Below are 60,948 nucleotides of genomic sequence, written 5' to 3' on the forward strand. Positions count from 1 at the left end.
CACATTGACGCGCCGTATCATCCTTTGCTCACAATGTATTTGAGAGCTAAAAAAGTGCTTTTTTTGAACAACGGTTGTGTGAGCCAAGCAATAAAGCACATCACACTAAATGTGTTCCATAAGTGCCAAAACGCTTTTCTCTGAGCGAGTGGAGTGCTTTTTTGGACGTGGCACACATGTGCCATATATGGAGAAAATTTATACCACAAAGCCTATAGGTTGCTTGAAATACATTATCACATGAGAGAAACACATGTTCTCATTTTAGCTGTAACTCCACAGCAGTGCTTCTCAGCCACACGAAACTGTTGCAGATAGAACGGGATGAGAAGAAGCTGCGTCAGGCACACTTGGAATGAGCCTCCTGGCACCTTCCGCTGGTTCACATTGACGCGCCGTATCATCCTTTGCTCACAATGTATTTGAGAGTGAATTAAGGGCTTTTTTGAACAACGGTTGTGTGAGCCAAGCAATAAAGCACATCACACTAAATGTGTTCCATAAGTGCCAAAACGCTTGTCTCTGAGCGAGTGGAGTGCTTTTTTGGACGTGGCACACATGTGCCATATATGGAGAAAATTTATACCACAAAGCCTATAGGTTGCTTGAAATACATTATCACAGCGAGAGAAACACATTTTCTCATTTTAGCTGTAACTCTACAGCAGTGCTTCTCAGCCACACGAAACTGTTGCACATAGAACGGCATGAGAAGCTGCGTCAGGCACACTTGGAATGAGCCTCCTGGCACCTTCCGCTGGTTCACATTGACGCGCCGTATCATCCTTTGCTCACAATGTATTTGAGAGCGAAAAAAGTGCTTTTTTTGAACAACGGTTGTGTGAGCCAAGCAATAAAGCACATCACACTAAATGTGTTCCATAAGTGCCAAAACGCTTTTCTCTGAGCGAGTGGAGTGCTTTTTTGGACGTGGCACACATGTGCCATATATGGAGAAAATTTATACCACAAAGCCTATAGGTTGCTTGAAATACATTATCACATGAGAGAAACACATGTTCTCATTTTAGCTGTAACTCCACAGCAGTGCTTCTCAGCCACACGAAACTGTTGCAGATAGAACGGGATGAGAAGCTGCGTCAGGCACACTTGGAATGAGCCTCCTGGCACCTTCCGCTGGTTCACATTGACGCGCCGTATCATCCTTTGCTCACAATGTATTTGAGAGCGAAAAAAGTGCTTTTTTTGAACAACGGTTGTGTGAGCCAAGCAATAAAGCACATCACACTAAATGTGTTCCATAAGTGCCAAAACGCTTTTCTCTGAGCGAGTGGAGTGCTTTTTTGGACGTGGCACACATGTGCCATATATGGAGAAAATTTTTACCACAAAGCCTATAGGTTGCTTGAAATACATTATCACAGCGAGAGAAACACATTTTGTCATTTTAGCTGTAACTCCACAGCAGTGCTTCTCAGCCACACGAAACTGTTGCAGATAGAACGGCTTGAGAAGCTGCGTCAGGCACACTTGGAATGAGCCTCCTGGCACCTTCCGCTGGTTTACAATGACAAGCCGTATCATCCTTTGCTCACAATGTATTTGAGAGCGAATACAGTGCTTTTTTGAACAACGGTTGTGTGAGCCAAGCAATAAAGCACATCACACTAAATGTGTTCCATAAATGCCAAATCGCTTTTCTCTGAGCGAGTGGAGTGCTTTTTTGGACGTGGCACACATGGGCCATATATGGAGAAAATTTTTACCTCAAAGCCTATAGGTTGCTTGAAATACAATATCACAGCGAGAGAAACACATTTTCTCATTTTAGCTGTAACTCCACAGCAGTGCTTCTCAGCCACACGAAACTGTTGCAGATAGAACGGGATGAGAAGCTGCGTCAGGCACACTTGGAATGAGCCTCCTGGCACCTTCCGCTGGTTCACATTGACGCGCCGTATCATCCTTTGCTCACAATGTATTTGAGAGCGAATAAAGTGCTTTTTTGAACAACGGTTGTGTGAGCCAAGCAATAAAGCACATCACACTAAATGTGTTCCAAAGTGCCAAATCGCTTTTCTCTGAGCGAGTGGAGTGCTTTTTTGAACAACGGTTGTGTGAGCCAAGCAATAAAGCACATCACACAAAATGTGTTCCATAAGTGCCAAAACGCTTTTCTCTGAGGGAGTGGAGTGCTTTTTTGGACGTGGCACACATGTGCCATATATGGAGAAAATTTATACCACAAAGCCTATAGGTTGCTTGAAATACATTATCACATGAGAGAAACACATTTTCTCATTTTAGCTGTAACTCCACAACAGTGCTTCTCAGCCACACGAAACTGTTGCAGATAGAACGGCATGAGAAGCTGCGTCAGGCACACTTGGAATGAGCCTCCTGGCACCTTCCGCTGGTTCACATTGACGCGCCGTATCATCCTTTGCTCACAATGAATTTGAGAGTGAATAAAGTGCTTTTTTGAACAACGGTTGTGTGAGCCAAGCAATAAAGCATATCACACAAAATGTGTTCCATAAGTGCCAAAACGCTTGTCTCTGAGCGAGTGGAGTGCTTTTTTGGACGTGGCACACATGTGCCATATATGGAGAAAATTTTTACCACAAAGCCTATAGGTTGCTTGAAATACATTATCACAGCGAGAGAAACACATTTTCTCATTTTAGCTGTAACTCCACAGCAGTGCTTCTCAGCCACACGAAACTGTTGCAGATAGAACGGGATGAGAAGCTGCGTCAGGCACACTTAGAATGACCCTCCTGGCACCTTCCGCTGGTTTACAATGACAAGCCGTATCATCCTTTGCTCACAATGTATTTGAGAGCGAATAAAGTGCTTTTTTGAACAACGGTTGTGTGAGCCAAGCAATAAAGCACATCACACAAATGTGTTCCATAAATGCCAAATCGCTTTTCTCTGAGCGAGTGGAGTGCTTTTTTGGACGTGGCACACATGTGCCATATATGGAGAAAATCTTTACCTCAAAGCCTATAGGTTGCTTGAAATACAATACCACAGCGAGAGAAACACATTTTCTCATTTTAGCTGTAACTCCACAGCAGTGCTTCTCAGCCACACGAAACTGTTGCAGATAGAACGGGATGAGAAGCTGCGTCAGGCACACTTGGAATGAGCCTCCTGGCACCTTCCGCTGGTTTACAATGACGCGCCGTATCATCCTTTGCTCACAATGTATTTGAGAGTGAATTAAGGTGTTTTTTGAACAACGGTTGTGTGAGCCAAGCAATAAAGCACATCACACTAAATGTGTTCCATAAGTGCCAAAACGCTTTTCTCTGAGCGAGTGGAGTGCTTTTTTGGACGTGGCACACATGTGCCATATATGGAGAAAATTTTTACCACAAAGCCTATAGGTTGCTTGAAATACATTATCACAGCGAGAGAAACACATTTTGTCATTTTAGCTGTAACTCCACAGCAGTGCTTCTCAGCCACACGAAACTGTTGCAGATAGAACGGGATGAGCAGCTGCGTCAGGCACACTTGTAATGAGCCTCCTGGCACCTTCCGCTGGTTCACATTGACGCGCCGTATCATCCTTTGCTCACAATGTATTTGAGAGTGAATGAAGTGCTTTTTTGAACAACGGTTGTGTGAGCCAAGCAATAAAGCACATCACACAAAATGTGTTCCATAAGTGCCAAAACGCTTTTCTCTGAGGGAGTGGAGTGCTTTTTTGGACGTGGCACACATGTGCCATATATGGAGAAAATTTTTACCTCAAAGCCTATAGGTTGCTTGAAATACATTATCACAGCGAGAGAAACACATTTTCTCATTTTAGCTGTAACTCCACAGCAGTGCTTCTCAGCCACACGGAACTGTTGCAGATAGAACGGCATGAGAAGCTGCGTCAGGCACACTTAGAATGAGCCTCCTGGCACCTTCCGCTGGTTTACAATGACGCGCCGTATCATCCTTTGCTCACAATGTATTTGAGAGCGAATACAGTGCTTTTTTGAACAACGGTTGTGTGAGCCAAGCAATAAAGCACATCACACTAAATGTGTTCCATAAGTGCCAAAACGCTTGTCTCTGAGCGAGTGGAGTGCTTTTTTGGACGTGGCACACATGTGCCATATATGGAGAAAATTTTTACCTCAAAGCCTATAGGTTGCTTGAAATACAATATCACAGCGAGAGAAACACATTTTCTCATTTTAGCTGTAACTCCACAGCAGTGCTTCTCAGCCACACGAAACTGTTGTAGATAGAACGGGATGAGAAGCTGCTTGGCACATTTGGAATGAGCCTCCTGGCACCTTTCGCTGGTTCACATTGACGCGCCGTATCATCCTTTGCTCACAATGTATTTGAGAGCGAAAAAAGTGCTTTTTTTGAACAACGGTTGTGTGAGCCAAGCAATAAAGCACATCACACTAAATGTGTTCCATAAGTGCCAAAACGCTTTTCTCTGAGCGAGTGGAGTGCTTTTTTGGACGTGGCACACATGTGCCATATATGGAGAAAATTTATACCACAAAGCCTATAGGTTGCTTGAAATACATTATCACATGAGAGAAACACATGTTCTCATTTTAGCTGTAACTCCACAGCAGTGCTTCTCAGCCACACGAAACTGTTGCAGATAGAACGGGATGAGAAGAAGCTGCGTCAGGCACACTTGGAATGAGCCTCCTGGCACCTTCCGCTGGTTCACATTGACGCGCCGTATCATCCTTTGCTCACAATGTATTTGAGAGTGAATTAAGGGCTTTTTTGAACAACGGTTGTGTGAGCCAAGCAATAAAGCACATCACACTAAATGTGTTCCATAAGTGCCAAAACGCTTGTCTCTGAGCGAGTGGAGTGCTTTTTTGGACGTGGCACACATGTGCCATATATGGAGAAAATTTATACCACAAAGCCTATAGGTTACTTGAAATACATTATCACAGCGAGAGAAACACATTTTCTCATTTTAGCTGTAACTCTACAGCAGTGCTTCTCAGCCACACGAAACTGTTGCACATAGAACGGCATGAGAAGCTGCGTCAGGCACACTTGGAATGAGCCTCCTGGCACCTTCCGCTGGTTCACATTGACGCGCCGTATCATCCTTTGCTCACAATGTATTTGAGAGCGAAAAAAGTGCTTTTTTTGAACAACGGTTGTGTGAGCCAAGCAATAAAGCACATCACACTAAATGTGTTCCATAAGTGCCAAAACGCTTTTCTCTGAGCGAGTGGAGTGCTTTTTTGGACGTGGCACACATGTGCCATATATGGAGAAAATTTTTACCACAAAGCCTATAGGTTGCTTGAAATACATTATCACAGCGAGAGAAGCACATTTTGTCATTTTAGCTGTAACTCCACAGCAGTGCTTCTCAGCCACACGAAACTGTTGCAGATAGAACGGCTTGAGAAGCTGCGTCAGGCACACTTGGAATGAGCCTCCTGGCACCTTCCGCTGGTTTACAATGACGCGCCGTATCATCCTTTGCTCACAATGTATTTGAGAGTGAATTAAGGGCTTTTTTGAACAACGGTTGTGTGAGCCAAGCAATAAAGCACATCACACTAAATATGTTCCATAAGTGCCAAAACGCTTGTCTCTGAGCGAGTGGAGTGCTTTTTTGGACGTGGCACACATGTGCCATATATGGAGAAAATTTATACCACAAAGCCTATAGGTTGCTTGAAATACATTATCACAGCGAGAGAAACACATTTTCTCATTTTAGCTGTAACTCTACAGCAGTGCTTCTCAGCCACACGAAACTGTTGCACATAGAACGGCATGAGAAGCTGCGTCAGGCACACTTGGAATGAGCCTCCTGGCACCTTCCGCTGGTTCACATTGACGCGCCGTATCATCCTTTGCTCACAATGTATTTGAGAGCGAATAAAGTGCTTTTTTGAACAACGGTTGTGTGAGCCAAGCAATAAAGCACATCACACTAAATGTGTTCCATAAATGCCAAATCGCTTTTCTCTGAGCGAGTGGAGTGTTTTTTTGGACGTGGCACACATGGGCCATATATGGAGAAAATTTTTACCTCAAAGCCTATAGGTTGCTTGAAATACAATATCACAGCGAGAGAAACACATTTTCTCATTTTAGCTGTAACTCCACAGCAGTGCTTCTCAGCCACACGAAACTGTTGTAGATAGAACGGGATGAGAAGCTGCGTCAGGCACATTTGGAATGAGCCTCCTGGCACCTTTCGCTGGTTCACATTGACGCGCCGTATCATCCTTTGCTCACAATGTATTTGAGAGCGAAAAAAGTGCTTTTCTTGAACAACGGTTGTGTGAGCCAAGCAATAAAGCACATCACAATAAATGTGTTCCATAAGTGCCAAAACGCTTTTCTCTGAGCGAGTGGAGTGCTTTTTTGGACGTGGCACACATGTGCCATATATGGAGAAAATTTTTACCTCAAAGCCTATAGGTTGCTTGAAATACATTATCAAAGCGAGAGAAACACATTTTCTCATTTTAGCTGTAACTCCACAGCAGTGCTTCTCAGCCACACGAAACTGTTGCAGATAGAACGGGATGAGAAGCTGCGTCAGGCACACTTGGAATGAGCCTCCTGGCACCTTCCGCTGGTTCACATTGACGCGCCGTATCATCCTTTGCTCACAATGTATTTGAGAGCGAATAAAGTGCTTTTTTGAACAACGGTTGTGTGAGCCAAGCAATAAAGCACATCACACAAAATGTGTTCCATAAGTGCCAAAACGCTTTTCTCTGAGCGAGTGGAGTGCTTTTTTGGACGTGGCACACATGTGCCATATATGGAGAAAATTTTTACCACAAAGCCTATAGGTTGCTTGAAATACATTATCACAGCGAGAGAAACACATTTTCTCATTTTAGCTGTAACTCCACAGCAGTGCTTCTCAGCCTCATGAAACTATTGCAGACAAAACGGGATGCCGACCTGCGTCAGGCACACTTAGATTGAGCCTCCTGACACCTTCTGCTGGATCACAATGACCCGCCGTATCATACTGTACTCACAATGTGTTTGAGAGTGAAGAAAGTGCATTTTTGAACAATGGTTGTGTGTGCCAAGCAATAAAGCACATCACACTAAATGTGTTCCATAAGTGCCAAAACGCTCTTCTCTGAGCGAGTGGAGTGATTTTTTGGACGTGGCACAAATGTGCCATATATGGAGAAGACTTTTACCACAAGGCCTATAGGTGTCTTGAAATACATTATCACAGCGAGTGAAACACTTGTTTTCTAGTTTTCGCTCTATCTCCACAGCAGTGCTTCTCAGCCCCATGAAACTATTGCAGACAAAACGGGATGCCGACCTGCGCCAGGCACACTTGGAATAAGCCTGCTGGCACCTTCCGCTGGCTCACGATGACCCGCCGTATTATCCTTTGTTCACAATGTGTTTGAGAGTGAATAAAGTGCATTTTCGAACAATGGTTGTGTGTGCCAAGCAAAAATCACATCTCTAAATGTGTTCCATTAGTGCCAAAACGCTGTTCTCTGAGCGAGTGGAGTGATTTTTTGGACGTGGCACACGTGTGCCATATATGGAGAAGATTTTTACCACAAAGCCTATAGGTTGCTTGAAATACATTATCACAGCGAGTGAAACACTTTTTCTCATTTTCGCTCTAACTCCACAGCAGTGCTTCTCGGCCACATGAAACTGTTGCAGATAGAACGAGATGCAGAGCTGCGTCAGGCACACTTGGATTGAGCCTCCTGACACCTTCCGCTGGATCACATTGACCCGCCGTATCATACTTTGCTCACAATGTGTTTGAGAGTGAATAAAGTGCATTTTCGAACAATGATTATGTGTGCCAAGCAATAAAGCACATCACACTAAATGTGTTCCATAAGTGCCAAAACGCTGTTCTCTGAGCGAGTGGAGTGATTTTTTGGACGTGGCACAAATGTGCCATATATGGAGAAGATTTTTACCACAAAGCCTATAAGTGTCTTGAAATACATTATCACAGCGAGTGAAACACTTTTTTTTCTAGTTTTCGCTCTAACTCCACAGCAGTGCTTCTCAGCCTCATGAAACTATTGCAGACAAAACGGGATGCCGACCTGCGTCAGGCACACTTAGATTGAGCCTCCTGACACCTTCTGCTGGATCACAATGACCCGCCGTATCATACTTTGCTCACAATGTGTTTGAGAGTGAATAAAGTGCATTTTCGAATAATGGTTGTGTGTGCCAAGCAATAAAGCACATCACACTAAATGTGTTCCGTAAGTGCCAAAACGCTCTTCTCTGAGCGACTGGAGTGCTTCTTTGGACGTGGCACAAATGTGCCATATATGGAGATGATTTTTTACAACAAAGCCTATAGGTGTCTTGAAATACATTATCACAGCGAGTGAAACACTTTTTTTTCTAGTTTTCGCTCTATCTCCACAGCAGTGCTTCTCAGCCCCATGAAACTATTGCAGACAAAACGGGATGCCGACCTGCGCCAGGCACACTTGGAATAAGCCTCCTGGCACCTTCCGCTGGCTCACGATGACCCGCCGTATCATCCTTTGTTCACAATGTGTTTGAGAGTGAATAAAGTGCATTTTCGAACAATGATTGTGTGTGCCAAGCAATAAAGCACATCACACTAAATGTGTTCCATTCGTGCCAAAACGCTGTTCTCTGAGCGAGTGGAGTGATTTTTTGGACGTGGCACAAATGTGCCATATATGGAGAAGATTTTTACCACAAAGCCTATAAGTGTCTTGAAATACATTATCACAGCGAGTGAAACACTTTTTTTTCTAGTTTTCGCTCTAACTCCACAGCAGTGCTTCTCAGCCTCATGAAACTATTGCAGACAAAACGGGATGCCGACCTGCGTCAGGCACACGTAGATTGAGCCTCCTGACACCTTCTGCTGGATCACAATGACCCGCCGTATCATACTGTACTCACAATGTGTTTGAGAGTGAAGAAAGTGCATTTTCGAACAATGGTTGTGTGTGCAAAGCAATAAAGCACATCACACTAAATGTGTTCCATAAGTGCCAAAACGCTGTTCTCTGAGTGATTGGAGTGATTTTTTGGACGTGGCACACATGTGCCATATATGGAGAAGATTTTTACCACAAAGCCTATAGGTTGCTTGAAATACATTATCACAGCGAGTGAAACACTTTTTCTCATTTTCGCTCTAACTCCACAGCAGTGCTTCTCGGCCACATGAAACTGTTGCAGATAGAACGAGATGCAGAGCTGCGTCAGGCACACTTGGATTGAGCCTCCTGACACCTTCTGCTGGATCACATTGACCCGCCGTATCATACTTTGCTCACAATGTGTTTGAGAGTGAATAAAGTGCATTTTTGAACAATGATTATGTGTGCCAAGCAATAAAGCACATCACACTAAATGTGTTCCATAAGTGCCAAAACGCTCTTCTCTGAGCGAGTGGAGTGATTTTTTGGACGTGGCACAAATGTGCCATATATGGAGAAGACTTTTACCACAAGGCCTATAGGTGTCTTGAAATACATTATCACAGCGATTGAAACACTTTTTTCTAGTTTTCGCTCTAACTCCACAGCAGTGCTTCTCAGCCCCATGAAACTATTGCAGACAAAACAGAATGCCGACCTGCGTCAGGCACACTTAGATTGAGCCTCCTGACACCTTCTGCTGGATCACAATGACCCGCCGTATCATACTTTGCTCACAATGTATTTGAGAGTGAATAAAGTGCATTTTCGAATAATGGTTGTGTGTGCCAAGCAATAAAGCACATCACACTAAATGTGTTCCGTAAGTGCCAAAACGCTCTTCTCTGAGCGACTGGAGTGCTTCTTTGGACGTGGCACAAATGTGCCATATATGGAGATGATTTTTACAACAAAGCCTATAGGTGTCTTGAAATACATTATCACAGCGAGTGAAACACTTTTTTTTCTAGTTTTCGCTCTAACTCCACAGCAGTGCTTCTCAGCCCCATGAAACTATTGCAGACAAAACGGGATGCCGACCTGCGCCAGGCACACTTGGAATAAGCCTCCTGGCACCTTCCGCTGGCTCACGATGACCCGCCGTATCATCCTTTGTTCACAATGTGTTTGAGAGTGAATAAAGTGCATTTTCGAACAATGATTATGTGTGCCAAGCAATAAAGCACATCACACTAAATGTGTTCCATAAGTGCCAAAACGCTGTTCTCTGAGCGAGTGGAGTGATTTTTTGGACGTGGCACAAATGTGCCATATATGGAGAAGATTTTTACCACAAAGCCTATAAGTGTCTTGAAATACATTATCACAGCGAGTGAAACACTTTTTTTTCTAGTTTTCGCTCTAACTCCACAGCAGTGCTTCTCAGCCTCATGAAACTATTGCAGACAAAACGGGATGCCGACCTGCGTCAGGCACACTTAGATTGAGCCTCCTGACACCTTCTGCTGGATCACAATGACCCGCCGTATCATACTGTACTCACAATGTGTTTCAGAGTGAAGAAAGTGCATTTTCGAACAATGGTTGTGTGTGCCAAGCAATAAAGCACATCACACTAAATGTGTTCCATAAGTGCCAAAACGCTGTTCTCTGAGTGAGTGGAGTGATTTTTTGGACGTGGCACACATGTGCCATATATGGAGAAGATTTTTACCACAAAGCCTATAGGTTGCTTGAAATACATTATCACAGCGAGTGAAACACTTTTTCTCATTTTCGCTCTAACTCCACAGCAGTGCTTCTCGGCCACATGAAACTGTTGCAGATAGAACGAGATGCAGAGCTGCGTCAGGCACACTTGGATTGAGCCTCCTGACACCTTCTGCTGGATCACATTGACCCGCCGTATCATACTTTGCTCACAATGTGTTTGAGAGTGAATAAAGTGCATTTTCGAATAATGGTTGTGTGTGCCAAGCAATAAAGCACATCACACTAAATGTGTTCCATAAGTGCCAAAACGCTCTTCTCTGAGCGAGTGGAGTGATTTTTTGGACGTGGCACAAATGTGCCATATATGGAGAAGACTTTTACCACAAGGCCTATAGGTGTCTTGAAATACATTATCACAGCGAGTGAAACACTTGTTTTCTAGTTTTCGCTCTATCTCCACAGCAGTGCTTCTCAGCCCCATGAAACTATTGCAGACAAAACGGGATGCCGACCTGCGCCAGGCACACTTGGAATAAGCCTGCTGGCACCTTCCGCTGGCTCACGATGACCCGCCGTATCATCCTTTGTTCACAATGTGTTTGAGAGTGAATAAAGTGCATTTTCGAACAATAGTCGTGTGTGCCAAGCAATAAAGCACATCACACTGAATGTGTTCCATTAGTGCCAAAACGCTGTTCTCTGAGCGAGTGGAGTGATTTTTTGGACGTGGCACACATGTGCCATATATGGAGAAGATTTTTACCACAAAGCCTATAGGTTGCTTGAAATACATTATCACAGCGAGTGAAACACCTTTTCTCATTTTCGCTCTAACTCCACAGCAGTGGTTCTCAGCCACATGAAACTGTTGCGGATAGAACGAGATGCAAAGCTGCGTCAGGCACACTTGGAATGAGCCTCCTGACACCTTCTGCTGGATCACAATGACCCGCCGTATCATACTTTGCTCACAATGTGTTTGGAGTGAATAAAGTGCATTTTCGAACCATGATTATGTGTGCCAAGCAATAAAGCACATCACACTAATGTGTTCCATAAGTGCCAAAACGCTGTTCTCTGAGCAAGTGGAGTGCTTTTTTGTACGTGGCACAAATGTGCCATATATGGAGAATATTTTTACAACAAAGCCTATAGGTGTCTTGAAATACATTATCACAGCGAGTGAAACACTTTTTTTCTAGTTTTCGCTCTAACTCCACAGCAGTGCTTCTCAGCCCCATGAAACTATTGCAGACAAAACGGGATGACGACCTGCGCCAGGCACACTTGGAATAAGCCTGCTGGCACCTTCCGCTGGCTCACGATGACCCGCCGTATCATCCTTTGTTCACAATGTGTTTGAGAGTGAATAAAGTGCATTTTCGAACAATGGTCGTGTGTGCCAAGCAATAAAGCACATCACACTGAATGTGTTCCATTAGTGCCAAAACGCTGTTCTCTGAGCGAGTGGAGTGATTTTTTGGACGTGGCACACATGTGCCATATATGGAGAAGATTTTTACCACAAAGCCTATAGGTTGCTTGAAATACATTATCACAGCGAGTGAAAAACTTTTTCTCATTTTCGCTCTAACTCCACAGCAGTGGTTCTCAGCCACATGAAACTGTTGCAGATAGAACGAGATGCAAAGCTGCGTCAGGCACACTTGGAATGAGCCTCCTGACACCTTCTGCTGGATCACAATGACCCGCCGTATCATACTTTGCTCACAATGTGTTTGAGAGTGAATAAAGTGCATTTTCGAACAATGATTATGTGTGCCAAGCAATAAAGCACATCACACTAAATGTGTTCCATAAGTGCCAAAACGCTGTTCTCTGAGCGAGTGGAGTGATTTTTTGGACGTGGCACAAATGTGCCATATATGGAGATGATTTTTACCACAAAGCCTATAAGTGTCTTGAAATACATTATCACAGCGAGTGAAACACTTTTTTTCTAGTTTTCGCTCTAACTCCACAGCAGTGCTTCTCAGCCCCATGAAACTATTGCAGACAAAACGGGATGCCGACCTGCGTCAGGCACACGTGGAATAAGCCTCCTGGCACCTTCCGCTGGCTCACGATGACCCGCCGTATTATCCTTTGTTCACAATGTGTTTGAGAGTGAATAAAGTGCATTTTCGAACAATGGTTGTGTGTGCCAAGCAAAAATCACATCTCTAAATGTGTTCCATTAGTGCCAAAACGCTGTTCTCTGAGCGAGTGGAGTGATTTTTTGGACGTGGCACACATGTGCCATACATGGAGAAGATTTTTACCACAAAGCCTATAGGTTGCTTGAAATACATTATCACAGCGAGTGAAACACTTTTTCTCATTTTCGCTCTAACTCCACAGCAGTGCTTCTCAGCCCCATGAAACTATTGCAGACAAAACGGGATGCCGACCTGCGTCAGGCACACTTAGATTGAGCCTCCTGACACCTTCTGCTGGATCACAATGACCCGCCGTATCATACTTTGCTCACAATGTGTTTGAGAGTGAATAAAGTGCATTTTCGAATAATGGTTGTGTGTGCCAAGCAATAAAGCACATCACACTAAATGTGTTCCATAAGTGCCAAAACGCTCTTCTCTGAGCGACTGGAGTGCTTCTTTGGATGTGGCACAAATTGCCATATATGGAGATGATTTTTACAACAAAGCCTATAGGTGTCTTGAAATACATTATCACAGCGAGTGAAACACTTTTTTTCTAGTTTTCGCTCTATCTCCACAGCAGTGGTTCTCAGCCACATGAAACTGTTGCAGATAGAACGAGATGCAAAGCTGCGTCAGGCACACTTGGAATGAGCCTCCTGACACCTTCTGCTGGATCACAATGACCCGCCGTATCATACTTTGCTCACAATGTGTTTGGAGTGAATAAAGTGCATTTTCGAACCATGATTATGTGTGCCAAGCAATAAAGCACATCACACTAAATTTTGCAGATAGAACGAGATGCAGAGCTGCGTCAGGCACACTTAGATGGAGCCTCCTGACACTTTCTGCTGGATCACAATGACCCGCCGTATCATACTTTGCTCACAATGTGTTTTAGAGTGAATAAAGTGCATTTTCGAATAATGGTTGTGTGTGCCAAGCAATAAAGCACATCACACTAAATGTGTTCCATAAGTGCCAAAACGCTCTTCTCTGAGCGACTGGAGTGCTTCTTTGGACGTGGCACAAATGTGCCATATATGGAGATGATTTTTACAACAAAGCCTATAGGTGTCTTGAAATACATTATCACAGCGAGTGAAACACTTTTTTTTCTAGTTTTCGCTCTATCTCCACAGCAGTGCTTCTCAGCCCCATGAAACTATTGCAGACAAAACGGGATGCCGACCTGCGCCAGGCACACTTGGAATAAGCCTCCTGGCACCTTCCGCTGGCTCACGATGACCCGCCGTATCATCCTTTGTTCACAATGTGTTTGAGAGTGAATAAAGTGCATTTTCGAACAATGGTCGTGTGTGCCAAGCAATAAAGCACATCACCCTGAATGTGTTCCATTAGTGCCAAAACGCTGTTCTCTGAGCGAGTGGAGTGATTTTTTGGACGTGGCACACATGTGCCATATATGGAGAAGATTTTTACCACAAAGCCTATAGGTTGCTTGAAATACATTATCACAGCGAGTGAAACACTTTTTCTCATTTTCGCTCTAACTCCACAGCAGTGGTTCTCAGCCACATGAAACTGTTGCAGATATAACGAGATGCAAAGCTGCGTCAGGCACACTTGGAATGAGCCTCCTGACACCTTCTGCTGGATCACAATGACCCGCCGTATCATACTTTGCTCACAATGTGTTTGGAGTGAATAAAGTGCATTTTCGAACCATGATAATGTGTGCCAAGCAATAAAGCACATCACACTAATGTGTTCCATAAGTGCCAAAACGCTGTTCTCTGAGCAAGTGGAGTGCTTTTTTGTACGTGGCACAAATGTGCCATATATGGAGAATATTTTTACAACAAAGCCTATAGGTGTCTTGAAATACATTATCACAGCGAGTGAAACACTTTTTTTTCTAGTTTTCGCTCTAACTCCACAGCAGTGCTTCTCAGCCCCATGAAACTATTGCAGACAAAACGGGATGCCGACCTGCGTCAGGCACACTTGGAATAAGCCTCCTGGCACCTTCCGCTGGCTCACGATGACCCGCCGTATTATCCTTTGTTCACAATGTGTTTGAGAGTGAATGAAGTGCATTTTCGAACAATGGTTGTGTGTGCCAAGCAATAAATCACATCTCTAAATGTGTTCCATTAGTGCCAAAACGCTGTTCTCTGAGCGAGTGGAGTGATTTTTTGGACGTGGCACAAATGTGCCATATATGGAGAAGATTTTTACAACAAAGCCTATAGGTGTCTTCAAATACATTATCACAGCAATTGAATTACTTTTTTTCTAGTTTTCGCTCTAACTCCACAGCAGTACTTCTCAGCCCCATGAAACTATTGTAGACAAAACGGGATGCCGACCTGCGCCAGGCACACTTGGAATAAGCCTCCTGGCACCTTCCGCTGGCTCACGATGATCCGCCGTATCATCCTTTGTTCACAATGTGTTTCAGAGTGAATAAAGTGCATTTTCGAACAATGGTTGTGTGTGCCAAGCAATAAAGCACATCACACTAAATGTGTTCCATAAGTGCCAAAAAGCTGTTCTCTGAGCAAGTGGAGTGCTTTTTTGTACGTGGCACAAATGTGCCATATATGGAGAATATTTTTACAACAAAGCCTATAGGTGTCTTGAAATACATTATCACAGCAATTGAATTCCTTTTTTTCTAGTTTTCGCTCTAACTCCACAGCAGTACTTCTCAGCCCCATGAAACTAGTGTAGACAAAACGGGATGCCGACCTGCGCCAGGCACACTTGGAATGAGCTTCCTGGAGTGAAAAAAACACTTTTTTTCTAGTTTTCGCTCTAACTCCATAGCAGTGCTTCTCAGCCCCATGAAACTATTGCAGACAAAACGGGATGCCAAGCTGCACTTGTAATAAGCCTCCTGGTACCTTCCGCTGGCTCACGATGACCCGCCGTATCATCCTTTGCTGACAATGTGTTTGAGAGTGAATAAAGTGCATTTTCGAACAATGGTTGTGTGTGCCAAGCAATAAAGCACATCACACTAAATGTGTTCCATCAGTGCCAAAACCCTAACCCTAACCCTAACCCTAACCCTAACCCAAACCCAAACCCTAACCCTTCTCAGCTACATGAAACTGTTAGAACGGGATGCGAAGCTGCGTCAGGCACACTTGGAATGAGCCTCGTGGCACCTTCCGCTGGCTCACAATGACCCGCCGTATCATCCTTTGCTCACAATGTGTTTGGGAGTGAATAAAGTGCATTTTTGAACAATGGTTGTGTGTGCCAAGCAATAAAGCACATCACACTAAATGTGTTCCATAAGTGCCAAAACCCTAACCGTAACCCTTAACATAACCCTAGCCTAACCCTAACCCTAACCCTAACCCTAACCCTAGCCCTAACCCTAACCCTAACCCTAGTTCGAGTTCTCGCCCTAGCCCTAGCCCTAGCCCTTACCTAGCCCTAGCCCTAGCCCTAGCCCTAGCCCTAGCCCTAGCCCTAACCCTATCCTTAACCCTAACCCGAACCCTAGCCCTAGGGTTAGGGTTAGGGTAAGGTTTAGGGTTACGTTTAGGGTTTTGGCACTTATGGAACACATTTAGTGTGATGTGCTTTATTGCTTGGCACACACAACCATTGTTCGAAAATGCAAAATGCTAGGGCTAGCGCTAGGGTTAGAATTAGGGCTAGGGCTAGGGCTAGGGCTAGGGCTAGGGCTAGGGATAGGGTTAGGGTTAAGCGTTAGGTTTAGGGTTAATGTCAGGGTTGGGTTAGGGTTAGGGTTAGGATTAGGGTAAGGGTAAGGGTAAGGGTAAGGGTAAATGTTAGGGTAAGGGTAAATGTTAGGGTTGGGTTAGGGTTAGGATTAGGATTAGGATTAGGATTAGGATTAGGGTTAAGGGTTAGGGTTAGGGCTAGGGCTAGGATTAGGGTTATGGTTAGGGTTATGGTTAGGGTTATGTTTAGGGTTAAGGGTTAAGGGTTAAGGGTTAAGGGTTAAGGGTTAACAACCATTGTTCGAAAACGCATTTTATTCACTCTAAAACACATTGTGAGCAAAGGATGATATATGATGATACATAAGTTATTCTATTTTTACTATATTCTACTATTCTACTATATTCTTATGACCTCTTCTTACTATATTCTTGTGACCTGTTCTTCTTCTGACCTACAAGCATTTCATATCACTCACATAGCAATGTAAGATTAATGCTGTGACGCCTGCACTTGTGGTGTACATCATGAAAAAAAAACATAACAGAACATTCCTCAGCAGATAGTTTCACCACACTCTTAGGAGTCGTAACTGCACAGGTCAGGAGTAGATGCGACCTCAAGGAATGTGTGTGTGTGTCCCCAGAGGATCACATGCCAAGGATGAGATACCCACACCATATGATAACATGTTGTACGAAAGAACCAGTTTCAACTTGTTTAGTTAAACCCCCTCTCCTTAGAAAACTTGTGTAACTAGGGCATCCCTGACTAAATAAAAGCATGGAGAAAGGAGACTGTTTCAGAGTTGGTCGGAGGGTTGTAACTGGGCAGTCTCCATCACGCTCCTTGCAAGTAAAAAGAAACTCATCTCTCTGTGTCTTCCTTTGTACAGGCAGTGTTTTTTACAAGTGTTGGGGTTTAAACCTGACATTTAATTGGTCCTTCGAGCCGGAATTCCAAGACACCTGACGATCCCAGCAGGCAAGCGAGATCCAGGCAAGACTGTGGCCACAGCATTAAGACCCTTTCCGGGACTGGTCCCTCTCTTGCGGGCTGGGATCCGAAGGTTGAAGGAAATCCAGAGACGCAGAGATTGTGAGTACAAATTTTGTTTAAAAGAATGAAAGTGAGAAGAAGTAAAATAGAAAGAATACGTAAAATAGAAGAAGAAGAAGAGAATAAGTAAAATAGAAGAAGAAGAGAAAAGTAAAATAGAAGAAAAGTAAAATAGAGAAAAAGTATTAAAAGAAGAAGTACAAACCCTGCAGGTCAGACAGTTAAATTCCGTAGGTGGAGTAGATTCCCCTAGTTGAAACAGACTAGTTAAACTCTACATAGGATGAGCGGAGTCCTCTGGGCTGAAAAGATAAAAAAGTAAAATAGAAGTGTACCAAACCCTGACAATTCTAGGCTCTATCAGGTCAGACAGTTAAATTCCGTAGGTGGAGTAGACGCACCTATTTGAAACAGACTAGTTAAACTCTACATAGGATGAGCGGAGTCCTCTGGGCTGGAAATAAAAAAGCGCGAAGTGTGAATGTGAATGTATGAATGAAAATACAATTACTACTAGGTAACTGTGTTTTATACCAAACAAACAAGAAACAAATGGTGAGCCTTTGTGGATGCTTGTAGGCAAGAAAATTCCACCTGAAAAGGTTGAAGAGAATTTTACCACAAAATGTTGTTGATCACCATCTTGTTGAAAATAACCCCAGTGTTAGAACACGACAGGTGTTAAGAACCACTGGGTCTAAATTTAGTTCAAAATGGGGAAGGGACAAAGTAAAGAAAAACAAAAAGTCCTTGAAGAACTCTCGTGCAAGGACTGGAAGGTAGTTCAAAAAGAGGATAGTCTAGCAGTAGAACCCCTATATTATTGGATAAAACAGCACAAATTCAACGGAAAATTATCTACGGCATGTATTAGGGAGTTACAACAAAACATAAAAAAGAAATGTAAGCAGAACGAGAAGAAAATGAAAAAGGAAGGTTATGAGCAGACACAAGTCTGGATGAAAATAGCAGGACAGCGAGAGGAAGTTGAAAGAAGGGCAAGGCAGGAAAGAGAAGAGAAGGAAAGACAGCAGAAAGAAAAAGAAACACAACAGATAGAGCAGAAAGTGAAGGTTGTAAAAAGGAAGAGTCATAAGATAGTAAGGGAAATTTTACTTCATGAGTATCAGAAAGATGAAGCAAAAGTAATGAAGGAGAAAGACTCAGACACATTTTATACACGAAAGGAAGGTAACGAAAGAAGGGTCATGCCAACTCGGAGAAGATTTGGAGGAAGCGGTAGAGGAACAGGTAGACAGAATATACAAAACTATCCCAACAATGCTAGATGTTGGAATTGCGGTGAAGAAGGTCACTTCTCCCGTGATTGTGTCAAAGGAACCAAAAGCTATATTCAGCACGACTAGGCTTGTCTTAACAAATACAACCAGAACCAAATGATGAACCAGTAGTATAATTACAAGTACACCAAATAAAACTAAATTCATATGAAGGAATAAAACCAGCAATAGAAGATTTGTTAAAAAATTTAAGTCTTAGTAGAATGCGATAACCCACCACGTAATATCTCTATTTTCCCAGTGACAAAAAGTGCCACTCTCTGTGGGATGGAGAATGATAAAGGACAAGTTGTAAATCAAGCTGTGGTGGTGAGAGCACCTTGTGTGCCTGACCCACACACATTGTTAAATTCTTTACCAACAGATGTCACATGGTTCACCGTAGTAGACATCAGGCATTCTTCTCCATTCAAATAGAGAAAGAAAGTTCAGGTTCGCATTTATGTTTGCAGAAAGAATAAAAAACAAATAAATATATATATAATTTATTCACAAGCAATGATGGCCAGTATGTCCACGTTTCAACGCCCAAATGGAAGCCAGAAATTATTATATGTAGATGACATCCTACTAGCGTCACAAGATAGGAAGTCATGTGAAGAAGAAAGAAGGCCATAAAGTGAGTAAAGACAAACTACAATTTTGTAAGCAATCAGTGAAGTATTTAGGCCATCAGTTGACAGGACAAGGGCGAACCATTCTAACAGACAGAAAACAAGCAATCTTAATCTCCCTGAGGAAGGCCAACCACATGATTGTTATGAGCTAACAACACAAGTTGCAAAGTGTAGACCAGACTTATTAGATCAGACACTAACAAAAAGGGGTGATTTTGTAGATGGTTCCTCAAAGAAAAAATTATTTGGGAAAAACAATAATAGGCTATGCAGTCATAGCGCTTACAGAAGCATGCAAATTAATGAAAGGTCAAAAGGTGACAATTTATACTGATAGCCAATATGTATATTCAACAGTACGTATCTTTGCACAATATTGGCAAAACAGAGGTATGATAACATCAACGGGAAAACCAGTAACTCATGCAGGATTATTAACAACTTTACTAGAAGCAGTGCAAATTGCCAAAACAAATTGCTGTATGTAAATGCACGGCACATACTAATAATTCGGATCCAATATCTTTAGGAAATATGTTCGCTGATAAAATGGTTAAACAAGCGTCACTAAAGGAACTGAACCATCTTAACACGGAAAAATTACAAGTACACTTTGAGATCCTGGCAGACATGTAACAACAGAATCCAAAGCAAGAAATTGACCACTGGCTAAGGAATAAAGCAACCCTGGACAAAAATGTTAATATGTCGACAGATAATAAAACAATCTTGAAGAAAAAAATGTTTTTGCAAGTGGGACGCTATTTTGAGCCATGGTTTTACACATGTCTCAACAGGAGGGATATGTGATATGTGCCACACTATTAACACCCACTTTACTACATATGGATTTTTGTATTTTTGTAGGATTTAATTCTTATTCAAAAAATTTTTGTAGAGCGTGTTTAGCGTGTACAAAACACAATGCCCAGGGCAGCTTGCAACCTCGGCGTGGCCAATTTCAAAAACCACAATACTTATTTCAAGAAATACACGTGGATTTCATTGAACTCAACAACAGTGAATGGAAAAAAATTCTGTTTAGTGATAATAGACTCATTTTCAAAATGGATAGAACTGTTTCCTACAAAACATCCAGATGCACTAACAGTAGCTAAAGCTCTATGTAAGGACATAATTCCACGCTATGGTATTTCAGAAAAAAAAAAATTACAGTGATAAACGATGACTAAATTATCCATCTCCATCTTAGTTTTTACCCTAACTGTACCTATTTGTGTCATGATAATAGCATTGTGGTATCTGCTGTAGATTTGTAGCTCCTCAACAACCTTCAGAGGAAGTCCGGCTACAAAGGGGGTTGTAATTCTAGTTTGCAGTCGTCTCAAACCGGTGAAGACTGTCCACAACTCTGTTGCGTTATTAGGAGGGGTTGCAGGTCTGCAGGTAAGATGATCACTCAGACGCATAAAAATAATTAAAAAATAAAATAAAATAAATAATAATAATAATAATTAATTAGCAGCAGTGACTGATCGGAATAATAATAGTAATGTCACTGCTACTATGGGAAAAGAATCTTAACATGCAGAAAAGAAGGGTGGGGGACCCTAACCAATCACAAGCACAGGTCAAACCTTGGATAATTAAGTGGGCATACAACAACTCCATATGTATGACCATAGCCCCAAATTCGACTACCGAACTCCAAATACCCATATCATCGTTGAAAGGATTTTCAAATAGACGTCAGGTGTCAAGGGAGACATATGCTAGTTATTGGTGGTACACGTGTTAGATTTAAGTTGGGACACATTGATTACCACACAGGAAGGTGATTACTGGGCACTGGGCATAATAAAATTATGTTAAAGAAACATGGGGCAATATTAAGTATGACATTTGCTTTTAGCTCAGCTAAGCTCAACCCATATGACCAACCATTGGGCACTATTTTAAATACCTCGTGTTGGGGTTTCCTTTTATGGGCCTACTCTTCTGGGGCAGATCCCTACTTTCCTATAATTATATGCGAAAATCAAACCATGATCCCCGTTGAACTGCCAATCACAAATAACTACACACGTCACGCTGGAGTTAAAATATCCGTAATTCGAAATACAGATGATTGGTTTCATGCCACTACGGGCATTTCACAACAAAGCAATAACTGGCTGCTGCTAGTGGAACAGGCAGCAAATATGTTAAATCAAGGAGATTGTGTAGTATGTATGGGAGCCAGACCAGAATCAAAGAAATCAGTGTCAGGGTGGGATAGAAATGATCCCACCTACAGTATTGGAGTTCCAAGAGGAGTCCCTAATGAATACAAATTAGTCAACCAGATAGCACTGCTGCTATCTGCACTGCTGCTAATACAAAACCTGTTCTTCTTCTTCTGACCTACAAGCATTTCATATCACTCACATAGCAATGTAAGATTAATGCTGTGACGCCTGCACTTGTGGTGTACTGTACATCATGATTAAGGGAAAAAAGAACATAACAGAACATTCCTCAGCAGATAGTTTCACCACACTCTTAGGAGTCGTAACTGCACAGGTCAGGAGTAGATGCGACCTCAAGGAATGTGTGTGTGTGTCCCCAGAGGATCACATGCCAAGGATGAGATACCCACACCATATGATAACATGTTGTACGAAAGAACCAGTTTCAACTTGTTTAGTTAAACCCTCTCCCCTTAGAAAACTTGTGTAACTAGGGCATCCCTGACTAAATAAAAGCATGGAGAAAGGAGACTGTTTCAGAGTTGGTCGGAGGGTTGTAACTGGGCAGTCTCCATCACTCCATCAAACAGAAACTTATCTCTCTGTGTCTTCCTTTGTACAGGCAGTGTTTTTTACAAGTGTTGGGGTTTAAACCTGACACCGTTCTATCTGCAACAGTTTCATGGGGCTGAGAAGCACTGCTGTGGAGTTAGAGCGAAAATGAGAAAAAGTGTTTCACTTGCTGTGATAATGTATTTCAAGCAGCAAGCAGCTTTGTGGTATAAATCTTCTTCATATATGTGTGCCACGTCCAAAAAAGCACTTTACTCGCTCAGAGAAGAAGGGTTAGGGTTTAGGGTTAGGGTTAAGGGTTAAGGGTTAGGGTTAGGGTTAGGGTTGGGTTAGGGTAAGGGTTAGAATTAGGGCTTAGGGCTTAGGGTTAGGGCTAGGGCTACGGCTACGGCTACGGCTACGGCTAGGGTTAGGGTTAGGGTTAGGGTGAGGTTTTGGGTTAAGAGTTAAGGGTTAGGGCTAGGGCTAGGGCTAGGGCTAGGGCTAGGGGTGGGGCTAGGATTAGGGTTAGGGTAAGGGTAAGGGTAAGGGTAAGGGTTAATGTTCGGGTTAGGGCTAGGGCTAGGGCTAGGGCTAGGGTTAGGGTTAGGGTTAGGGTTAGGGCTACGGCTAGGGTTAGGGTTAGGGTGAGGTTTTGGGTTAAGGGGTAGGGCTAGGGCTCGGGCTAGGGGTGGGGCTAGGATTAGGGTTAGGGTAAGTGTTAATGTTAGGGTTGGGTTAGGGTTAAGGGTTAGGGTTAGGGTTAGGGTTAGGGTTAGGGTTAGGATTAGGGCTAGGGCTAGGGCTAGGGCGAGGGTTAGGGCTAGGGCTAGAGTTCGGGTTAGGGTTAGGGCTAGGGCTAGGGCTAGGGTTAGGGTTAGGGTTAGGGTGAGGTTTTGGGTTAAGGGTTAGGGCTAGGGCTTATGGCTAGGGGTGGGGCTAGGATTAGGGTTAGGGTAAGGGTTAATGTTAGGGTTGGGTTAGGGTTAGGGTGAGGGTTAAGGGTTAGGGTTAGGGTTAGGGTTAGGGTTAGGGCTAGGGCTAGGGCTAGGGCTAGGGCTAGGGCTGGGGCGAGGGCGAGGGCGAGAGCGAGGGTTAGGGTTAGGTTTAGGGTTAGGGCTAGGGCTAGAGTTCGGGTTAGGGTTAGGGTTATGGTTATGGTTATGGTTAGGGTTAAGGGTTAAGGGTTAAGGGTTAAGGGTTAAGGGTTAAGGGTTTTAGGGTTAGGGTTAGGGTTAGGGTCAGGATTAGGGCTAGGGCTAGGGCGAGGGTTAGGGTTAGGGCTAGGGCTAGGGCTAGGGCTAGGGCTAGGGCTAGAGTTCGGGTTAGGGCTAGGGTTTAGGGTTAGGGTTAGGGTTAGGGTGAGGTTTTGGGTTAAGGGTTAGGGCTAGGGCTATGGCTAGGGGTGGGGCTAGGATTAGGGTTAGGGTTAATGTTAGGGTTGGGTTAGGGTTAAGGGTTAGGATTAGGATTAGGATTAGGGCTAGGGCGAGGGTTAGGGCTAGAGTTCGGGTTAGGGTTAGGGCTAGGGTTATGGTTATTGTTAGGGTTAAGGGTTAAGGGTTAAGGGTTAGGGTTAGGGTTAGGGTTAGGGTTAAGGGTTAGGGTTAGGGTTTTGGCACTTATGGAACACATTTAGTGTGATGTGCTTTATTGCTTGGCACACACAACCATTGTTCGAAAATGCACTTTATTCACTCTAAAACACATTGTGAAGGCGGGTCATTGTGAGCCAGCGGAAGGTGCCAGGTGGCTCATTCGAAGTGTGCCTGGCGCAGCGTCGCATCCCGTTCTATCTGCAACAGTTTCATGGGGCTGAGAAGCACTGCTGTGGAGTTAGAGCGAAAATGAGAAAAAGTGTTTCACTCGCTGTGATAATGTATTTCAAGCAACAAGCAGCTTTGTGGTATAAATCTTCTTCATATATGTGTGCCACGTCCAAAAAAGCACTTTACTCGCTCAGAGAAGAAGGGTTGGGGTTTAGGGTTAGGGTTAAGGGTTAGGGTTAGGTTAGTGTTATAGGGTAAGGGTTGGGGTTGGGGTTAGGGCTAGGGATAGGGATAGGGCTAGGGCTAGGGCTAGGGCTAGGGCTAGGGCTAGGGCTAGGGCTAGGGTTAGGGTGAGGGTGAGGGTGAGGCTTAGGGTTAAGGGTTAGGGTTAGGGCTAGGGCTAGGGCTAGGGTTAGGGTTATGGTTAGGGTTGGCTTCAGGGTTAAGGGTTAAGGGTTAGAGTTAGAGTTAGGGTTTTGGGCCTTCTGGAACACATTAAAAGAAGGGTTAGGGTTAAGGGACCCAACCCTTAACCCTAACCCTAGAAGGGTAGGGTTAGGGTTAGGGTTAAGGGACCCAACCCTTAACCCTAACCCTAACCCTTCTTCTCCCTAACCCTTAACCCTAACCCTTCTTCTCTGAGCGAGTGGAGTGCTTTTTTGGACGTGGCACACAATGTGCCTTAGGGTTAAGGGTTAGGGTTTTGGCACTTATGGAACCATTTAGTGCGATGTGCTTTATTGCTTGGCACACACAACCATTGTTCAAAAATGCACTTTATTCACTCTCAAACACATTGTGAGCAAAGGATGATACGGCGGGTGTGAGCCAGAGGAAGGTGCCAGGAGGCTCATTCCAAATGTGCCTGGCGCAGCTTGGCATCCCGTTCTATCTGCAACAGTTTCTTGGGGCTGAGAAGCACTGCTGTGGAGTTAGAGCGAAAATGAGAAAAAGTGTTTCTCTCGCTGTGATAATGTATTTCAAGCAACCTATAGGCTTTGTGGTAAAAATTTTCTTCATACATGGCAAATGTGTGCCACGTCCATAAAAGCACTCCATTCGCTCAGAGAAAGCCTCCGACGAGCGTTTTGGCACTATGGTACACATTTAGTGTGATGTGCTTGTGATGTTGCTTACAACACACAACCATTGTTCGAAAATGCACTTTATTCACTCTTAAACACATTGTGAGCAAAGGATGATACGGCGGGTCATTGTGAGCCAGCGGAAGGAGCCAGGAGGCTCATTCCAATTGTGCTTGACGCAGTTTCGCATCCTCTACTCTGTGCAACCGTTTCACTGCTGTGGAGTTGGAGCAAAAGCAAGCAAGCAAGCTATAGGCTCTGTGGTAAAAAAAAATTTCATACATGGCAAATGTGTGCCACGTCCATAAAAGCACTCCACTCGCTCAGAGAAGGCCTCCGACGAGCGTTTTGGCACTTATGGAACACATTTAGTGTGATGTGCTTTATTGCTTGCAACACACAACCATTGTTCGAAAATGCACTTTAATCACTCTCAAACACATTGTGAGCAAAGGATGATACGACGGCTCATTTTGAGCCAGGGGAAGGTGCCAGGTAGCTCATCCCAAGTGTGCCTGACGCAGCTTTGCATCCTCTACTCTGTGCAACCGTTTCACGTGGCTGAGAAGCACTGGAGTTGGAGCGAAAATGAGACAAAGTGTTTCACTCGCTGTGATAATGTATTTCAAGCAAGCTATAGGCTTTGTGGTAAAAAAATTTCTTCATATATGGCAAATGTGTGCCACGTCCAAAAAACACTTGCTTGAAAATGCTAACATGCTAACGGCTACCATGCTAGCACCTAGCAAGAGGCCCTCAAATTTATTAAGTGCCATGGTTGTCCTATAACCTCACTGCATCATACCATGTGTGTATTTGACTTTAGACATGAGTAAATTAGCTAAAATGTAAACATGCTAACAGTCATCATGCTAGCACCTAGCAAGAGAGCCTCAAGTTTAGAAAGTGCCAAGGTTGTCCTATAACATCCCTACATCATGCCACGTGTGTATTTGCCTGTAGACATGAGTAAATTAGCTTAAATGTTAACATGCTAACGGCTACCATGCTAGCACCTAGCAAGAGAGCCTCAAGTTTAGAAAGTGCCAAGGTTGTTCTATAACCTCCCTGCATCATACCATGTGTGTATTTGCCTGTAGACATGAGTAAATTAGCTTAAATGCTAACATGCTAACGGCCACCATGCTAGCACCTAGCAAGAGGCCCTCAAGTTCAGAAAGTGCCATGGTTGTCCTATAACATCCCTGCATCATACCATGTGTGTATTTGGCTTTAGACATGAGTAAATTAGCTAAAATGCAAACATGCTAGCAATTAGCATGCTAGCACCTAGCAACATAGCATCAAGTCATGAAAGTTGCCAGGCACTGCTGTGGTGTCTGTACATGTCATGTGTTGTTTTCCAATTGAAAGCAGCACTTGCCTTATCATGGAGTACTAAAGAGCAGAGAGTGTTTGACATGCGGGTCGATACTGAACTATCGATTCCTGACATGATGATAACACAGCTTATTGCTGTATCATGGATTCTATAAAAATGTTGATATTTTGATACGCTGGTCTCTGAGGTGCCTGGAGTCACTGTGCTTAATTAGAAAAATCAAACTTTTAAAATCTACACAATACATGAGCTGTATGGTATCAGCTGGGAAGGAATCATTGTAATCGCACATGTCGACACACGGTGGTTTTTGAAGGGAGGGGCTGTGAGGAGTAGGTGATGGCGGATGACAGTGAATCAACACAAAGGACTGAAAAGGCTGAATTGCTCATGTCAAACAGAAGCTACTTACGGTCAAACGATTCGAGATATCGACACCACGAGATGACTGTGAGCGGCCCGAAGGTGGGGCTTCACATAGATCTGCTTGTTTTGCATATCGGTTGAGAAACGACTGCAAGAGGAAGCAAGCTAGTTTATTGAATGTGATTACATGATATATACAGCTTTATCCCAACATTTCCCTCCTGTTCCAATTTACTCATTGTAAAACATCATTTATTGATCACTTCACGAGGATTTTCGATCATAAAGTCATAAACATATGAGAAAAAGTTACACCTAGAGGAGAAATGTCACTCATAGTTGCCTGGATCTGGAAAAAGATCAGGAATGTTAAAAGATGTTTCATCGTCATGGTCAACACTATCTTTAATGTTAACACCATCTTCGTCATCGTCATGTTGTGGAATAAGAGTGTAAGGCTCTTGAACATGTAACTGAATGGGTGAAATAGCAGAGGATATTATCTGGGTGCAAATCCTGCGAATAATGGGGATACAAATACATCCACACACTGCCAGAATGCCGACAAAAACTGTCACTGCCAATGCAATTGTCATTAAAAGAGGCTTCCACTTACTGAAGAAATCAGCGAACCCAGACCACATAGAGGTATCAACACCTGAATGCTCTTTCATCTTTTTATTTAGGGACTGAAGTCCATCCAAGGCCCTGGTGAGGCTGCCATCTGCTGCTGTATTGTTCGGAATGAACGTGCAACACTTCTCACCAAAAAGGGCGCAGACATGTCCTTTCTCCGCCAGCAACATGTCAAGAGCAATGCGGTTCTGGAAAGCCATCAAGGACGTAGCTGACAATTGCTCATGAATTGCTTGAAAACCATCTTGAGTATAATTTCCTAGCTTCTGCACATTGTAGTGGATGTAGTTGATCCTATCTACATTTTTATTTATTGTTATCCAAGGTACAATAGATTCCCACCCAGCTGCTATTTGGTTAACTATCTTGTAATCATCAGGAACACCACGTGGAACCCCTATTGCATCAATGTAAGTAGGATCATTTTCACTCCACCCCAAGTCTCTTTTAGCTCTAGTCCATAAATGAGGAAGTATGGTGTCAAATGTATGTAGTAGCTCAACCGCTGTGATCTGGAATATGTGTACAGGCAGAATTAAGGTAACAGCAGCACAATAACCTGTAGTATTGAAAGGTATATATTGTCATATATGGCGTTATCACCACACCACCACCATATGTCACTCCGTGATAAGGGTGTAAAATGTTCATCAACAGTTTCAGTTTCAGCACATTGAGAAGCGTTCAATGAACCCAATATTGTGCTGGTTCCAGTCCTGTGGATACATGTGAAATTACCCATTGCAACTTTATTGGAAAACAGTGGTTTCTTCTTCTCTGGACCTGTAAGGGGAAAACCTTATCGAAAATAGCAGTTTCCCGTGGGGTTGGTCTTCGTCATGACCTGTAAAAGGCAACTTTTATTCAAAACAGAAGGAACTATCTGCAGCAGCGGTCTTGGTCCCATGCAAACCACACAGTCCTGGTCGGTGGTGTTTGCTGCTTGCTCTGCCATGAGTAACCAGTTGTTGTTTTGGCCAGAAATACCAGTAAATACTTGGAACCAATCATCAGTGGTTTGAAGTACAGCTACTTTAACACCTGCTCTAATTGTTGCCCTGGTTAATTCTGGTCTCTGTAGTTTTGCTGAGTAAGTCTGGCATAACTGAATTGGGTAACACGTATCATAGCCTGTCCTCCATTGGCATAACAAGAATTCCCAACAGGTGCATCCCAACCACACACATGAAGTATCTTTGGTTGGAATTGGGCTTAGGAGCTGTCCTAATGTCAAATCTACAGTCAAAACTAAAGTTTTACCTTGGTTTTTCTCAACAAGTGACATTAGTGGCCTCTGATGTTTAGCGTAACTAGTTTTAGTATATGACGACCAGTCGTAACCTTGAAGATCTGCCACTAGTGTTTCCCAACCCCCTTCTCTATCATTAATCATGTACCAAGGACTCCCATCTGGCTTAGCATATACTCCCATGTGACGTAATTGCTTAACTGTTAGAGTGATGACTGTAGTTTTATTTTGTGGAATACATACTCTGAGCAGACTAAAATGTTGGTGTTGGCCACAAGCAGGATCTGTGATGTTTTGTTTTATGTTTAGGTCAGAAAAACGTTGCCTGTCCGGTTGTTGCAGCTGGTCATGAAGGAGTAAGCCTGTGCCTGTAATGATCATTCCAATAGCCACTGTAACCAATAATGCTATGCCTATTTTAACGTAGGCCATGTTGACAGGTATTCCCCGGCTCCCTCTAAAGTCCTACAAGGCTGTGGACAATCTTCACCGGGTTTGAGACGACTACACACTAAAAGTGCAGCCCCCTTTGTAGTCGGACTTTACCTTGCAGGACGGTAGGAACCCAAAGAAACCCTCCCAACAAGCCCTTTTTATTTATTATTATTTTTTTTATTACAATAAGTACCACAATGCTATGGTAATGACGCACATAAGAACTCCTACATTGAAAATCACGATAGAAGCAGTTAATTTAGTCATATTTCAGAATCTTTTTACAATGCGTCAAATGAATCCAAATAATTTGGTATCCAACTTCGACAATAATTCGTCAACCCTAGGAATGACATCATTTTTTTTTTTTTTATTGGTTTCGGTGCTTGTAATACTGCTTTTTTTCTATCTTCCAGTACAGTTCTTCCTGCTGCATTTAATTGGTGCCCTAAATATTTGACAGTTTCTTTACATCTTTGCAAGATGATGCAGCAAGGCAATAGTATCCATTATGCATGATTTTTTGTTAGGTGAGACAAGAAGGCTATCGTCAACATATAATAGTATTTGGCTTCCTCCTAGAGGAGAAAACTTTGCCATGCTTGTGCTCATAACCTGAGAATAAATTGTGGAACTTTCACAATATCCTTGCGGTAGTCTTGTATATGTATATCGCTTCCCTCTAAAAGAGAAAGCGAACCAAAATTGACTGTCTTTATCTACTGGAACTAAAAAGAATGCATCACTAATGTCTACTACCATAAAGTATGTAGCGTCTGACCTTAAAGAATTCAAAAGAGTATGTGGGTCAGGTACAAATGGCACCCTCTGAATTACTGCATTATTTACTTCTTTTAGATCCTGTACCAACCTCCAACCAACAGAAGGGGGAGTCTTTTTAACCGGAAAAATGGGTGTATTACACGGTGAATCTGGGCATTCAATTATTATTTTAGCTGTTATCAATTCAACAATCACAGGTTTTATTCCTTCATATGCATCTGGTTTCAACGGGTATTGACGCACACAAGGTCTGTGTTCAGTTTTTGCTCTAATCTGTACTGGTAATGTTCCCTTAATTAATCCTACGTCCGATGGTCCTTTTGACCATAGTGTTTCGGGAATACCGTTTAAGTACTCCTCCTCTTCACCGGTTAATAAATATTGTCACTCTATTTTATCTTGTAAATGTCTCCTCGGCCATGCCCTTGACTTCGGTCTATATACATATATTCCTCTTCCTGTGCTCACCTGTGCTGAGTTTTTTATTTTTTCTATTTTTTTAATTTATTTTTTGTTTGTTTTTGTGATATCACATCCGCAGGTACTGTTGGGTATCCTGTTGGATTTTTTTTCCTATTTTTCTGCCACCCTGTACTCTTTTTGTCTATTCTTTTTTCCTGTCTCTCTCTGCCCTGCTATTTTCATCCATACGTAAGTATGCTGAATGCCTTCTCTATTCATTTGTTTTTCCTTACAGTTAGTTTTGTTTCTGATTTTTTGCTGTAAGTCTTTTATTCCTGCCGTAGACAGTTTGCCATTAAAATCGTATTGTTTTATCCAATATTGTTTTAATGCGTCTGGATCCTGTTTTTCTACCATTATCCAATCTTTGCATTCTAGACTGTCTATTACTTTTTTACGTTGTTTACTTTGCCCTTTTCCCATTTTGGCAATTTGGTCCCAACTATGACGAGTGCTCCTAGGGAGTCCTAATAGTTGGGGATGTTCTTAGTGAGGTGGTGATCAATGCCTTATTGTGGTAATTGTCAAGCTTCTACCCCGGTGAGGGCGGACAATTCTTGCCTTTGCATCCACAACAAGTCACCACTTACAATCTCACTGTTTGGTATGGAGTTCGAAACCTAGTGGTAATCTTACTCCCATTCACACACACATGTTCACACACCTTTAACGCGTTTTCTTATCTTTGCCAGAGGACGCCACCGCCCTTGCAGAATTTAACTGTATCCTTTTCAACAGGCGAGTCTGCCCTCGCGCGGACTTTAACTGGTCTTTACTTTTACCTGATAAGAGTCTAGAATTGTCAGGGTTTTTATACCTTATCGCCTAACTCGTCACCCCTTGAATACCGGTATTTTATTTCACTCGTCACACATTCCTTTTTTAAGTGAAATATTCTACTCACGTCTCCGTGTTCCTGGATCTCCGTCAACCGTCGGATCCCAGCCCGAGAGGGAGGAACCAGTCCCGGAAAGGGTATATTTCGCTGTGGCCACAGACTTGCCTGGATCTCTCTCCCCCGCTGGAATCGTCAGGTATGTTGGAATCTGGCTCGAAGGACCAAGTTAATGTTAGAGTTAAACCCAAAACATTATCACCAACTGTGAAAGAAGACACAAAGATATTGCAATATAGGCTTGCAAGGAGAGTGATCAGAGACTGTTCAGTAACATTCATCCAACCTACTCTGAACACAGTCTCTGCTCTCCTTCTTTTTATTAATTAGAGTTTAGGTGTGCCCTATTACATAGGTCTCAATCGTCTAAGGGAGGGGGAACAGTTCACACGGTTGAGACTGGTTTCAACATCAATCATATTTTGAGAAAGCAGAGACAGATAGTTCAAGGAGACATTCTGTTATTGAATGTCTCAAGGAGACATCAAGCATATTTTGAGAAAGCAGAATGTCTCAAGGAGACATCCTGTTATTGAGTGTCTAAAGGAATGTGATGAGTTATGCAAGCGTGTGATCTATGTGCATGTAATAGTAACTTGGATAATATGAAGCAAGCTAGTTTATTGAATGTGATTACATGATATATACAGCTTTATTCCAACACTCACTCACGTCTTTTGACTGTTCTCAAACCCACACACACTCCCTCGGCCACCCCCTCCTCCCCCTGCTAATACATGCCTCTGGAGGGCAGTATGTGTAACAAGCTGCCGGTTTGGAGTTGTCTGTGAGGCTCATCAAATGTGCGTTAATCATACTTTACCGTGGCTGACATCTTGACAGCTGTCAGTGGTCGTTACGGAAAGTGTTGGAAGATATCAAGCTTGCTTTCCACAAGGACAACCACAATATCCTTCCTGTTTCAAAGGGCCTCTTTTTGTTTGGAAATATATGATAAAGGCGGCGGCACGGCGGTCTAGTGGTTAGCGCGCAGACCTTACAGCTAGGAGAACAGGGTTCAATTCCACCCTCGGCCATCTCTGTGTGGAGTTTGCATGTTCTCCTCGTGCATGCGTGGGTTTTCTCCGGGTACTCCGGTTTCCTCCCACATTCCAAAAACATGCTAGGTTAATTGGCGACTCCAAATTGTCCATAGGTATGAATGTGAGTGTGAATGGTTGTTTGTCTATATGTGCCCTGTGATTGGCTGGCGACCAGTCCAGGGTGTACCCCGCTTCTCGCCCGAAGACAGCTGGGATAGGCTCCAGCACCCCCCGCGACCCTCGTGAGGAAAAGCGGTAGAAAATGAATGAATGAATGATAAAGGCTAAATATGTAAGACGAGATGTTTTGGTGTTTACGGATTACAGCATATTTGGGGTCAAAACTAAGACCATTGCATCATAACAAACACCATTGCACTTTTATTGAACATATAAAAAACATGCATCAGAAACTGCACACATATGAATGAACAAATGAACAAATGTGCTAATAGTCGCATTTAGCTGTGAGAAACGTGTATAGTAGCTTGATCGCAGTCTGCACATTATAGGATTTAGACTGTTTTTTTTTTCGATACTGCTACAGTGCACAGCAGTGGCGCACTAACACTGCAACACGATATGACAGACAATGGATTGGATGCTACAGAGTGAAATGTACAATTCACGCAACAGAACCAAAGGTCTGTGTCTGTGACTTACGTCCATGTTTCTGCACACTGCAACATTTGACACCAATGTTGAGGTTTGAACGCGAACCATAAAAAAACAACTTACATTACTGACATATTTTCCGTTTTAATGAGTTTTGAATGGAAAGTGCCTGGTGCTAGTTACTAGAGTGCTGCACATGGCAGATAAAGGCAGATAAAGTGTAAAGTGTAAATTTGTCTTCCATGGTGTGTTTAATTTTGCACATTCATTATGTCATCCACAGTATTGCACTTTTAAGGCCAAGCCAGTTAAACAGCAAAGCAAAACCTACTGTACAAAAATATGTTTCATATGACAATACATCAAATAATTTAAAAGCTGCATGATAAAAACTGTACATTGTCAGTGCGTTACATCATGCTGATGAGCTAGTGCATGGCCAGTGATTCATGAAGAATCAGTAACTGGGCTCGTCCATATCTTCATCGCTCCAATCAGGAGGTGCATCGGTTCCAAAGTATCTATCCCCAAAGTTTCCTACAACAATGATGCAGGTATAGTCATGTGAGAACAAGCTGTGTTTATGATGTTAATTTTCTAGCCCATGAGTCTCACCAATGCCAGGTATGATGTGGAATAGATCGTTGACCTTCTTGTCAACTGCTGTGGTGATGATCTTGACCTGTGGGAAGGCGTAGGCCACTGAATGGACCCCCATTTCAGCCATTAGCAGAGAGACCAAGAGGATCTTGTCCTCTTGTACATCATGGTCCTGCAATGGGAACATTCATTAGATTAACTGTGTACCAGTTTGGCTGCATGGCGGGCCAGTGGTTAGCATGCGTGATTGGCTGGCCACCAGTCCAGGGTGGACCCCGCCTCTCGCCCGAAGACAGCTGGGATAGGCTCCAGCACCCCCACGACAATCGTGAGGATAAGCGGTAGAAAATGAATGAATGAATGAATGAATGAATGAATGAGTATCCGTTTCTGCCCACTACTGGGAGCAAGAAACATGACTCACCAGCAGGACTCGAACGGCCATCATGGCTGCAGCGCCAGTGGACACAGTGCAGTCCATCAGAATCACATGATCTTCGCTTATATCTTTGGGGAGACGCAAGTAGTGAAGCTGTGTCCAAACAAAATAAGCATAGGTGTTAACATGTACAGGAATATTTTGATTTTGTTTCATCTTTGGTCTCCTATTGCTTTAAACCTGGACCTCTGGCTCTCCTGTGTCCTGGTTGGTCTGGATAAGGATTTTTCCGATGCGGACATCCTTACACACGGCCCTCAGAGCTGGCTCCATGGTCTCTCCGGCTCGTAAGATGGACACACCAGTGATCTGTAGAGAATCAAACCAAAAATAGAAAGTTGCTAAGTGCATGTTATAAATCATGGGTGTCAAATTCAATAGCATGGGGGGCCAAAACTCAGTCTACTTTAGGTTGTGGGCCGAACTGGTTCTCATGTCCCTTTATTCAGGAGCACTTTAAACATCAGAACACATCAAACACCGTCATTTAATTTGACAGTTGTGTTGTTTGTTTTTTTTTACCAAACAAGACATCTGACTTGCAAATCATGTTGCCAGTTTGTATGTTAAAAGTTGAAATACTTAGAAAGCAACTGGCGGGCCGGATTCAAACGCTTGGTGGGCTGCATGTGGCATGTGCATGTGCATGTAGTTTGCCCACCCCTGCCTCATGCTTTTCAAAAGTGTTGCTTTGTCCTGACAGGATGTAAGGGATACAGTTTTGCTGTTTTTAAGTCATGTGCAGTTATTATTATGCTACATATATACAATATTTAGTAGTTTATACTGGAGGAATCGTTTACTTACTCAGCTCGCTCTAAGCCAGGGGTGGGCAAATATTTTGACTCGTGGGCCGCATTGAGTTAACAAAATTGTCCAGGGGGCTAGAACATATTTTTAACACACACACACACACACAAGTGTTATACTATCAGCTGTATGTTCTCATGTCCCTTTATTCAGGGGCACTTTAAACATCAAACCACATCAAACTATGTCATTTAATTTGACAGTTTTGTTGTTTTGTTTTGTTTTTTTACTAAATAAGACATCCAACTTGCAAGTCATGTTGCCAGTTTGTATGTTAAAAGTTGAAATACTTTGAAAGCAACTGGCGGGCCGGATTCAAACGCTTGGTGGGTTGCATGTAGCCCCCGAGCCATAGTTTGCCCACCCCTGCACTAAGCCCTTTGTTTGATTCCACCTGTGAGGCGGCCAACTCAATGCAATTTTCCAAACAGTTCAAATTGCATCACGAGTTCAGGTTGAACACATACAGCGGCAAGAAAAAATATGTGAATTCCTTGGGCTTTCTTGGATTTCTGCATAATTTTTAAATGAATTTAAGTCAAAACAATACAATCGTACATTCTCCTGAAGTAATACTGCACAAATTTTTTTTTTGATTTTTGTTTAATGAACACAAGATGTTAACAATCACATTACAGGGTGGAAAAAGTATGTGAACCTTAACATTTAGTAACTGGTTGACCCTCCTTTTGCAGAAATAACCTCAACCAAACGTTTTCTATAGTTGCAGATCAGACCGGCACAATGGCCAGGAGGAATTTTCACAGAATTCCTCTTCACAGAATTGTTTCAAATGAATATTTTTTGTTTGTCTGGTGTGTATGGCTCTCTTGAGGTCATGCCACAGCATCTCAATGGGGTTGAGGTCCGGACTCTGACTTGGCTACTCCAGAAGGTGTCATTTCTTCTGTTTGATCCATTATATTGTTGATTTACTCGTATGTTTGGGGTCGTTGTCTTGTTTCATCACCCATCCTCGTTTGAGCTTCAGCTGGTGGACCGATGGTCTTAAGTTCTCCTGCAAAATGTCTTGTTACATTTTGGAATTCATTTTTCCATTGATAATCCACAGTAATCCGTCCAGGCCCCGAGGCTGCCAGCCCCAAACCATGATGCTCCCTCCACCATATTTCACAGTTGGGATGATGTTCTGATGCTGGTGTACCTCCATACATAGCATTGTGTGTAGGAACGCTCAAATTTTAAAATAACAAATTTTCTTTCTATGTTGTCCCAGAACTGCTGTGGAACATAAGGTGGTCTTTTGCAAACTTTAGACATGCAGCAATGTTCTTTTTTGTGGCAACTGTCTTGAACTCCCTCCATTTGTAGATGATCTGTCTAACTGTTGAGACATGGACAGCAAGGCTTTTGGAGATACTTTTGTATCCCCACCAGCCTTATGTAGCTCAACAATTATTGCTCTCGTCTTCAGAGAGCTCTCTGGTGCGGGGCATGATTCCCATCAGACAATGCTTCTTCTGAGAAGCCATTTCCAAACTAGTGTGAGTTTTTAAAGGGCAAGGCAGCTTGTACGACTCCTGCAAACTCGTCACACGAATTGAACTCCATGTTGGATGACACCAATGGGCTCTTGGAGAAGTCATTGACCAAGGGGTTCACACACTTTTCCCACCCTGTACTGTTGAGTTTTTTTTTTTTACATGATGTGTTCAGTGAAAATATGAAAATATAAATGTTTATTTATAATATAACATTTTTATTAGTTACAACAGAAGTTGTTCATCTATTGTGGTGACTTACATGAAGATGAGGCCACATGTTATGCCAAATATATATATAATCCAAGAAATCCCAAAGGGTTCCCACATACTTTTACTTGCCACTGTTAGTGCTGTGAAGTCTTGAAAATGCTGTCTTGACCCAATATAGGACAACTCGTATTTTGAATACCCGTTTTGTTCAGATATTTTGGATATTTTTTAAATACAATAATTGCACAACATTAGAGACACTGACAGTGTAACTGCAACTGCATGTAACTGGTGTGTGTGAGTGCCAAGAAGAAAAGGTCTGATTTGCATTGAATTTGTCGGTGCTGAATATATAATGATTATTCAGATATTTTTTTTTTGCAACAAATGAATGTCTTATCTTTGGGTCAATACAGTAACTGAAAAAAGGCTGCCAAAAACACATTACCCTCTTCCCGTGGAAAGTCCTGCCTTCATAATCTTCTCCTTGGGGGGTCTGGACTATATGGAGCTGAGAGAATATGCACAACAAACATACTTGCTAATATTAATCAAAGCATTAAATGTTTGCACTGGTATGTTTTGATGAAGGGTACAGTTGCACTGGAAATTACATTGTAAGTTATATTTACATATATATTTTAAACACAAACTGATAAACCAAGAAAAATATTTTATGTGTTGAGCTATTTATATTGTTTTTCTTTTGTTGGTACATTGCAAACTACTGTACATTTATAAATTTGGCACATAACAGTGACAGTGACATTATGATGTCTGCTGATGTTGGGAGATGTACAGTAGTAGTCCTGCTGAGCCTGTTCGGCCTTTGACACGGTGGACCACAACGTTCTAATAAACAGACTGCAAGACCTGGTTGGGATGTCAGGTCCAGTCCTTTGCTAGTTTAATTCATACTTGACTGGCAGAAGCGTCAGGGTGTCTGCCAACCATATACAGTGCATCCGGAAAGTATTCACAGCGCTTCACTTTTTCCACATTTTGTCATGTTACAGCCTCATTCCAAATTGTATTAATTTAATCTCTTACCTCAAAATTCTACACAAAATACTCCATTATGACAATGTGAAAAAGGTTTTTTTTTTTTACTTTTTTTGAATTTATTAAAAATAGAAAACTAAGAAATCACATTTACATAAGTATTCACAGCCTTTGCCATGAAGCTCAAAATTGAGCTCAGGTGCATCTTTTTTCCACTGATCATCCTTGAGATCTTTCTACAGCTTAATTGGAGTCCACCTGCAGTAAATTCAGTTGATTGGACATGATTCGGAAAGGCACACACCTGTCTATATAAGGTCCCACAGTTGACTGTGCATGTCAGAGCACAAACACCAAGCATGAAGTCAAAAGAACTGTCTGTAGACCTGCGAGACAGGATTGTCTTGAGGCACAAATCTGGGGAAGGATACAGAAAAATTTCTGCTGCTTTGAAGGTCCCAATGAGCACAGTGGCCTCCATTATTCGTAAATGCAAGACGTTTGGAACCACCAGGACTCTTCCTAGAGCTGGCCGGCCTTCTTAACTGAGCGATCGGGGAAGAAGGGCCTTAGTCAGGGAGGTGACCAAGGCCCCGATGGTCACTCTGTCAGAGCTCCAGCAAGAGGAGAGCCTTCCAGAAGGACAACCATCTCTGCAGCAATCCACCAATCAGGCCTGTATGGTAGAGTGGCCAGACGAAAGCCACTCCTTAGTAAAAGGAACATGGCAGCCCGTCTGGAATTTGCCAAAAAGCACCTGAATGACTCTCAGACCATGAGAAACAAAATTCTCTGGTCTGATGAGACAAAGATTGAACTCTTTGGTGTGAATGCCAGGCGCCATGTTTGGAGGAAACAAGGCACTGCTCATCACCAGGCCAATACCATCCCTACAGTGAAGCATGGTGGTGGCAGCATCATGCTGTGGGGATGTTTTTCAGCAGCAGGAACTGGCAGACTAGTAAGGATAGAAGGAAAAATGAATGCAGCAATATATAGAGATATCCTGGATGAAAACCTGCTCCAGAGCGCTCTTGTCCTGCTGAAAAATAAACCTTCGCCCCAGCCTGAGGTCAACGACCCGAAGCACACAGCCAAGATCTCAAAAGATTGGCTTCAGAACCACTCCGTGAATGTCCTGGAGTGGCCCAGCCAGAGTCCAGACTTGAATCCGATCGAACATCTCTGGAGAGATCTGAAAATGGCTGTGCACAGACGTCTCCCATCCAACCTGATGAAGCTTGAGACTTATTGCAAAGAAGAATGGGCAAAACTGCCTAAAGATAGGTGTGCTAAACTTGTGGGATCATATTCAAAAAGACTTGAGGCTGTAATTGCTGCCAAAGGTGGATCAACGAAGTATTAAGCAAAGGCTGTGAATACTTATGTAAATGTGATTTTTTTGTTTTCTATTTTTAATAAATTCAAAACATGTCAAAAAAACCTTTTTTCACATTGTCATAATGGAGTATTTTGTGTAGAATTTTGAGGTAAGAGATTAATTTAATACAGTTTGGAATGAGGCTGTAACATGACAAAATGTAGAAAAAGTGAAGCACTGTGAATACTTTCCAGATGCACTGTAATGTCACAGCCCGGAAATGTACTGTGTGGTATCCCCCAGGGCTCAGTCCTGGGCCCCATTCTGTTTTTACTGTATGCCCTACCTCTCGGTCGGATAATACAGCAGTTCAGCGACATTTCCTACCTTCTTTTTGCCGATGATCTTCAACTGTACTGCTCATTTAAACCATCTGAGACCCACAAACTGACCTCCTTGATCAACTGCCTGACGCAAACGAAGCAAAATTCTAAATTAAATTGTAATTTTTGGAAGACTAGGTTGAAGAAAAATGACACAATGAGAATAAGGTCATAATATTACAAGAAGAAAATAATCCAGAACAAAGTTGAAATAGTTGGAAAATAAAAATATAAAAACAGAAATGGAAAACACAGGTGTACTTTTACAAGAATAAAGTAAATATTAAGAAAACTACTTTAAATTTTCCTACATTCATTCATTTTCCACCAAGAAAAAAGATGTTTTTAAGTTGTAATATGGGAAAGAAGAAAATGTTGTAATATTTGGAAATTTTACAAAATTAAAGTCCAAATAAAGTCTAAATATGATGAGAATATCAAGGTTATCCATAAAGTCTCTTTACAAAAGCAAGTCAATAGGCAGATGAAGTCAGCAGTAGCCAGCTATATCTCTATATGGGCAACAACAGAAAAAGCACATCAAGACAAACTTGATTTCTTGCCTCATCAATGGCATGTAAGCAATTACATAGTCAATTGCTACGATATGCATTTTGCACAGTAGGACCTTAATGAGGTTTTAAGTAGTGCTACAATATGCTAAATCAAGAAGAGGGAGTGAGACAAAACATTTGGAACTTGCAATTAAAAAATAAATAAATAAACTAAAATAGGTTGTTTTTCACCTGATCAAAATTTTAAAACCACAGGCTATAAAAGCCAAAATCTGCTCAAATTTCTCATTTTCTGTCACGCATTCACACGATAATACCCTCCTGATGGCTAAAACTAAGAAGCTTTCTCTTCTTGAACATGGTCGGATCGTTGAGCCACGTCACCAAGGCCTCTCACAGTGTGCCATTGCTGCTGAGGTTGGACGCAGTAAGACTAAGTCAATCTACTAAGTCAATCTACAGTTTTTGAAAGATCCTGAGCATTACGGAACAAAAAAGTTAAGTGGTAGACCCAAAATAATGACACCTGCGCTGAGCCAGAGGATACGATTGGCTGTCCGTCAAGACAAAGAGCGGGTCCTCGACCCAAATGAAGGCCCTTACTGGGGCCGACTGCAACCATCAGATGGCGTCTGTCGGAAAAAACAGTTTCAAAAACAAAAAACTAATTAAAAGACCTCGTCTCCTTCAACCTCACAAGACTGCCCATTTAGACTTTGCTTTGTTTGATGCTCCGGGAGCATCAAACATGGGACATTGAAAGGTGGAAAAAAAGTTTTATTCTCTGAGAAAAATGTCCAGATGGCTTTCAAAGTGCTACACGGCGAACTAGTGGTTAGCATGCAGGCCTCACAGCTAGGAGACCCGAGTTCAATTCCACCCTCGGCCGTCTCTGTGTGGAGTTTGCATGTTCTCCCCGTGCATGTGTGGGTACTCCGGTTTCCTCCCACATTCCAAAAACATGCCAGGTTAATTGGCCACTCCAAACTGTCCATAGGTATGAATGTGAGTGGGAATGGTTGTCTATATGTGCCCTGTGATTGGCTGGCCACCAGTTCAGGGTATACCCCGCCCTTTGCCCAAAGACAGCTGGGATAGGCTCCAGCACCCCCGCTTCACTCGTGAAAATAAGCGGTAGCAAATGAATGAATGAATGGCTTCCAAAGTTGCTGGCATGACAAGGGGATCCACCTGGGATGATTTCTGCCGGATCTGGGGTGCTTTTTCATTCAGTGGAACATGGAGGTTCAGGTGGTGCAGCGTCGTCAAACGGTGGCTGGTTCCATGCAGATGTTGCAGCAGTCATCCCTCATGGCTGAGGGCCCTTGTCTGTGTGGTAACAACTGGGTTTTTCAACAGGACACCGCTGCAGTTCACAATGAACAATGAAGAAGGACTTCTTTAGGGAGAATAACATCACTCTCTTGGACCATCACGCATTTTCCCCTGATTTAAATCCCATAGAGAACTTTATGGGATGGATGGCAAGGGAAGTTGCCATCAGTTCCAGTTGATGCCTTTCGTGATGCCATCTTCACTACTTGGAGTAGTGTTCCCAAAAGCCTCTTGGAATCACTCGCATCAAGTATGCCCGAACCCATTTTTGAAGCCTATGTCAGTTTAATTTTGATTTTCAATAAATTACTTTTTCAAAGTCTACTGAAAACCTCATTAAGATCCAAATGTGCATAAGTTCAATTCCATCTTTCAACTGGTCTTAAGATTTTGATCAGGACTTTAAAGTGTAAAGAGCCTTTGTAGGCACCTATTCCTTAAAAAGGTTAATAAGTTTGGGAGGGCCCAAAGACTCCATATTTTCATCAATGATCAATGACTACATATGAATGACTGATATGAATGTAAATTGCTCTTGAGCAGATGCAATCTTTCATTGTTTCCTATGTCAACATCTGTCTATTCAACTCAGACATTCTCAATCATGCTCGTCAAAGAGTGAGTATGCATTGATCCAAAGTGAATGAATGAACTGTGCATCAGAACCTGTGAAGGGAGGAAGGACAGCGCTCGCTCAATCAACAGACGCATCAACCTCTTGGAGTAAAAGATGAACTCATCTCGGCTGGTTTCCTTGTTTCTAAAAAGGAAATGTGCATACATTACACATGCATGCTGTAATTTCACTGTGAGATGGCCAAAAAGAAGCTGTGTCCTTGCTTTTACCTGATGATGGTGTGCATGCCCCTGACCTGGGGTGTACTCTCCAGAACGCTAAGAGTCTGGGGGAGGGGTTGGGCTTGGTGAGCGGAGGCCAAGGCTGCCCTGTAACCACGGCAACAAATAGAAGAGCGGGGGTTGTGCGTGTTAAGAGGAGCGGAAAGACAGAAGGTGGGCATCAGCATCAACCACTTTTGCATGAATAATAAGTGCGAGTTCATAAAATGTGCACATCCAATTGTAAGTTCATACCACAAATTATTTTGTTATTGCCGGTGTAAAACTGCTTGATGATCGATTTGCAAAAGCAGAAACACAAAATAGCAAAGCACACAGTGCCAGTGTTAGCACAATTTGGTGGAAAATTACAACAGAATAGAGACCATGATCATGGGATGAATTGAAACTCAAAAGTGTATTCATGTATTCAATGTCCAAAAACAAGATGGCTCCTCTTTGTTGTCCATCTTTTGGTCTCGAGTAAATGTAATAATTCTCCAAGATTCCACACATAGAAGATGAGTTTGGATATTCATTAGCCTGACATACAGTTACAGTGATGCGGTCATGGTGACGAGCATCACACTCCAAACAGCTACAGTGCCAACAATGTCACTTAGATACAAGCTAGCCAGATGCAAAGAAGAGAGAAATCATAGCAAATCTGCTCACATATCCCAGCGAAGTTTCCTCTATGGGGAGAATTTTTGACGAACGAAAACGACGACAACAGAGGGGACACAGAAGGATGAAGAACAACAGATAAGGGGGAGAGAAATGAAAGGGCACAACATCAAGGTGGCTGAATGGATGACGGAACAGCTCAGTGGCTACCAGGATAACAATCAAGAGATATTTACTTGTGTTGTTGTAATGTACATACAGTACCATATGGCTTACATTCGTTGGAGGTCGAGACAAAAGTCTAGGTATTTCAGTTCACACAGAGTGTGTGTGTCTGCCTCAAATGTGGTGGCTGTTACTGAATGGAAGGAAAAACTTCGTAGCACGGCATTGGAAACTTTCACAGCCGTTGACAATAGCTGTCAAAGGATCTCATTCTTTTTTATTATAGTTGCTTTCGTAGTTGTGTCGCCTCTATGAGGAGAAGGCAGGAATTTGAGTGTGTATTTTTACACAAAGACGGCAAGAAGCGTGTGTGAGGTTTCGTTTGTTTCAAAGCAGGAACATTAACATCCAGCCAACATGAAATGCTGGCTGCTCCATACCACCCTCACCCAATTTCTTAAGGAAACCGATTTCTTAAGATGGCACAGTTTTTTTTTCTCCTTAGCCAAAATTAGTTTCCAGACGTTACGGCAGGTGTTGTCATAGCAGTCAGCAGATGTGTAGAAGGCAAACGTTGGCATTGCTTCTCCCTTTCTTTTTTTCCCCCCTTCACAGATAAAAAGGATGGAGCAGTTGGGGGGGGGGATGTTGAGGAGAGAATGATAGACAGGATAAAGACCACTCTACCTGACACTGAGCTCACGCTGTGAGTCGTGGATGTTTGTGCGATGAAGGTGTGGTGGGGAAAGAGTGGGAGAGCAATTCATCATGAGTGTGTGATAATTACACACAATTGTGGACATTATGCTGCTGTAATAATAAATAATAATAAAGATAAACTGCATATGGCAATTCTGAATACTTGCACATAATATATAACTGATATATTTACAGTGAAACATTCTCAATACAACACGACTTGATTATGCCTCCTTTTGCGCAATAGATTTTTTGACCACTAGAGGGTTTGATTGAGCGATGTAATTGCTTTCAAATACACACTGAAAATAGACATTTTACTTGCTCAATTCATTACAATTATATGTGTTTAGGCACATCAATTATTTCTTCATTATGTTTCCAACTTTGTGGGAACACTTTGGCGAAGGCCATGCAGGCACATCTGAATAGTTTATAACAGGGGTGTCAAACTCAACCCCATCATATAAACAATTTATAACTGAGATGTACTGAGACATGGAGAAGCAGAATTCCACTCATGGCATATTTCTTATGACTGAGTTGTGTGTGTGTGCATGCTTTAGATGAAATGTGCGACTATTCTCACCTCCTCTAGCTGACTGTGAACGTGCTGCACTATCAAATCAATGGCAACCATGTTGCCGCCACCTGACAGGATGATAACAGAAAAACTCCACATTGGCAACATCATTTAAAATGAATTTCATTCTAAATGTCACTTATTCAGACAGAAGTATTGTGACATTCCTAGTCATAGCATAAGACACGCAAATGTGTCTGCATGGAAGTAAATCTCACCACGGGGCACCACAATATCAGCCAGGCGCATGGTGGGCTCAATGTACTGCTCAAAGGCCGGTTTGACAAACTTGTTGTACTGTTTGATGACGCCCTCAATGTCCCGGCCTCTCTCAGTTATGTCCCTCCTCAGCCGTCGCACAAGTCTGATGTCCGAGTCAGTTTCCACAAAGATCTTCATGTCCAGCAACTGAAAAGGAAAATAGCATGTTTAGCTCATAATGGTAATGGTAATGGTAACGGTTTTATTTCATTTGAACATGCATCAGATTACTTGTAGAGAAGTATTGGATACCATTTTTAGGTAATTGGTTGTTTTTAGCCTTATGCATTATTTTAGCTGTTTGAAGATGAACTATATTAGCAAGTTTTAAGTATTTGTGATTTTAGAAATAAAGACTTTGTATGTTCTCTGTAGGCGGCATTATGAATTATCCTTACTGACCTTTTTTGCAGTACATTTAGCGAGTGAAGATATAGTTATTACCCCATATTTCCACACAATAAGTAAGATATGGTAGAACCAGAGAGCAATTAAGAGTGTGGAGTGATTTCTGATTGAAAACAAATTTTGCTTTGTTCAATACTGAAATATTTCTGGCCACCTTATGTTGTATATTTGTAATATGAGGTTTTCAGCTCATATTTTCATTTATTGTGATTCCCATAAATTTATTTTCGTTCAGCCTTTCAATGTCCACACCGTCTATTTGTATTTGCTGGTGCGTGTCCTTTCTACTGTTACCAAACAGCATGATTTTAGTTTTACTTAGGTTCAAGGACAATCAATTATCATTAAACCATCTTTTTAGTGTGACCATTTCTTCTATGACCTTTCTAATGATTTCGTCTGTACTCCCTCCAGAACAAAAAGCAGTGGTATCATCCGCAAATAATACCAGCTTTAAGTCTTTCATAACTTAAAGCTGGATATATCAGCTTGATATCAGGAGATATCATTGATGTACAAGTTGAACAGTTTTGGCTCCGGTATTGACCCCTGGGGAACTCCGCACGTAATATATGAACTTGCAGATGAGATGTGTATTCTCCTAGCTTTACGTATTGTCGTCTCCTGTCAGCTAAGTAGCTTTTGACCCAGTTCAGAACTAATCCTCTTATTCCGTACCATTCTAATTTAGTTATTAGGATGCCATGATTGATTGTATCAAAGGCTTTTGTCAGATCTATGAATGCTGCGGCTGCACACTTCCTCTGATCTATAGCGTTAGTGATTTCCTCCTTAATTTTAATCAGTGGCATGGAGGTAGAAATATTAGCTCTGTATCCATACTGACTTTCTGATAGTAATTTGTTCGCTTTAATAAATTTATCCAGCCTGTTGTTGAATAGCTTCTCAATAATTTTGGAGAACTGTGGTAGTCAGGAGACTGGCCGATAGTTAGTAAATTGGTGTTTGTCACCATTTTTAAAAATTGGAACAACCTTTGCTGTTTTCATTTCTTGGGGAAATCTTCCGGTCTGAAAAGATAAATTGCTGATGTACATCAGTGGTTCTATGATCTCGTTGACTACCGTTTTTATAGTGTCCATTTCGATTCCATTACAATCAGTTGAAGTTTTTGCTTTACAATTTTTGACAATGTCGATGATTTGCTTTTTTGTTACATCTGTCAGAAACATATAATTAGGATTCCTTTCTATTGTTTCATTCCTTTCCTCGCTTGTCCTGTTTCGGAATCCCTTCTTCTCGTTTGGGACCAATATTGACAAAGTAGTTATTGAACTTTTCAGCTGTCTCATCCATATCATCATTATAGGTGTTTCCCACCATGAAATAATTAGGGTAGTCGAATGTTGTTTTTGTGCTTGTCTATTAGTTGGCTATAATATTCCTTCTTACATGCTCTTAGGATTGTAGTCAACTTATTTTAAGTCTTGTATGTTCTTCCTGATTCTTTGGTCTGTTGAATGTTGAATTTCTTGTATAGTGTGTTCTTCTTCTTGCAAGCATTAGTAAGGCCTTTTGTCATTCATGGCAGGTTGTTTTTCTTTTGCTTCTTTGACTTATCTCTCCAGGGACAGTTCTTATCATACAGCTTCATACAAGTATGTAGAAAGTGTTCATATGCTTCATCCACGTCTTTGGCACTGTACACACACTCCCATTTTTGTTCTTCTAGATCCTTCTTGAAAGTGTTGACTCTGTCCTCTGAACGTAGTCTTCGGACAGTCTTTGTAGTTTCCATTGGTCTGTTGTAATGATGGTTTTAAATTGTAAACATTGGAAGATGATCGCTGATGTCTTTGATTAGCAGGCCACTCAGTGGTTTTGTTATCAAAATAATTGGTGAAAATATTGTCAATTAGAGTGGCACAATGGTCTGTGAATTCAGGAGATCAATATTGAAGTCTCCACATATGAAAATAGTTTTTTGATTGTTATCTGAAAAGGTTGCTTTGATCGAATCTTCAAACATTTCTATCCTTGAGTGTGGCGTTCTGTATAAACAACTTATGTACACGTTTTTGCTTTGTACTTTATAGATTAATTGTTCATGAATGAATGTTCATTCTAATCATTTGCTGAACCTATGTTTGCATAAATGGTTGATACAAATTAACCATAAATTGATACAAAAAAACAGCAAAAATCTAAGATCACCTGCTTTCACTGATCAGGTGAATAGCCTGGCCCCTTACCTGCAAAAGCTCCTTATCTGCAAAGGCCATGATCCCCTCAAAGATGATCACACTGGCTCCATACACCGTTTTCTGTGGTGGAAATGAGAGTGCTACATTACATGATAATGTTGGGAACATTTAAAAATGTAGTTAGAATGCATAAAAAGGCAGATAAAATGATGAATGCTTTCAGTGACCATTGCATCCTCTAGCTCGGAAGATGATGTGTCTCTTAGACCAAGGGTCTGCAATCTACAACTAGTCACAGGTGGCTTTTTTAATCCTTCTGCTGTTGAGTGTGCCATGCAATTTTCCACCTTATTGCTAGGGAAAGTGTTTCCTGGTGAGTCAACTCTGTGAGAGACAATGACACTGGTCAACTATTTAGCTTGTTAGCTTCCGTTATTGCTAATGAACAATAGCAATTAAAGCAAAAGTGGTACTGGAAATGGAACTTATCAATATTTATAACACTTCAATTGCTGTTGATCCGAGAGCTATTCCGGCTGAGCACTCGGGTTTTCCTGGTCACGGTAATCATAGGTGTCGTAGGAAGCCAGTATGCCCACCTGGCGATCAAAGCGTGTGGGCTGCATGAGTGCCCACGGATCAGGAACGGGCTCAAATGGATCTTTTAATGCTAAAGGTTGCCGCACTGTCTTAGACAATGGAGAACCTGAGCAAAACATCTGACATGTTGCATGTTGTCATTTCACAGAGTGAATTTCGTCCGTACCCAGTCCTTCTGTCTTCCATGAGTTGTGAAGTCATACACAGGGATTTTCACACTCTTGCCCTGCTTGAGTTTGCGCACTGTGTGCGTCAGTAAATCAAAGTCAAAGGCATCGGGGTGGTCAAAGTTGTAGTCGTTACTGGCAGCCCGACTCTGTTGTTCTGAGGAGAGGACCTGAGGGTCAGAGTGAGAACAGTGGTTCATAAATAAGACATCCTATCCTGTCCTATCACTATGTAGCACCCTATTACTTATTACTTACAACTATTTAACCTTTTTGAACAACCAGCAGAACATCAACAGAGAATATTGCAAAACTGTTAATTTAATGGCAAAGTTGCTCAGAGTACTTCAGTCAAAAAAGTTGAGCTTTTGTTACCTGACCAATTTAGTTCAATAGTGCTATGTGACTATTAATACAAAAGTACAACATTTTGTACTATTTGACACAAAATGAAATTCAACTTGATGCCTGTTTTAGAGTATCAGGACTTATAATAGAGTATAATAAAATATGAATACATTTTTGTTGCAGAAGTGTATAAAGAGTATAAATTGAGAGTACAGGTTTACAAAGATACACAACTTGCAGCATTATTACTACACTGACAAAAAGAAAATATCTACTTGTGTTTTGACAACCAACATTTGATTTGCACTTTATTTACAAAGCACATCTCCACCCAGTGTGTCATGTTTGAAGAGAACACTTATAAAACTAGTAAGAGGTGACGCAAATATTTTTTGGTCAACGACACAACATCAGCTGGTGAGCCCTGTGATAGCATCACTGTCTAAAACTGGTCACACAACTCTTTTTCTGTTGAACACACATCTAACGTTTTCAACACTTGCCTCTCGGCTATAGACAACAGGCTAAAAGAGCCAATATCTGCGCAAAATTCTAATTTTCTGTCAGGTATTCATGCGGCTATGCCCTCCTGATGTGAACAAAAGCTTGCACGCAGATTCCTGTTCAAGAGCAGAAGTTTTTAGTGTAACTAAATTTAGGAGATATGCCATGGTGACCACTGCACCAGGTGCTCATGTTTTCAGAATGACCTCTTCTCAAGAACATAATTTGACTAGCTTTATGTGACTTAACTGTAATATGAGTGTGAATTCAAACTAAGACATTTTAGACATTGCTCTCCGGACACTGCAGTGTGAAATTTGGCACTTGTGCAGGGTTCGAGTGCTGCTGTTCAAAGTGACAGGATTACATAACCACAGTGGGTGGTTAGTATATGGAGGAGAAGGAATGATGGCCTTCCTCACCACACTTTTCTCTCTTTAACTGTCTTTTATTTCTCGTCATCATTTTGGCATTCAAAAAATATTTTTCTTTTCTTAAGTGACGCCCTGGGCTTCTGGGGCCCAACCTGTCAGACCAGAAAGACGTTAACTAAATGGAAGTGGAAAGAAAACAAGTTAGTTCATGCAAAAATGTAGTCTGAGGAGCCACGCACATTTATGTCAATGTATGACTGCAAGCTGTTGCATACCTTGTAAAAGGAGTCCATGGAAAGAAGGACAACCCATGGAACATCTAGAGCTTCGATGATTTTTCTAGCAACAGTAGTCTTCCCTGAAGCACTGCCACCACACAGACCTGTGTGACACAATGATGTCAAAATCATTTTTTTTTTACTTACTAGGAGCACAATAGCTCCGAACAGAACATTTAGGGGTGTAAAAAGTAAATATTGTATTCATATTTCCTCTCATTTTCATTGTATTACTGATAAATACTTGAACAATAAATGGTCTTCTTTAGCTATCCTGTTCCTGTCCCTGGCTTCTGGATCCTCATTTGGGCCGCAGGGGTATGCTGGAGCCTATCCCAGCTGACTTCGGGCTGTGGGTGTCCTACACCCTGGACTGGTCGCCAGCCAATCACAGGGCACATATAAACAAACAACTATTCACACTCACATTCATACCTGTGGACAATTTGGAGTCACCAATGTTTTTGCCAAGCCTTCTGGATCTCCTGACTGTGTGACCAACATGCTAACCCTCCACCGTGCCGTACATCATATCATTTCTGTTTTTCATTTCAACCTATTTAGTTCGTCAGGAGGCGGTTTTGTCTTTACAGAGCGAGCGATCCACCAAGTAAATATTTCACCCCCGGTATATAAAAAATATTGTGTTTTTTGTTTTGGAACTCTGCCATGCATTTGACCAGTGGTTTTCTTATGTTGTCATGAGCACTGACCTTAACTGAGGCACGTGAGGCCTGCAGTTCTCTAGGTGGTGCTGCGGGGTCTTTTCTGACCTCTTGGCTGAGTTGTCACTGCTTCTTGGGGTCATTTTGGTTGGCCGGCCACTCCTGGGGAGGTTCACTATTGTTCATTGGAGTCCCAAAGCTTTAGCAATGGCTTTCTAACCTTTTCCAGACCGATAGATCTCAATTACTGTCCTTTTTATTTGTTCCTGAATTTCTTTAGCTCTTGGCATGATTTAGAATTTTGAGGATCTTTTGGTCTACTTCACTTTGCCAGGCAGGTCCTATTTAAAGGGGACCCATTGTGCTTATTTTTCGGCCCGGAGTTGTGGACTCCTATAGAACAGCTACACTTGATAGCACACAAAGCCTTCTAGTTCTTCCAGAATCTGCACCTATTCAGCTGTATTTCTGTAGATTTCGTGGTTCCCGCGAAAACGGTCTGTTTTAATGCATTTCACCCACGGTTACTTCAAGATGTCTCTCAATGGTAAGTACCTTGAGCATTTTACAGCATCAGTAACGTGTAACGTATTTTGGGGGATTACCAGTGTGTAAAAAACTTGGTTAGTGCTATTAGCAACCCCACTTCCTCTATGCTATAATGCTACACCGACAAGAGCTTTTGCTCCATGACTTACACAAAATAAAGACAGTTAGGACACTGATAAACTGTTCCTTATTGCTTGTCCTTCTGACTCTTCCACACGACCAAGTGACTTTGGAAAGGCGTAGGGCTTCAGCTAGTTTGTTGGCTATTGCGGCTGTAGTGGCCTATGTTCACAAAACATTCCAGTGTGAAATGCCACTTGTGTCTGATGGTGGCGTCGCTAGGAACTGTAAACAAATGTGGTGTTTACTTTCGAGGCACTGCTAGCAAGTAAACAATGGAGCAGAACATGGGATAGGGCAGAGAGTTTATATATAAGGAAGTCCGCCCCTCTGTGATGTCGCAAAGGAATGATTTTACCACGCCTTTTCAAACAGAGTGTTCTGAGCCATCCCAAACTTCTTTCAGGGCTCACTTCCAAATGTGCAAACCTCATTATCTGACACTTTGGCATTGTTTAACATGAGAATACGTCATTCTAACTACATTTATAGGTCAGAAAAGTGGGAAAAGCATAGTAGGTCCCCAATAAGTGATTTCTTGATTGAGAACAGGTATGCATTAATCAGGACTTGGTGTGGCTAGAGAAATTGAAGTCAGATGTGATAAACCATTATATTTTAATGGGGGAACCAACTTTTTCACAAGGACCATGTTGGTTTGAATTTATTTCTCCCTTAATCATAAAAGATTTAATTTACAAACTGCATATTGTGTTGTAATCGACAAATATTTTAATTGGGTTGATGAGCTGAAACATAAGTGTGACATGCAAAAAAATAAGGAATCAGGAAGGGTATAAATTAGGGCTGGATTAAATGATTATTTCTGTAATCGATTAATCTAGAAAATAGTTTGTCAATGCATCGATAGATAATCTAACAATTCATTTTTAAATCCGATTTGATTGAATTGATTGTTTAATTGGTGTTTAATTGATTGATGAATTAAACACAAATTTCTTCTTTCCAACATATTTTATTAACAACTTCAAAACTGAATTGTATTGAACAATAAACAATAAAGTGCACAATTGAATCCTTTAATTAAAAAAAATCAATAAATAAAACTGCAAAAAACGATCTGAACCAACATGTTATCAGCATAAAATAAATGAAAAATAATAGCAGCAGTGACAGCTGCAAGAGGCGAGTGTGTGTGAGGAGTGTGTTTTTGTGTGGGCACATGCTCTGTGTGTGCGGGGCTGGAGCACAAGTTACGTGGTGTGGTTTGGATGAATGACAGGGTTAATTATTGCAAACAAAGAAATGAAAAAAAGTTGACAGCTTACGGCGTCTTCTCCTCACAAGCAGCTCCCGGGTGCTTCCTCAATAGGTGCTCGTGCATCGCCGTAGTGGTTTTGTGATATGCGATCTCAATTTTGCAGAGGTCACAAACCACTGCATCATTACCTTTTGGCGTGCAGTAATCCCATACTTTGGATACTCTTTTCTTCTGTCCGGACTCACTGAAACTTGTTGCAGCGGCTGCCGCCATGTTTTGATTTTGAGTAGTGGTGTGGCGTTCGTGAACGAACGGGTCAAAAGAACTAGTTCTTTTTTGTGAACGAATGAACGAGGTCACCGCCCATAAAATACCCTGTTCTGTCCGTCGGCCGTTTTGTTCATGACAGACACAGCACTAGTTGGTGAGCTGTTGATTGGAACGAACGTGAACATGAGTGAACAGACTGACTCGACACGATTGACCGGGTCTATGCACAGGGGGAGATCACAGGCTAACGACCAATTAACCAAAATGAATGGCTCCTGTTCATCTTGTTCACTGAAATCAACGGTTTTTGACCACCACTAATTCTGAGTGAAGGCGCATCGACATGCAGTTCTTGTGTCGACGTATTTTTTGCGTCTACGTGATTAATGATGCCAAACTCAATTTTTTACGCCATTACGGGCCACCACAAGCCAGTTGGAGCCACTGCACGTCACTAGGCACCTTTTTGGCGACACTCGGCGCCACAGCAAGTTGCATTGGCGCCAACTGGCACCAACTGGCGCCGGCGGACTCCTAGCATGAAGTAAATAATATGAAAAAACATAGATTTCTATTTGTGGGATATATTTCCTCACGAAATGAATACTCTATGTTGGGCAAGTAAATACATCAGTGCTGTTTCTTAAAAGTACAAATCAAGTGACCTACCAATGACAAAGGCCTCTTTGGATTGGGTGCCATGTTCATTGTACCAGGGGGGGCGCCCAGCGGTGTAGATGGTGCGCTTGGAGGTACGGAGGAGAGGTGGCTCAGACTTGCACTGACTGGTGGTCCTTTTTCGGGGTGAAAGGCCTGGGCTTACTGAGGGAAGGAGGCGGTCAAGTGAGCCCTCACCAGCCCCACTTTAGAGACACAAGAAAGAACAATCAGTCATTGTTAGGTAAGGAAAAACATGTTTTGAGTCTTTTATTTGCTGTACAATGGAACTGAACACAAAGGGTTAGTGGTGTGATCTACAACATATGAAAAAATAAGGCAACATGTTGATTACTGTTTTCCTAAGTCAAAGTTTATGTCTGTGAATATCTTGTTTTGCCTAAAAGTGCTTTCCGGATAACTTGGGAAATAAAAAAAAAAATCACATTTGTGAGGATAAAATCAGAGGAATTTACATTTTAAAACCCAAAACAATTACATTGAATGCCAAAATAGTTGAAAATTAATTGAGAGTAATTGTTGCAGCTCCTACTTCGGATCAGCATTTTTATTTTCCTCTGTGGGGTTACTTGAAATATGCATGAAATAATTCCCTCCCTCTCCACATCCATGAAATTCCCAAGGCAAAACTAACACAACCATCTTCTCCCTGTCAATGTGCAATTGATCACTTCACTGCATGTGTAAGGTAGCCATGTTAACAAACTGTAAACAAGACTCAAAAGACATTGAGTTAAATGTTTAGTTCATACCAACCAGGCAAGTTTGACCAAAACAGCAAAGTTGAACAACAACAACAACAACTGGTGCCAAAGTACACAAACTGACCTAATTTCCATGACAGTTCAGCCATCTGTGCTCAATAAAACTGAGGCAGAGTCATCACAATAACCACAAAAGTACGTTTTTCAAGCTGAAACTCATGATAGAGTGCTCTGCAAAGCAATAGAAATCCCCTCAAAAATAGTCAGGCTTTGTCATCTAAGGCATGTTTTAAGGGTAAAGATTGGATCACAAAAACAAATGCTGCCTTTGTATTACACAACTCGGATATCTCACCATGGGCTAACTTATTGCATTATCCGGCTCATCCACATCCTCCCAGTGAGGTTTGTAAAAAGCCAGCTGCCATTATTTCAGTATATCGTATACTGTACATGCACATGAATGACTCTAAAGTCTACTGTCCCCTCCTTTTTATATAGGTAACACCCCCCAGGTGCAGCATGCAAGCATATATCTTATCACAGTGGGGTTACCTGTGCATGGATCAAGTCAGGGAGTGGAGGGAGGGATGCATAGACGCACACACACCAGAAACTTTGTGGGTTGTCAGTTAAGAACAAGGTGCAATTAAAGGTTAGTTTAGTTGAAGATGAATGCTCTTCTAAAACTTCTCATGCTTTGCACACTATCCTGTCATTGCACAAAGAATCTCACAGCACAACTCTTACCCAAGGTCAACAATAGTCCACCTTAACAACAGTTGTAAACAGGGGGCAAGGGCGGTAAATTTTCGATGGTTTATCTTGAAAACCTTGTGAACGTTTCTGAGCCAATACATGGCTGCTGTCGTGATTTAACATTCCATTATTGTTATAAAATGAAAAATAGGACTGATCCAAACCTATCTGACTAAGTTATGACTTGCTTTTGTTTAACAACTCCGATACGGGATTGTGCCTCTTTAATATTATAAATTGCGGGTTTCCAACATGAATAATACACAACATGTTTAAAAGAAAAATATATACTATGAGGTATGACTAGTCCAGTGTGTACCCTTCCTCTTGCCTGCTCCAGCACACCCACAACCCTATCGGACAAGCGGTACAGAAAATGTATGAATATTGGGTATGACATGAAACCTCCAAGGTGGTCAGCTGACCGGTGGGAGGGGTACACCCTGGAAGGGTCAAGTTGATCACAGGGTTGAGTGACACGGAACCACACATTCATTTAAAAACTGTTTTAACTAGTTCAGTGGGAAGAACTGCAAAAAACTGAAGAAACACCAAAACCTCCACACAGAAACCACACTGTCAACAAGCACACCACAACAAAGCAACAGCCAAGAAACATCCCAAGGATACTTAAAGGGCAAGTAAGTCAAGCATATATACAATAATGGAATAAAATAAAAAAAATGCACTTACCGGCCATCAGATCTCAGTGTCCAGCAACCAGATATTCTGGCCCCTGAGTAATTTGGTAGAGAGCTCATGGGTAGAGAGGAAGGAGGCTTCCACCACCACTACTTGGTTGGACTTTTAATTCTATTTAACAGGTACTGTACACTCACTTTATGTTTACACTCTGCGGCATGTGTGGTGCACATCAAAAGACCGCAGCATTGTTCTAAAGGGGATGGTCAGGGATCAGTTAGGGAGAAACGAAATTTAAAAACTGAAATGCTTTCTGTTTCGTCCGTTCGGTGGAGCGGCGCTCACGGAAGAGGGAGGAACTGCGGTGCGCAAAGTGTCGAACAGCAGCGCGCCCCCTTCGCCACGCCTCCTCCTGCTTCCCTCCCACCCTCGAACAGCGAATGCACGAGACGTGAGAAGAGCAGCCGCCTTAAGGATTAAGTTCATTCGGCGGTATTAATAGCAACAGCACAACTTCGAGAAACACCGTCCCGGCAGCAGGCGCGCTCGGGTAAACACACGCACGTCATCTGTAGCTTCGTTCACAGTGCAGTTGGGGGCGCAAGATGCAAGAGGGAGCGACGGACGCCAACAAGCAACAAATATATCCGGAAAAGAGCAGGAAGAAAATGTGTATTATCCCAGGCTAGTGTTTGACCACTCAACAGCTGCTTGATGTTTAGGAGCCACGGGAGGCGGTCGCATTAAAAGGAACAGCAGAGTTGTGTTTTCCTCCTGTATGGACTCCAGAGTACTTTACACCAGAGTCTGGAGACGTCAGCGGTGTCGCTCTCTACAAACACACACGCCCAGGCGTCATAAACAGCATGATGAAATGTAATACTCCCGCCCTTCTCATCATCTGACACCACTACACTTCCACCCACAAAAAGAACACACAAGTCAGTTTTGTTCACAACAGAGAAATATCAACTAAGTGTTGGATAAAACAAATAGGACATGTCGAATACTTTGTCAATATCCATCTCTAAATACAGTGCCATTTGCACGTCCCTGCAAAAAAAAATGGTCAGTGTTGCTAAATTGCTCCGGGGACAACGTCAGAAAACGTCAATGCAATATCCACTGTGTTAAACATGTGACTAAAATTAATTGTGTTGTCATCCGGAAACACCAAATAGAGAATATGACGGCTGTTGCCTGCTTGTGTCTTCATAAAAGGGGTAATACACAATGGTCATCAAACACATTTAAATATTACTCAATGACAACACAGATGAACAAAACATGTACGTAGTTTTTAAATGAAACATTATTAAAGGATTAAAAAATGTACTGTGCCCCCCGCCCCCCCATCATTTCTAAAAATGTGGGACACCAGCGAACCACAGCAAGAGCCATTATCCACAATAGCGAAAACATTGAACAGTGGTAAACTTTCTCATGAATGGCCGACCAACCAAAATTACCCCATGAGCGCAGCAACAACTCATCGAAGAGGTTAAAAAAGGCCCCATAACAACAACCGAAAAAATGCAGGACTCACTTGCCTCAGTTAAAGGTGAACTGCACTTTTTTTGGAATGTTGCCCATCATTCAATGCTTATGTGAAACATGAACACATATTTCTTTACCTTTTCTGTGCATTATAACACAAGAAAACGAGAAAATTTCAGCTACCTTACAATGCTGTCATTGGGATACACCTATTTCGACTATGAAGCCCTCTAAAAATAAACCTCTACCAATGTTGCATGGTTTGATATACACGATGTGATCATGCATTAACGTTATCATCGGTATATGTGTTAATGCATGATCACAGCGTGTATATCAAACTATACAACCTTGATAGAAGATTTTTATGCCTATCAAAATATAGATGTATCCCAATGACAGCATTGTAAGCTAGCTCAAATGAATTTGTTTTCTTGTGAGACCATTACTCACATAAGATATGCCTTTATTCGTCCCTCTGAGGGGAAATTTGCATTGCACAGCAGCAAGAGAATAGAATCAGTTAAGCAGTACAAAATACACAATATAAAAAATACACAATATAAAAATAAACAATGTAAACAACCTAAGTATTAACAAATTACCAATTTTACCCAGGGTTATATACAAATACAGTTTGCAAGATAATATAAAATATGAAATGAAATATATGACCAGTCTATACACTATGAGATCTTGCTAGTGAATTATATATGAGGCATTATAAAAAATACTGCACTTAGACCTTAGTGGGGAATTTTAAGTTTTAACGTAAGGAGATAAAGTTCAGACTAATATGCTTTATCACAAATATACAAAGCTGACATGCATTGTTTTTTTTCTTAAATATATATTTAAAAAAAACATCTTTGCATGTCTACATGGGTTGGTTTAGAAAATGTAGTGGCCCCCTGCATCCATTGATTATTCAGTATGCGGATGGCAACACAACTATAACAACATGATGCATTTGATAGGCGGTCTTTAAGGTATTCCAACATTGTGATTTGACCCAAATTTCACAAGTTGTGCTTCTATTTTAGAAAGTGGGAGAAACTTCCATCCATCCATCCATCCATTTTCTATGCCGCTTATCCTCACTAGGGTCGCAGGTGTGCTGGAACCTATCCCAGCTATGCTAGAACCTATCCCAGCTGTCTTTGGGTGAGAGGTGGGGTACACCTTGGACTGGTCGCCAGCCAATCGCAGGCCACGTATATACAAACAATCATTCATACCTATGAACATTTTGGAGTGGCCAATTAACCTAACATGCATGTTTTTGAATGTGGGAAGAAACCAGAGTACCCGGAGAAAACCCAGGCACGCACAGGAAAAATATGCAAACTCCACACAGAGATGTCCAAACTGACAAGGGAGAAAGTTATGTAAGTTGAAACAAACACAGAAGGTGGACAACAGGGGCGTCACTAGACCTAATACTGTACTGGGCCACCAGTACACCTGGGGCACACCTGGGGCACAAAGAATTCATGAGAGCATGCAAAGTGTGCAAGAGAATTCAATAGACCTTTAAACAATCCAATCATATCAGACTATGTTGTTGTATAGATCTTTGATTGAAAATGTACTGTGTTAATGCATTTGGCATACTTGTGCACTTTAGACTTCTAAACCATTACAAAAACACAACAACTGTTGTGTGTCTCTTCAGGGAATCATTTTTGGGAAGTAAACTGTAACGTCTTGTTTTCAGTTTTGGTCAATCACTTGGCCGTGGTTTAACTTGGAAAGTTCCTCACTCTCCACTGACATGATGGCAAGATGGTGAAGCCTATCCTGCCTCATTTTGCTTCTCAGTGAAGTGTTGAGCCGTTTTCTGTGAAATAAATTTGAATGGTTTAAAAATGTGGCTCACGACTTGATCTTAGGGGAAAATGTTTTTCTTCCTGAAGATAGACCATTTGAGAACCACTGCACCATCCATAGGCTATATTTGTCAACTAACACAAGCTTACTCAAAATCATCATTGATGCATCATTGATGAGTTCAGGATGCTCAGGATGCTGGTTCCTGAGCAGAAACAGCAGACCATGAACAGACCATGAACCATGAAATTCACTGGAAGTTCCCCCGACAGCTCGTACAGCAAATTAATGTAGTTGTCAGCAAATTAATGTAGTTGTCTTGATAAAAGGAATAACGTTAGCTAACTTAGCATTTAAGCACTTAAGACAGACTTCTGTTGCCTGTCTAGCTAGGACTTCAGTTACTTCGCTCATTCCTTGCTGCTTTGTCCCTGCTGCAGGCGAATAACCTTCTGATATCTAGCTAGGAGTTACAGTTAAGAGTCAAATCAAAATCAAAATAGTATATTTAACAAGTTGTTGTCGGCTAACATTACCTACCTCACGCGGTGATTCTTATCGCCTGCCTCTCCCTCTCTTTCTCCCTGAACCCTGGGTTCCTAGCTGTGAGGTCTGCACACTAACTACTGGAGCACCTTGCCACAAGCTACATGTGAATAAATTACCATATTAATTAGCCATGTGCCATTGTTTATGTGGAGTGAATACAGCAGCAATTAATTACCAAACTAAGTAGTATGTGCCTTAGACCTAAAACTCTAAAGTGATTTTTTTTAATTGGTGACATTTTTACTGGGGCACTGCAGATCAATACTGGGGCATGTGCCCCAGTGATGTCTGTCTGGCGACGCCTTTGGTGGACAATAATAAGTGAAAGTCTTGTACTTTATCATCTTTGTCAATGGGTCTTTGGTTAGGTATCATACTGTTTTGCTTACTATACAATTATATGTTCTGTTAGAAGTAAGCTTCCTTCTTGGAAGTTAGACACTACCGTTGCATTAGTGCCTTCAAATAGCAACAAAACGTCATCAAAGCAGGACATCTGTGCAGTAACGCCATCGTGTGGCCGAGTACAGTATCTGAGACGTTAGGCTACTTGGCTTTCTTCGGAGCTGACTGACTAGCTCTGCATGACACGTCACATGCACGTTTATTCATTTCATCAACATTAGGTCTGCTAAAAATGTACGCTAATCATTTCTGTATATTTCACCAACAGCAACTGGGTGTATTGTAGCGGGATGGACTTGGCCATCCATTTTGTAGAACTGAAACCACGTTTCTACCTCATGGGGGCAATGATCATTGCAAGGTTCGAACCATTTTTCCTTTAGGTAATATCAATTATCTATTTCCTAGTGCTTAGTGAGCTTCCTCTGTTATAAAGTTACCTCCCACCATCGTGTTGCCACAGTATGTCACTGGACATACAAACATTTTTTCATTATACACGTCACCCGATATAGACGTTAGAAATGTTTTGTTTAGAGATTTTTAAAAAAGTTGTCAAGAGCTACCCAGTGCAAAATATGAAAATTGAGCGAGGCGACTGAAATAGAGTCATTCTAAACGGTTAATATTCCTGGCTTACATTACAGTAATTAGATGTATAGCTGAAAAAGGCAGTACAGCTACTCAAAGTGTAGTGTGACAAGTCATATTTCCGTTTATGCTTACAGTAATAGCGAGTGATAAAGTCACTATGCCGTCGTCGTTTCTGCCCATTAATTTCAAGATGATTATATACAAATCCGAACAATGTTACCTCTTTGGCGTTTTGTCTTCATGCTCCATTTTGGCGAGCCTTTCTTCCCTGCTAACAGCAGACATTGCTAATCTATTGACAATCATATGTTGGAGTACATTTTGCGCAGAGGCATCATGGGACTTGGAGGCATCGGGCACGGCGGTGTGGTGCGGCTACAGCATGGTCAGCGCCGCAATGGACCACAACTCCCAAAATGTAGCTCAGTCGTGATTCATCACCAGCAGCGTGGAGTGTGTGTTAGTACTAATGTACTATGTGGCCTTTCGGAAAAAACTGTCGCGTGATATATGAACACCGTTTGTCCTTTGGTATGGTTATGTGTGTATGCATTGACAGTCATTTGGTATTGGAGACAATAGGGCAAAACACAAAAGATCTATATACACACAGATTTTTGTCATATATGCACAGAAGCTGGGTAAAACACATTAACTAAATCTGTACACACGCACTGTCAACAAAGGCTAAGCACGTTAAAAAGCTGTGCACACATACTAAGTTTGATTAGTCACACTGACCACCTTTCACACGGGGAAGTAGTGTCTGTGTGAACTTGTACGTGTGTGGGTCTGTGTGAGAAATACATTGAGTACGCCCGGAAAGCTCAGTTCGATGTAGCCCAGGGTGTCAACGACAGTTTTCCTTTCCAGCCGGTCACTAAAGCAGGTGATTTTGATGATTAACCCTCCTTTGAGGATGGAGGTAAGGAGCTCGTCAATTAAATCACCTGCTGAAACTGAGAAACTGGTTAGAAAAAAAACCTACAGTACTTCGGCCCTCTGTCGACACATGTGGCGTAGACGGAAAGTACCTGAAACTTCGTGTTTACAGGAAGACACTACTACAGCTAGTTCCGATATTCTCACTTCAAAATAATTTTCTCAATTATATAATTTTTGATTGGCCATGCTATTAAAACGTCATACTTGAGAAACAAGGCCTCGTTGTTCATTATTTTGCGTAAATTTACAATCTTTAAGAACAAACCACCTTACTTGCTTGGTAAATTAGAGATGTAACATGTTTGAGTGTATTTTATTCTGAAACTGAAGACAGGAAGTCATAGTATCTGCAGTGTCAGGTGTCTTTAAGTTACACTGAAGTGAACTTCCTGGGCCCACTGAATGCATTTTACACACACACACACACACACACACACACACACACACACACACACACACACACACACACACACACACACACACACCTACACACACACACACACACACACACACACACACACACACACACACACACACACAAGCTGAACCCCCGATTATGGTTATAGACACACAC

The 60,948-nt window shown here is 42.0% G+C and overlaps 1 protein-coding gene across 10 annotated transcripts; it reads right to left on the reverse strand.

The window, feature by feature from the left end:
- Positions 1 to 32,552: 32,552 nt before the first annotated feature.
- On the reverse strand, positions 32,553 to 60,458 carry LOC131104316 (uridine-cytidine kinase-like 1). Of its 10 annotated transcripts, none has more exons than XM_058051361.1 (15): positions 60,418 to 60,458; positions 52,441 to 52,634; positions 48,943 to 49,049; positions 47,441 to 47,611; positions 46,723 to 46,794; positions 44,059 to 44,248; positions 43,847 to 43,908; positions 43,246 to 43,262; positions 41,776 to 41,874; positions 41,596 to 41,689; positions 36,822 to 36,884; positions 34,029 to 34,157; positions 33,834 to 33,941; positions 33,425 to 33,581; positions 32,553 to 33,346 (listed from the first exon to the last, which is right to left on the reverse strand). In XM_058051361.1, exons 1-15 carry the CDS (start codon positions 60,441 to 60,443, stop codon positions 33,267 to 33,269), a joined length of 1,569 nt encoding a protein of 522 aa, XP_057907344.1. In that variant the 5' UTR covers positions 60,444 to 60,458; the 3' UTR covers positions 32,553 to 33,266. The 10 variants fall into 10 exon arrangements, 9 of the variants coding, with proteins under 9 accessions (XP_057907344.1, XP_057907349.1, XP_057907340.1 ...); XM_058051366.1 differs by lacking the exon at positions 60,418 to 60,458 and adding an exon at positions 60,237 to 60,396; XM_058051357.1 differs by lacking the exon at positions 60,418 to 60,458 and adding an exon at positions 59,650 to 60,201.
- Between the last annotated feature and the right edge of the window lie 490 nt (positions 60,459 to 60,948).

The sequence above is a fragment of the Doryrhamphus excisus genome, chromosome 16, assembly GCF_030265055.1.
Source record: "Doryrhamphus excisus isolate RoL2022-K1 chromosome 16, RoL_Dexc_1.0, whole genome shotgun sequence".
Taxonomy (NCBI): Eukaryota; Metazoa; Chordata; class Actinopteri; order Syngnathiformes; family Syngnathidae; genus Doryrhamphus; species Doryrhamphus excisus.

What these genes read in the sequence shown, in the direction of transcription:
- LOC131104316 (XM_058051357.1), bottom strand. Translation starts at nt 59,735, where the DNA reads ATGATTGTCAATAGATTAGCAATGTCTGCTGTTAGCAGGGAAGAAAGG. An exon ending in TGATATTGTGGTGCCCCGTG is followed by an intron (nt 43,909 to 44,058) that starts GTGAGATTTACT and finishes TCATCCTGTCAG; the next exon opens with GTGGCGGCAACATGGTTGCC. An exon ending in TGTCCTTCCTCCCTTCACAG is followed by an intron (nt 36,885 to 41,595) that starts GTTCTGATGCAC and finishes ATATTCTCTCAG; the next exon opens with CTCCATATAGTCCAGACCCC.